At 35.3% G+C, this 72,089-nt stretch overlaps 3 protein-coding genes across 8 annotated transcripts; 2 read left to right on the forward strand and 1 right to left on the reverse strand.

The window, feature by feature from the left end:
- Positions 1–10,177: 10,177 nt before the first annotated feature.
- Positions 10,178–15,232, forward strand: LOC140159410 (melatonin receptor type 1B-A-like). Its single transcript, XM_072182874.1, has 2 exons — positions 10,178–11,431; positions 12,918–15,232. Exon 2 carries the CDS (start codon positions 12,941–12,943, stop codon positions 13,970–13,972), a length of 1,032 nt encoding a protein of 343 aa, XP_072038975.1. The 5' UTR covers positions 10,178–11,431; positions 12,918–12,940; the 3' UTR covers positions 13,973–15,232.
- A 13,909-nt stretch (positions 15,233–29,141) lies between these two features.
- Positions 29,142–35,178, reverse strand: LOC140159709 (uncharacterized). Its single transcript, XM_072183203.1, has 2 exons — positions 34,593–35,178; positions 29,142–34,094 (listed from the first exon to the last, which is right to left on the reverse strand). The coding sequence occupies exons 1-2, from the start codon at positions 35,176–35,178 to the stop codon at positions 29,470–29,472; spliced, it is 5,211 nt and encodes a 1,736-aa protein (XP_072039304.1). The 3' UTR covers positions 29,142–29,469.
- Positions 35,179–40,086: 4,908 nt separating this feature from the next.
- On the forward strand, positions 40,087–58,945 carry LOC140159411 (uncharacterized). 6 transcript variants are annotated; one of them, XM_072182876.1, is made up of 13 exons: positions 40,087–40,257; positions 41,631–41,887; positions 43,480–43,581; positions 44,583–44,898; positions 47,531–47,669; positions 49,807–49,911; positions 50,504–50,818; positions 51,276–51,404; positions 52,217–52,525; positions 53,642–53,764; positions 55,118–55,231; positions 56,620–56,801; positions 57,641–58,944. In XM_072182876.1, exons 2-13 carry the CDS (start codon positions 41,647–41,649, stop codon positions 57,705–57,707), a joined length of 2,142 nt encoding a protein of 713 aa, XP_072038977.1. In that variant the 5' UTR covers positions 40,087–40,257; positions 41,631–41,646; the 3' UTR covers positions 57,708–58,944. The 6 variants fall into 6 exon arrangements, with proteins under 6 accessions (XP_072038977.1, XP_072038979.1, XP_072038978.1 ...); XM_072182878.1 differs by lacking the exon at positions 40,087–40,257 and having other exon boundaries at positions 41,527–41,887; positions 47,531–47,660; positions 57,641–58,945; XM_072182877.1 differs by lacking the exon at positions 40,087–40,257 and having other exon boundaries at positions 41,529–41,887; positions 44,586–44,898.
- Positions 58,946–72,089: the final 13,144 nt, after the last annotated feature.

Genomic DNA, 72,089 nt, shown 5'->3' on the forward strand with positions numbered 1-72,089 from the left:
TTCAGATTTTGACATATACGATGTCAAATTGTGCGTCTTGACAAAAGAATCAAGAAATGGTACAAATCTCAGTATTGTCAGTTAAATAAGTAAAACATGAATAATTGAATTAATTAATAAAATAATTAATGTCATCCGAGGTCAAATGTTATCAGGCACAGGTCAACCGAGGTCAAAGGTCATATGAGGCCAACGGGATAGGCTTAACTCGATCCACCAGTTTGCGGTGCAATAACCGCTCTCTTGTTTTATCAAATTTTATTAATTGTGAAAACAAGACAAATTTCAACTTTATGCTAGATATTGACATTTTGGTATAGCATAATATCAAAAATAATATTTGGAATGAATATTATTTTTTTACACTAATGAGGAAATGAACTACAGATGGAGAATACTTTCGATCCAAAAAAAAAGCTGAATATTCTGGTACAAAGTACTTGCTCTATAAAAATGTCAACCAATTGTGTATGAGATTCTTCCACTTTTTAATCATGCCAATTTCCTCAATTCTGGCCGTGCCCTTTGTTTGATTCTGCATCAGAATTTGTTGAAAAGAAAGGTTCGGCTTTTGTGATTGAGGTTGCGTGTCAATCTAAAACATTTTCATATTATTTCTTTTTCTTATATTTTCCTCTTTATCGGTTAAAATTTGCCATGACAACGTGTAGACCATAACGTTGAGGTATAGGTCTAATTGATAGATTGAAAATAAGAATACAAACGTAGTCACAGAATGTATATCTTACATCTGACATTTAAACCCGGGGGATATAAAACAGATTGAACGATATGTTGATGTTCAACGATGTTTTATATGTGATGTCAATAAAACATCGTTGAAAATCTCCATGTCGTCCCATCTACTTTATATTTTTTTAAATTTTATTTACTTTTATGTAAATCAGGGGAAGTTTTTGATTTTGGACTGGGCTGTGATTTCCGACTCCAAAATCGTACCCCAACTATATAGCAATTTGATCGAAAAAGACACTCAAATAATATAAATTGTCTGGACATTAATAAAATGTTTACCAACGTTGGGAACATTTTGCTCTGATTTTCCCAGAAATTTGCTGTCAAATTCAGGAAATTGATCGCAAAATTGGCTAAACAGTGAACAATTAGCACCTTTTCGATATTTTTATTGAGAAAAACTTAAACTTAACCACCCCTTCTCTAAACATTCTTTAAAAAAATTATACCCCGTATTTAAACCTAAGATCTTGAAAATACACCCGAAGCTGACGCACATCTCCATACCCGCCTTTCCACTAAGAAACACCCACCGGGCACCCAATTACTATAACCAGAGCCACTCACGTTATACATGTAATAATATAAATCACAGCATATAATAGATAAAGACATAGTTCGCGCACTTCGTATAACCGTAAGCATCAAATTTTTGCAAGAAATCCATTGACAAGATGGGGAATATCAATGTTAGAGGTGAGTAAGATATAATCTGTTTCCAAAAACGGGTGATTTTTTTATGTGCAACTAACCAATGATGATTTAATTTAATTGTAACCAGGTTCAAAACTACATAAAAGTACAATGCAATGAGGTATGTCGGTTTTCCTATATCCTGACTTGAAAGTAAATTATTAAAGCAAACTTCTGACGGAATATTCTAAAAGATTTTCAGAATTTTAGTGTTTGGAAAAGTTTAAAGCCCCACAAAATGAGAAATTCATTTATTCATGTAGCTGCATGTAAATAACAATAAAATAATTATGAAATTATGAAATTGACTTTTTAGCATTCCATTTAGAACACATTTATCATATATGAATATCCACTCGTACATTTATCATTGTTTGCAGACGAAAATTGACGAAATTGGAGAAAAGTTTGAAATAAAATTAAAGACTTTTTGTATTTATGGGTAATTACCAAGGACATGGAAAACAAGATCAACGCATTTGCAACATCTTGCTACAGAGTCATGCTAAACATCAAGCGTGTGGATCGGATTCCAAATGAAACCATCTACAACCTGACCAACACCACTCCAAATTTCTCGGCCATATACTGCGTTTTGAAGATGGCGAGCCCGTGAAAGAATATGCGCTTTATATTCCACCACATGGGAAGAGGAAACCGGGACGGCCACGCACACTGTACTTTCAGTATGTCCAGCACCTCCTGGGAGATACTGAAGTGATCAAACGCCAGTAGAAATAATGTAAAACGCTGAAGTTTGTTCGGCTTATGCGAAAATTATTCGGTTTTTGTTACTGCGCGCGTCACGTCAATAAAGTCTCCCAAGTCAAGCTCGCGTAAATTCACATAAGCTTGAGCATCAGCGGTAACTTCACCCTGATGTGGCAGAGACGTCAACGCATCTATGCGGCGTCTTTAAGCGGGTGTGCGTGTACACCAGCGCTGTTAGCGAGCGCTGTTAGCGAGCGCTAGCGATTTAAGGCTGCGCCAATGCGCACTGGCGTCACTGCCACATCAGAGGAAACACGGTATAAATAGAAGTTGCCATGAAATCAACTGGTTGTGATTTGCCGCTACGGCATGCTAGCGACTTGTGATCGATAATCGGCAATCGCTTCGTTGTTCAATATGATTATACAGACTTGACGTTTAGTATGGAATCTGCATAAACCGCACGGGCTAAATATTAATTCGGGGTGTGTCGGGAGATGGTGTTAAATAATTGTTTGATAGAATGTGCTTTCCATAAGTTTATATATGTTGCTGATAATGTAGCAAATTTGCCTAAAATGACGGATTTAGGAAGGCTGAATTTGTGCTTTGTGGGGGACACAATTTCGGACTTTATGCATCATTGTTGTTTTGTTATTATCAAATTTATTGGGGTTTTTGAGGTGATATTTATAAACTACATCAACGATTAGCATTCACCACAGCTGAGATACACTTGCAATGTACCAATTTTTTAAACATGGGAGGAGCCTAAAATATGGCTCTTAAAAGTAGTATGTACGCAGAAAGTTTGAATGGCCCCATGGGGTCAAATGTTATAAACTTACGGCATAAAAAACAACTGCGCGGATTCCTGGTTGTCCAATGAAGTCACGCTGCTTCTTTGGATTTGGATTTCTCTTTAATTTTTTAAAATAAACTGGCCTCAAAAAGAAACTTACAATTTTTCACAAGGTCATATCTTAAAATTCTGTCTATAAAAATGAGGGTTTTAAGATATGACCTTGTGAAAAATTATAAGTTTCTTTTTGAGGCCAGTTTACTTTTATTTTTTATCTTTATAATTATTTCAGCTTTCGGTTTGTGCGGAGAAAGGAAATCACCATGGTTGAATACCTCTACCAATGTGGATATTGCCACTGACACACCGGTGTCGTTAATGACAACTATTGCTATCATAATGTCTTTTCTGGCCTTGATTGGAACTTTTGGAAATATCCTGGTCATCAGTGCTGTTGTTGTATATCATAAACTACGCAGCGTTCACAATGTTTTAATTATAAACTTAGCTGTCGCAGATTTGATCGTCACGACAATGATAATCGTTGCTTCACTAACTGTCATCAGCTGCATTACGTCAATATACTCCATCACCAATATAGCTGTAGAACGATATATTTACATGTGTCACAATACTCTTTATAACAAATTGTATACCACAATTACTATTCCCTTAATGGTTTTCTGTTCATCGGTTGGGGAAAGCATGGGTTTACACCAGAGACGCAATCCTGTACTTTTCACATTGAGAAAGCAGTAAATTCTGGATACATCTGGTTTCTCATCGGTTGTGGCTGGGTCATCTCTTTTGCTACCATTTGTTTTTGCTACACACGGCTTTACATGTTTGTGCGTCAAGGGGCTATTGCCCAAAAAACCGTTAAGGTATCGTGTGTAAGTCTACCAGCACCACGAATCAAGGCAGCTGATAGAGAACTGGTAAAAATCCTGGCTTTCATCGTGGTGTTTTTTCTCTTGATGTGGACGCCGTTTTCGTTCTTCAGTATTTTGAAAGCATGTATTGATGTACCACATTGGGTACTCTTTGTCACTGGGCATTTGTGTCTTGCTAATAGCTCCATCAATTTTATGATCTATGCGTTTAGTAAAGATTTCCGAGATGGGTATCAGCTCGTGTTCAAGATGTTAAGAGGACACCGTGGAAGAGACTTGCAAGTTTAGAAAAGATTTCCGAGATGGGTATCAGTTCGTGTTCAAGATGTTGAGAGGACACCGTGGAAGAGACTTGCACGTTTAGTAAAGATTTCCAAGATGGGTATCAGTTCGTGTTCAAGATGTTGAGAAGACACCGTGGAAGAGACTTGCACGTTTAGTAAAGATATCCGAGATGGGTATCAGTTCGTGCTCAAGATGTTGAGAGGACACCGTTGAAGAGACTTGTAAAAATGCGTTTACATTACTAATGTTCTGCGTGCCGGCAATACAGGTTTCACAATACAAATTCCGCGTATGAGACTTTCACCTCAAAATATCAGGAGCGATCTCAAGAACCACTGACCGAATACTAGGCTTGTTTGTACTCAATTTAATGCATTTTTCATGCTTATTCCAAATATGGTCTGTGTCATGCAGTGAGTGATATGTCGTATTACTGAATTCTAACACGATTAGCCATTTATAGTAGAAATCCCGTAATAACTATTGACCAATCAGCGCGGTGCATCTCTTTGGAATGCGATTCATATTAGAATATTTGGCAAATTCCTTCACGGTTCAAGACCTTTTGATATAGTGACAAGCTCGGCAGAATCTCGGAAGCAGCGATCTGACTTGGAAAGAGGGGCCATGAATATCTTCGATACGACGTGAATTTGTTTATTGACCTCATCTCCATTTTCTCCTTTTGTTTCTTTCTTCCATACAATTTAGTCCCGTCGTTTCTTTACTCAACTTAACTATATGCATATCCCAGCAAACACACAATGTTTTACAGAAAATGTCGGGTTATATAAAAGGTATTAAAACGTTTTGATAACATTCCATAAAAACATTTTTGAAAACTTCATACAAAACATTCTAAACAGAAATATTTTGGGGTTGAAAAAATATTTTGCGAAAAATGTTTTCCCAAAATATTTGCAATATATAACCTTTATATAACCCGACATTTGAATGTTATTAAAACATTTTGAAAAAAAAAAAAAATTAAGAACATTTCTGTGTTTGCTGGCTGTAAATATTTTAACATAATGTTATTTAAGTGTTGATAAAATATTTGGCAAAAAATGTTTGCAAAAATAGTTTACAATAACATTTTGAAAACATTTAAAAATATTGTTGTAGTGTGTTTTCATACAAAACGTTTTAAAACGTTTTCATGACGCATAACCCGACATTTTAATGCTATTAAAACGTTTTTACCTGAACCAAAAGCCAAAATATAACTTATTTAAAACGTGTTTAAAACGTTTTTGTGTTTGCTGGGTAGCGCACATATTTACCAATGTTGCCATCGCTTGCATCGCTTATCGCATACCCGCACAAACCAGTGCGTCCACAGCCGTTTTACCACAGCACTCACAAAACACACGCAATGTTTAACGTTTTCAGAGTCTGTCCGTTTGTATTCAATCCATATGCTTACGCCGCTCAGCGGCAAGTCGCATGATTGTATGAACCAACTTTTGTTATGAACGAACTGAAGGACAGATCTATTGCATGAACTGGCTTCGCCGCTAAAATATTTTCAACTTGCATATCATTTCAAGCTAGTGTGATTAGTCATGCATAGAGTAGTTGAACTATTCATTAATTGTGTACCTTTCTATATTGTGAATGTTGAAATAAACACAATTTACTGGCATTCAATGATATGTTAATAATATGTTTACACTCCGTATACAGTGTCATCGTTTTATGTAAGTAGATTATGTTATATATTTAAATATTTGATTATTGTATTAAAATAATAAGATTGTAAGCTTTTTGACTTGCTTAATTTTATAGTTCGGAGAATAACCCATTTTCTAAAGCTGTTTTTGCCCATTGTGGGCTCAATAAATGCAACACTCTGTAAATTTAGTCACCTTGTGTTGTATAAACTTGCAGACTTGTAGTGGAAAGTGCCTGTGTGATATAAAGGGGCCCTTTCTTGAACTACAAACAACCTGTTGACTTCCCTGCAGTAATCAAATTGTTCAAATCATCACAATATTATTTTAGTGACATAACAATATAATACTTCACACCCATATTTGGGTGGGTGGGTGGGACAAAAAACTTCCTTCTGGTGTGACAGCCAAAAACCATATGATACCAAATACTAAACAAAGAAGAGCACAGCCAATGTTAAAGCTAGAAAGCTGTCAAAATCTAGGCAACCAGAAATAAATGTTGTCAAAACACAATCCCCAAGGGCACCGCACTGAAGCCCAAGGAGCATTATGAATGACCTGGAACTTCGCAACTTTGCATATAAAGCTGGCTGCTCTTAAGGACCCTTGACCTGCATGCATGGCTAGCCAAAGACCAATGGCTTAACAAAACCCTTAAACCTTAAAAGTATCGGGCGAATGTAAAAAAAGCCATATGCCACTCTTAAAACATGATAAAAATGTACATTTTTTTTATCAATGAAACAATGGAGCTAAGTTGCTTGGTATCAGAGACTCAGCTATCAATTATATATATTCTCGTAACCTGATTGATATTAAATATGGCGACTAAAATGGACGCCAATATACTGCGCGCTGGTACTTACATGTATATTAACTTAGTAAACATAGTAAAATATATGATACAATTAAAGTACATAAATTATGAGTAACTTTTGTGTATATGGTCAATATCTCAAGTGCCATACATGTACGTCTTTGGTCCTAAAGGACAATGTTTTATACACATTTACCATCCCAGTTGTTAAATTCAAGATGGTCGGCATCAGATATTAGTACTAAGCAGCTGTGGAGCATGGTGCTCTCAAATTATAAATACGCATAATTTATCATTGATTAAACTTAATTGTCATTTATTTCTTATGCAAATTGTGTGAAATTGTTGCACCCATACTGTAGGCAATCACATAATTGTATGTAACCTATTGAAACTATAATTCCCAGTGCGTTGTATAATATCGCCCTAATCATGCTAATATAGAGCTAATTTCATTAAAAAAAATAATATTATTTCACTATTTTATGGGCTATCTTCGTTGGTAATAAGATACCCTGTACCGCTGCATTGTTTCCGGTAGATATTAAAATTTAAATTATTAACAAGCTGATATATTTGTACTCCAAAAAGCAATATGGCATTTACTCTAACAAAATACGACAGCATGTATGGTTACCCACATGTAAGTATTTTATGATTATTCATGAGAATTTCCGCTTTCTTTCGACAGGTAAATTTGACCAAAATAGTAATTAAAAAAGTGCTTATGCAAATCTAACGTTTTATGTTTTTCACACACGTAGGGACTATTTGTATTTCTTTTGAAAAATCGGTCAAAATGGACTCATTGAACTAGACAATTCTTGACAATCTTGAAAATGACCTTGAACTTATGTTGAAATACTATGCCTTACTATCTATGGGTATACTATGCAGTAATATACAAATATAACAGGTTTTGAGGGAAGTAGTCAAAACTACTTGTCCCGAGGACAAAAAAAACATAAACAAACGTAAAAACACACCGGTACCGGTCAGCGTGCCGGCCGGTATGGAAAAGTGTGCTGAGGCTTGCGGATCAACGTCTGGGCGTTGTGCCTGTGCGCTTTTTTTTTTAATAAGCTTAATATTTTGCTTACCGGATTCTATAGGAAGATTTATGTTCAATCAATTTAGATTTATATTATTCTAATTTTCTTTTTAACACTCCATACAAAATATTTTGTTTCTTAGAACGTCAAATTCGCGTGTTAATATTATCCATCGGTACTCTCGGCAAAATAACTGCAGCAGACGCCATTTCCATGTGTGTACATGTTTGTTTGTTTGTTTCACGAAGCTTAGCTCCAGTGATAACTGCGCGCAGGTGCTTCATGCTCATCATTGATTAAACTTAATTGCGGTTAAATTGCCATCTATTTCGCAAATTGTGTAAAGCAACCACATAAATTATAAACATCTCAAAAAAAAGTAACTAACCCCCCTTAAATAATTACCATTATTCAAAAACAGATGATAGAGGTTATCCACATTACTCATGTGTGACTTCTAACAAAAGGCGCTGGTTCCCGTAGTATTCCTCATTCAAACCAATTCAATGCACGACCTCGGAGTTACTTGCATGACTTTGGCGATCTATTTTGAAACAGTCATGGTTGCACATGCAGGTACTTCTTTTGAAAATTTTAATTATGGTATAGCAGTCGCTGATAGGATATGCAGCTTATAGAACACGGATAACCTCTATTAATTGTATTACAAATCTGTAAAATGCGTTGGAAGCACATTTTGACACCTCATTTGCAGCAATTGACAAAATATTGACGTCACAGCGTACATTTAAATCAATGTAACCCAATATTTGAAAGTTGCAATAAATTGTATTGATTTTGTATTCAGTGTAATGGAAGGAAATCTGTTTAATGATATCTGAGTGTTTTTCTATTGTAAAAATTTGTATGTAAGTGCAACTTTCAAATCTGGACCTCACTATGTTCAATTGACCGGTGTTTTATTGTTTTCTGGGCTATCGTATCAAATGAGGTGTCAACATGCGCAGAAATAACTTCTGCTTTCAACGCATTTTACAGATTTGTAATACAATAACCCCTTTTTGAATAATTAGGGGTTCATTCATATATTTTCATGACTAAACGGTTGTCATGGAGCAATCGGAAGACTTCCATTTTGTTGACATAGAAGGTTTCAAGCAAGAAAAACTGCGATAGGTGCATTAAGGTATGCATTGACCATGTTCATGAGTGAGATAGAAAGAATTTGGCTAGTACTTCTGCAAGTATCTTGTTCTACGAATTTATTGACAGCCGCTCGTATCTCTAGGTTTCAAAGAGGACCAGTAAAGATCAATTGATGAATATCCATCTTAAGTAAAGTAAAAATAGTCATAATTACTACATAAAAGGTTTTCTAAATCAAAACTACGTGTATTTAGCTGTGCAAATTCTCTTGATATTGAAACTTGCTGTCATTATTTACTCTTTAATTTCTATTCAGGAAAACAGATCCACACGCACAGAATGGAATCTCTTGAACTACGGAATTGCTCGGAATCTGTACAAGCTTCAACCACTCCTGAATCATTAAGACTGGTTTTTGTTATCATCATGGCGTTCATGGCCATAGTTGGGACCTTGGGGAACACACTTATTATAGCTGCTGTGGCTGTGTACGATAAACTTAGGAGCGTCCACAACATCTTTATTGTAAACTTAGCTGTGGCTGATTTATGTGTCACTACACTTGTGATGCCCTTTGCTATTGTCGGAGCAATAGGAAAAGGGTCTTTCTTTTGTCAACATGATGCAATATGTCAAGTCATGGGACTATTGCTTATAGTAAGCTGTGGTACATCGGTATGGTCAATAGCTAGTATCGCTATCGAAAGATACGTATACATTTGCTATAACCATGTATATTTCAAAATTTATAATCGCGTCACATTCCCAATCATAATAGTGTGTATTTGGATATATGCTTTTCTCCTTGATTTGCCCAATTTCGTCGGATGGGGAGAACATCTTTTTTCAGCTGAATTACTTGCGTGTACTTTTCGACTAGTGCCTGGCTACATTTGGTTCATCAATGTGTTTGGAGGTGGCATTCCTTTTCTCATTCTAAGCTTCTGTTACACACAAATATATCTTTTCGTCCGTAGAGTTTCCTTCAAACAATTCATACTACGGAGAGCTTCATCGGACTCCACAAGCACAATTACCGGAATAAAATCCGCAGACAAACACCTGTTGAAGATTCTTGCAGTCATCATTTTATTTTTTACTTTAATGTGGACTCCTTTCATGTGGCTAATGATAGTTTATTCCTACACTCCCTTGCCACATTGGCTACTTTATATATGTGGTAATTTGTGCCTTGGTAACAGCGCCGTCAATTTTTGGATCTATGCATTTAACAAAGATTTCAGGGATGGCTATCTTCTTGTTGTTAAACGAATTAAACGACAAAAGAAAGACGAAGAAAAAATCGTGGTGGAATCCAAACAGAAGACAGACTTCGATAATGTCACGTATGATACTAAACTGTGACCATAACGCAAACTAGTCTTTTTAATTCGGTCTTCAATTATAGATGTATATTACATCCCTATACTATTTAATATTCGGGTTTGGAGAGTAACCTGTTGTTATATATTGAGGTGCTCATAATTATTTTCACATGCAATATAAAATGGTTCTATTCAGATTGAAGACATGACCTTAATCTTCCACACAGTGAGTGTGAATTTTAAACGTTATTACCTGAATGGATGACTCCATTTGAAATCTACACACCCTGTGTGGGAGATTAAGGTCATGTTTCCATGGTGGGGGGGGGTGGATTTTAACCAGAATTGCCCTTGCTCTATAACCCTAACGGGAACCATAGCTTTATTGCTATCGGAAGGGAAAGAAGAAGAGGAAGTCACTTGGTACCTCCGGGATAGCGTAGCTAGCTAGTGGTTTTAGCGCCCGGAGCCAAGGATACATAATGCCCCTTCTCCATTCTTGAAACAATTACGTGCTGAGCGTGCAAACATGTGCACAAATACCATAAAAGTAACTTTGGTTATAATGAAGTTCAGTGAATTTCGGTCTTAATTGATCAAATGAGTATTTGTGCTGAAATGCGCGCCAAGCTCGCTATCACAAAAATTTTGACGGCGCAGAATCCATGCTGAATTGGCCAATTCGGCGCCCCACTAAGGTGGCGCCCAGGGCATGGACCCCCTCTGACCCCCGGTTGCTACGCCACTGTAACAAACAAACACTGTTTTAAAGGTCATCTGCATATAGGAGCTCATAGTATTGCACAGGCCCGTGCTGGGATTCCCCAATATGTTAGTTTGAACTTTGTAGCTCTTTGTATATTAACCTTTTGAATGCAGGAGAGGCAGAAAGAGTAATTAAATCAATAATTACATACATACATAAAGAAGAATAAAAGAAACAATCACACATGCTACAACAGCTAAAGCATTAACACTGTTGTGGGTACTCTAGTAGATATTGTTTCAAGAGCAATTTTCTAATGATATATTCAAATCGCCTATTGTAGAGTATATTAAAATATTCAATATTAGATTATTCGGCAAATTCAGTCACGGTTCAAGAACTCTTGGTGTAGTAGAATTATTTTCAACTTGACATATTATACCAAGCTAGTGTGTTTAGTCATGCATTGATATTAAAGCAGTTGAACTGTATGTACCTCATATTGCGAACGTTGAAATACACACACAATTTGACTGGCATTCATTGTTTTATTATTATTATTATTAAAATAATAAGTTTTGCATTCCGTATACAGTTTCATCGGTTATGTAAGTAGATTATGTTATATTGAAACAAGTTAATGTTAAAACATTAAGATTGTAAGCTTAACTTGTTTAATTTTATAATTCGGAGCATAAACTATTTTGTAACTTGTGCATATGGGCCTCAATAAACGCCTGACTATCTGACTATGCAGATTTGTAGTGGAGTCATGATTTCTGACTCAATACAAAAACACAATGTGACTCGACTCGACTATTTCTCAATTGTACAGTGACTCAACTGACTCGATCAGAGTCAACCTGAAAATAGCTCTATAATGCCTCGACTCAATCTCACTTATCATGACCCAACTACAAATCTGGACGTTAAAAAGAGATTAACAATACCATTGTTCATTTTTCCATATTTGAGTCACTGGTTGTGGTCCAGTACCGGTTTACCTTTTCCCATTTTTTAAAGGCGGGCTAGGGGAGAATAACCTAGCGGTTTGCGCTCATTATTGAGACACATGAAGCTGACATACAAGAGGAATGGCACGGTTCCTATGAATTTCATGAAAAGTGTTGACACAAGGGATGCAATTGCCGCCACATGTGATGATATTTCTCGGGAATGGTAAAACGCCGAAAACTAGTCTAACTTGAACTTAGCTCAAATTATATGGAAATATAAATGCGATTAGTGACACCATTTAGCACTTGCTTATCAAATCAATGTATTAATACTAAGAAGTACACTGTAGTTTTTTCTCGTTTAATGGCAAAATTGAAAAATGTGGTTCTTGCTGTCCCACTCGTCTTTGTAGGGATCTACAGGCTGTTTTGTAAATGTAAATTCTCACGTTGTGAGTGTTTCGTGTTAGTTTCTGTTTATGTTTGGGTTCATTGAACATCTAAATACATGAACCAGGTCATACCAAATTCTAGGCAACGTACCATAAGAAACACAACAGCTTCAACAGGAGTATAATGTCTATGATAAATACTATAGTTCGTTTAATTTGCGCAGTTTGACAGGCTCATGTCATATCGGTAAACATGGCAAAAATTGTTATATTCATTTTTTATTCATCAAACATACATGATACAATATAATAATATTAATAATAATACTACTACTAATAACAAGAACAAGAACAAAAACAATAATAATAATAATAATAATAACAAGAACAACAACAAGAACAACAACAACAATAAAAAAAAAATTAAAAAAATAATAGATTACAGGCAGGTCCAATATTTGATCGTAGTTGTCTATCGGACGGTAGAGGATGGTGAAAAAAAATTCATATCGTTTATTGTCTAAGTACTGAATATTTTAACTCCATCATCTTATCTTTAGGTTTCAATGAAAATCAGTAAAGATCAATTGATGAATATCCTTATAAAGAATTTAAGGAAAGTTTAAATAATCATAGTTGCTACACAAAATGATTACTAAATCTAATCAAAATATACTTGTATTTAGCTTTGTACTTCAAAATAAATTCTCTCGTTATGGTCATTTTGCTCTTTACTTTCTATTCAGGAAAACAGGCGTACACACACAAAATGGAATCTCTTGAACTACGGAATTGTTCGGAATCTATACAAGCATCAACCACTCCTGAATCCTTAAAACTCGTTTTTGCTGTCATCATGGCGTTTATGGCCATAGCTGGGACCTTGGGGAACACACTTCTTATAGCTGCTGTGGCTGTGTACGATAAACTTAGAAGTGTCCACAACATCTTTATTGTAAACTTAGCTGTGGCCGATTTATTTGTCACTACACTTGTGATACCTTTTGCTATTGTCGGAGCAATAGGAAATGGCTCTTTCTTTTGTCAACATGATGCAATATGCCAAGTTATGGGACTATTGCTTGTAGTAAGCTGTGGTACATCGGTATGGTCAATAGCTAGTATCGCTATAGAAAGATACATATACATTTGCTATAACCATGTATATTTCAAAATTTATAATCGCGTCACATTCCCAATCATAATAGTGTGTATTTGGGTATATGCTTTTCTCCTTGATTTGCCCAATTTCGTCGGATGGGGAGAACATCTTTTTAAAGTTGAATTACTTGCGTGTACTTTTCGACCAGTGCGTGGCTACATTTGGTTCATCAATGTGTTTGGAGGTGGCATTCCTTTTCTCATTCTAAGCTTCTGTTACACACAAATATATCTTTTCGTCCGTAGAGTTTCCTTCAAACAATTCATACTACGGAGAGCTTCATCTGACTCCACTTCCACAATTACCGGAATAAAATCCGCAGACAAACACCTGTTGAAGATTCTTGCAGTCATCATTTTATTTTTTGTCTTAATGTGGACTCCTTTCATGTGGCTAATGCTAGTTAATTCATACACTCCCTTGCCACATTGGCTACTTTATATATGTGGTAATTTGTGCCTGGCTAACAGCGCCGTCAATTTTTGGATCTATGCATTTAACAAAGATTTCAGGGATGGCTATCTTTTCATTATTAAACGAATTAAACGACAAAAGAAAGGCGAAGAAAAAATCGTGGAGGAAACTAAAGACAAGAAAAGGGCAGTTTACGACAATGTCGTGGATGATACTAAACTATGATTAAAGGGTTTTACTAATATGTGCACACCCCCTGTAGATGAGTAACTTTTCAAAATAAAAGAAATGTGTCCAAGTTTGCTTTCTGGAAACAATTGGAATTCCAGTTGCCAATATTACTTGAAAAGGCTTGGAACTGAAATTAAATGAATGGAAAATCACAGAAATGTCCGAAATGAGCTCTCAAATTAAGGATTTCTAATTTAGAGCTATTTTTCTGCTGGATTTTTTTGCTTTTGGACAGTTTAGAAAGTATGGATTTCCAGTTTTAAAAAGACTGGACAAAACGTCCAGAAATCCGAACTCCTCTGTAGGGGGTGGGGCGCATCAATTTTCTGCAATAGCCCACTTTGACAATATTTTGATATGTGATATGACTACCTGGGTCAGGGAAGATATCTTACACTTCCCACAATGCATTTCAATTTACTGTAGACCATACTAATTTGCTATCTAGTGCAACCCGGGGGGGCACTCGAATATGAAAGTGAGGTACCTGTGTCAACCAGCGTACGAATCTAGGGGTCTGTCGGTGTAGAAATTTTCAGAAAAAGGGGGGTCATTCGGTGTTTGCAATGTCAAAAATAGGTGATTTTGTATGGGAGCGCCCAAAATTTCATATCATTGACAGTCAAAAATAGCTTTTTGCCCAATTTTACAGTACATAATAGACAAAACTAATTTATCTTTGCTCAAAATGCGCGCGAAATTTCAATTTTGAGGACTAATTGTTCAAGAAAGGGGATAATTCTGTGTAGGCTACTGAAAAAACGGGGTCATTATGTGTAGGATTTGCCCAAAATAACGGGGTCTTTTCATGCATGGGCACATGATGTCAATTATATGGGAGTGGTGCATCATGGATCGATAGTGACAAAGAGTACCTGAATGAACAAAGTACATTTTGATTTTGCACAATATGTTAATTTCTTGACAATCAACCCATGTTGCAGTCTATTCCCAACCGGAAAACAAAGGGCGCCTGTACAAAATAATAGGAGTGTCATTTGATGTAATGATTGTAAAGGATTCTGGGAAGGGTAAGATATCTTCTTTGTACCAGGGTATTGTTATTTCACCAGCCCATATGTATTATATTACATTGAACGAATACATTTTTTTCTCTTCAATGACATAAATAATTCTTTTAGTCTAATTGTCTGGTATTTGTCATATTTGTGGTATTTCAAATTACGCGATTCTGTGATATTCACATTGATTGTAATTACAATGTTGACACCTTGTATGAACTATATTGATTAAAAAATAATTTTTTGTTATTAAATCTATAAATAATTCATCTTTTATTTAATAAGGCTTTAAAAATAGCTGACCTTTTCAGTTATGGATTATGTTAGTGACGATTTGAATTGATTAAATCAATGAATCACATTATCGGATATTGATAAAACGCTGTGTAATGTTTACTGAAAGTTTGGGCAACTAAACACAGCCAAATTAAAAAGTCTCCACTAGTTCCATCCCCATTTAATCAGAGTCTGATGAGCTTATGGCAAAATAATTTACAAATTTTCTATACACTTTCCTTCGAAGGTTGATACCAAATTTGATATCAAACGTTTAATCATCGTGAGCATAGGAACCGTTATTTGGAAATTCGTGCAATTTTAAAAATGGCATAGGGAGTATTATATTATCACGCAGCGGAGCTAGCGTGAGTGGCAAGAATTTCGTCGCCTGAATAGGCCGGCAGGTTAATCGATTATAAACCACCTCTTCCCAACATGACCACATCTACACGCATCTGAGAGGTCTAATTTCATTGTCATTAAAGGTTTACCCATGCACGTCAAAACGCTCTTTTAATTGTGCGCAGACAAGTGTACAGTGATTCCTGTACGGGTTGCTTCAGGCCACATAATATGCTGATACCATGCATTTTCTTTTGCGTGGTCAATTCGTAATTTGTCATTTTTAAAATTGCACGAATTTCCAAACAACGATTCCTATGCTCACGATGATTAAACTTTTGATATCAAATTTGGTATCAACATTCGAAGGAAAGTGTATGGAAAATTATTATATCAATTATTTTATCAGACACTGATGAAATGGGAATGGAACTAGTGGAGACTTTTTAATTTGGCTGTGTTTATATATGAAGTGTTACTTAAAACAGTTGAACTGTCCAGGTACAATATTGTCTGTTATTTTTAGAGCGTTTCAGCTGAGTTAATAATAGAGGATCCAACGTTTAGTATCTTTTAATAAGCACTATATCGTCACCCTACGATAATTGCCCAAGTCATTTTTTGTAATTTTGAGAACAAAGTACAAATTACAAAATATGGTTCAAGCATGCATTTAAACATATTTATTCACCAATCTTTGCACAAGAACAAATGATAATGAGACTAATGAAGGGAATAATCAGAAATAATTAGGGTGATTACGTGACTTCACGTATGCATGCTTGAACCGTATTTTGTACTTTGTTCTCGAAATTACAAAAATTGACTTAAAGCAATTATCGTAGTAGGGTGACGATATATGATTTCGAATTTGCTTGTGAAAAAAACCCTAAAAATTGGTACTGATGCTTATAACCATAGAACTACGAAGGGGGGGGTTGTACCACCCTCCTAAAAATGTATCCGTCATAAAAAAACCGCACGCATTTACGCCCAAACGACCTAAGCTAATCGTAGATCCATCCTTTGCGCTCACTTTAGTGATAACATTTTTTACCTCAGCAGTCAGCACCTTACCCGGAGGTAGGACTGGCCATCAAAGATGACCAAAGAGGGGGCTGGTGAGGCCCCAATGATTGTCATTTAGCTACTGACCTTTTACTCATAGTTAGATGAAAATAGTCATTTCCTTTTTATATTTAGGAGAAAATTCGGTGAAAATCACATTTTTGTAGTGTTTAGCTAAAAGTCAACTTAGCTTTTTGTAGCCAGAATTTCTCAAATTTGCAGGAGCGCCCTCACATTATGACGTCACATTATGACGACATTATGTGTGGACTGTCTGTACTTATTTTGGTATCACTAGATAAGGACCCATAGCTATACATTAGTACCAAATATAACGGTATTATGACGTTTATAATTGGCAATTAGGGTGTGGGGGTTACAACAACACCCCCCCTTCGTACACTCTAAGAAATAAAGGTTCTAAATAGAACCTTTTTTGTCCTCTCAGGAGAACCTTCCCTCTTGAACCTCTCAAAAAGGTTCTTTAATTTTGGAGAACCCTTAAAGGTTCTTTAAAAAACCGAAAGGGGTTCGGTATCACACTTTTGGGGCAAATTTCAGCGGTTTTGGAACCATTTTTGGATCTTTAGAGAACCTCTAAGGGTTCTGCTGAGAGGACAACTTTAGAACCTTTTTAGAACCTTTATTTCTTAGAGTGTAGTCTGTGTTACAAAATATGGCTCAGTAGTTCTAGGGTTTTGTTTAACACCATACTTTTTTCATCCTGCGTCTTCCAAAACAACAACTAGTAAAAGTGAATTGTCAGTGATTCAAAATGTTCAACCTTTATTCAACATTGAATACAAAATTAGCCATCGTTTCACTTTAAATACATATTTAATTATGCTTAATATTGTACTTTGATCAGGTGTACATCCACTTTAGTGTTTGTTTTGGGCTGCCATTGAATCATTCAGTTACTAGAAACCGAATGAGGCGGATGTTGGCAAACGTGAATAAACCGCCCATTTAATCATAGACTATCGTTGACATTATCTTTTAATATCTTTTGGGCCATATTACTTCAATTTTTACACCAAATCTGCATCTTTTAAACCTTTTCTTTAAGACGCAGAATATTTCAAAATAATGTGAATTTTATACCCTCGTTTCTCTTTTAAGTTTAGAATAGCCTATACATATAGGTTTAACAAGAAAAACTCAACCTTGGCATTTTTTTCTCAGTAATGCTGTTTAATTGCCAATCATTTACAAAATATATTGGGAAAAACTAATTAAGTCACCTGATCACACGTAAACAAGCAAGGTAACACGAGATTATTCCACATTTACATTTACTCTTATTCATGCCGAATAACATTTGATACCAGAATCTTCCCGCAAGGCATAAGTCGCCATTTTGTTTTAGTCTGCTTGAGTAAATAGATGCAATATCCATGCTAACACGAAAGCGTTGCTATGGTAACGGTTTCCCTCACTTTTTTTCAAAAGCTTTTTTTGAGTAGACATCATAAAGCACGCACGACTATCGTATGCATTAAATTACATATCCTGGTAACAGTGATTGGGGAAAAACATGACACTAGGATCTGAAATATGCTCATATATCACGACCCAGTTCGTTCAATCTTAATGTTTATATGTACATAGAATGACCTTTGAAGGTATTGGGTACAAAACATCATACCCCGCAATTTGATGTCATATTTGGAGCTATGGAGTGGATGTTATGAACTGTGGCGTGACATATGAAACAATTTGGGTCATATAGTGTGATTATTCAAAATGAGATATCTTTTTGGGTGTGTAGTAACTTTGTAACCATGACTGTGCTTTACAAATAATTTGCTAATTTTATATCATGATTGATATAATTTTATAGACAAATAAAATGTGTCATTTATATCAGGAACGCCGTGTTTTATCCCCGGTTTTATCATCGAAAATTGCAACTGATTTTTACTATTGGATAAGAAATCATACAGGTTTGTATACGTGCTTTACATTTCGTAAGTGAATTTTGAGTAAGTTGAGTAAATGAAATAATGAGATAATAGTCATTTACAATTTGACCGCACTTATTCATTAAGGCTCGATCTCATTTTGCAATGAATTTATCATGGTAATAAACGTCAAAAGATCACCGTGCACTACATTTATTCGGTTTATATAGTCAAAAGCCACGGACCATATCCGGCAGGTATTTGAAAACAATGTTTAATATCTTGCTGCATATCTTTTACAATAATAAAATTAATAATGTGCCTACCTGTATGATTAATTAATTTGGTAAAGACCATCCTTTCCTAAATTAAATATTTCAATGAAAAAAATAAAGTGCTAACGCATAAAACACAACCAAATTATTTCAAAATGATTGTAATTTTCAGAGACTGTATAAGTTTGCATGATTATCATAATATTCCTGTAGCCTTCGTTAATTTGGGGAAATAAAGCTTCGTGTGGAATGAGGTTTCAAGATAGAAAATACGTAGACAAAATCTTCATCTCTCAACTATTTTATTTTGGAATATAGTTTTATTGTCTTTAAAAATCGCCCTTTTTGAAGAAGTATAGGTGTAAAGATAATTTTTGTATCAAATTAAATAAATAAATAAATAAATAAATAAATAAATAAATAAATAAATAAATAAATAAATAAATAAATAAATATATAAATAAATAAGTAAATAAATAAATAAATAAATATTATAAATAAATAAATAAACAACAAACAAACAAAATGAAAGTGATGATTCATCATTGAACATAATCTTCTTTCAGACGATTATTTTGCAGAAATAATGACCTCTTCTTACACAGAGCGTCTTATTATTGTTGTGCCATCTGATTAATTCCCGAGGCGGCTTTATTTAGACAATTATCTTGGATGACTATATCACCGTGCATACTTTGACATTCAGATAATGCATTTTATCCATGTATCCTTTTTGGACATTTTACTATTTTGGGTCTTTAATACAGACTTGACATTTAGTATGGAATATTTCTTCACAAAGATTAAGACTAATCTGGAAATGGTCTGCATAAACCGCACGGGCTAAAAATTAATTGGGGGTGTGTCGGGAGATGGTGTAAAATAATTGTTTGATAGAAAATGTGCTTTCCATGAGTTTACATTATGGTGCTCATAATGTAGTGTATTAGCCTAAAATGGCGGATTTAAGGAGACTGAATTTGGTTTTGTGGGGGGGAGGTAAATTTTCTGACTTTCTGAACATTATTCTGATATTATCAAATTTATTGAAGTTTGAGGTGATATGTACTGAACTTTTGGTATTTAAAAATACCAATAAATGTTGATCAGAACTGAAATGCCCTTGTAATGTATCAGTTTTGAATGTGGGAGATTATGAAAAAATGGTACGTACTAAGAAAGTTTGAATATATCTTACCCAAATCGTGGCGAAGAAAATGAGGATTTTTCTAGTCATAATATTTATTGTAATCCCTACCCAGTGCATTTTCATCTTCACCTTTTAAATCGTAATATTTTATCTCTACTGCTTATACGGTGTTTTATACATTGAGGTGAATTAATACAGATATTTTGGTGCCATGTGTGAGATGTTGGATTTGCTATTGTAATTATTTATCAAATTAATAACAAATTCAATTATAGACACTCGAATAAGGTGTATTCTGCAATATTTTACATAGAAATAAAAATATTCGAACATCATTAAAAAAACCCATTACACTTCCATAAGAACCGGCAATTCCTTGAGCGCTTCGCTGCCGACAAATAAACAAAATCATGAAAGACCTTTTAAAATAAGAAAATATTTTTAACGCATATTCTCATCGTCTATCTCCCTTTTTATCATGTTTATCATATCTATGGTCAAATCTCTTATCCAGTTACCATGGTTACAATTAAAATATTTCACATGTTTACAAAGCTTTGACTTAAAATACCTTTATAGATGAGCCATATGAACAATTGATGTAATGGTCTGCCTTTAAGGAGTATCGGAGGGGAGCATGACGACCTAGCGGTGTTTGCATTCAAATATTGAGACAAATACGCTAATGCTGACACACAAGAGGAATGGTATGGTTCTATAAAGGAGATCACAGGGCTTAATATATGGGGTGTCATTTCCTCCCCATGTGCATAATGATTCTTGGGAGTGGAAAACGCCCAGTATCTTATAGATATATAAATTCCCTATAAGATCAATGTATTAAAGAGGTATCCCTGCCAGAGCAGTACTTCTAAGGTGAACCAAACCTGCCTGGTTATCAAATTAATCAGTGACAAGGTTATCTCTGAATTTGACAGTGCTAATTGATGTTTTAATGTTATTACATCAATTAGCACTGTCAAATTCAGAGATAACCTTGTCACTGATTAATTTGATAACTAGGCAGGTTTGGTTCACCACAGAAGAACTACTCTGTCATCCCTCTCGCCTTAACATGTGTAATATATTGCTTGCTGCAGCTCAATATGTGCATAATGATACAATCACGTGATCGTGCCTTAGCCCACCAATCGATAATTGGTATAATTGGTAAACATGTGTCAAAAGGCCATATGTTCTCTATTTAAATAGTGTACTTTCTGTAAAAGTACATAATATAGTGACAATCATAGATGGCAAATAATATAATTAGACAAAAATGCATTCAATTCAAAATCATTTTGGTGCGATGCCTCGTGGTTTATGGCAATTTTTTTTTTTTTGATCTGAAAAATCTAAGTGCGCGAACTAACACCCTTGATGATGTCATAGGACCACATCTGGTGGTGTTAATATTGAACGAGTTTTGTGTTATTTTTCATTCTTAGTGTAATTTTAACAATTTATGGTGTAAAAATAACATTTAAAGATAACACCACTTGGTATATGATATGGTTCTCTGGTAACACTAAATGTGTTATGTTAATACCCGCATTTTAGCAGGACGTACATATAACTTGCGTTCATATTTTGCAAATATCTGTCATCTAATTGCTGCCTTAAATTGGAACTGGCTGTGTACTTGCAATTGGGTGAAATAGTAATTTCATTATCAATTTGCAATTCAATCATCATGAACATTATCCATTAGAGAATAGCACTTTTAAAACGTGTATCGTACATTTTTGTGCGCAAAATATATAAATCAACATGTTTGATTATTACAAAGTAAATGCATTGCATGATATCATTGCTATTATTACAAAGTAAATGCATTGCATGATATCATTGCTATTTTCAAAAAGTACCCAGATTCTTATTTAATTTAAATTAAATAAATTGTAAGACGTTCAAGGCAGCAATTTGCTGGGCGGCTTTATTTAGACAATTATCTTGGATGACTACATCACCGTGCATACTTTGACATTCAGATAATGCATTTTATCCATGTATCCTTTTTGGACATTTTACTATTTTGGGTCTTTAATACAGACTTGACATTTAGTATGGAATATTTCTTCACAAAGATTAAGACTAATCTGGAAATGGTCTGCATAAACCGCACGGGCTAAAAATTAATTGGGGGTGTGTCGGGAGATGGTGTAAAATAATTGTTTGATAGAAAATGTGCTTTCCATGAGTTTACATTATGGTGCTCATAATGTAGTGTATTAGCTTAAAATGGCGGATTTAAGGAGACTGAATTTGGTTTTGTGGGGGGGGGGGGGTAAATTTTCTGACTTTCTGAACATTATTCTGATATTATCAAATTTATTGAAGTTTGAGGTGATATGTACTGAACTTTTGGTAGATACCAATAAATGTTGATCAGAACTGAAATGCCCTTGTAATGTATCAGTTTTGAATGTGGGAGATTATGAAAAAATGGTACGTACTAAGAAAGTTTGAATATATCTTACCCAAATCGTGGCGAAGAAAATGAGGATTTTTCTAGTCATAATATTTATTGTAATCCCTACCCAGTGCATTTTCATCTTCACCTTTTTAAATCGTAATATTTTATCTCTACTGCTTATACGGTGTTTTATACATTGAGGTGAATTAATACAGATATTTTGGTGCCATGTGTGAGATGTTGGATTTGCTATTGTAATTATTTATCAAATTAATAACAAATTCAATTATAGACACTCGAATAAGGTGTATTCTGCAATATTTTACATAGAAATAAAAATATTCGAACATCATTAAAAAAATCCATTACACTTCCATAAGAACCGGCAATTCCTTGAGCGCTTCGCTGCCGACAAATAAACAAAATCATGAAAGACCTTTTAAAATAAGAAAATATTTTTAACGCATATTCTCATCGTCTATCTCCCTTTTTATCATGTTTATCATATCTATGGTCAAATCTCTTATCGAGTTACCATGGTTACAATTAAAATATTTCACATGTTTACAAAGCTTTGACTTAAAATGCCTTTATAGATGAGCCATATGAACAATTGATATTTTTGATGTAATGGTCTGCCTTTAAGGAGTATCGGAGGGGAGCATGACGACCTAGCGGTGTTTGCATTCAAATATTGAGACAAATACGCTAATGCTGACACACAAGAGGAATGGTATGGTTCTATAAAGGAGATCACAGGGCTTAATATATGGGGTGTCATTTCCTCCCCATGTGCATAATGATTCTTGGGAGTGGAAAACGCCCAGTATCTTATAGATATATAAATTCCCTATAAGATCAATGTATTAAAGAGAGTATCCCTGCCAGAGCAGTACTTTAAGGTGAACCAAACCTGCCTGGTTATCAAATTAATCAGTGACAAGGTTATCTCTGAATTTGACAGTGCTAATTGATGTTTTAATGTTATTACATCAATTAGCACTGTCAAATTCAGAGATAACCTTGTCACTGATTAATTTGATAACTAGGCAGGTTTGGTTCACCCCAGAAGAACTACTCTGTCATCCCTCTCGCCTTAACATGTGTAATATATTGCTTGCTGCAGCTCAATATGTGCATAATGATACAATCACGTGATCGTGCCTTAGCCCCCCAATCGATAATTGGTATAATTGGTAAACATGTGTCAAAAGGCCATATGTTCTCTATTCAAATAGTGTACTTTCTGTAAAAGTACATAATATAGTGACAATCATAGATGGCAAATAATATAATTAGACAAAAATGCATTCAATTCAAAATCATTTTGGTGCGATGCCTCGTGGTTTATGGCAATTTTTGTTTTGATGATCTGAAAAATCTAAGTGCGCGAACTAACACCCTTGATGATGTCATAGGACCACATCTGGTGGTGTTAATATTGAACGAGTTTTGTGTTATTTTTCATTCTTAGTGTAATTTTTAACAATTTATGGTGTAAAAATAACATTTAAAGATAACACCACTTGGTATATGATATGGTTCTCTGGTAACACTAAATGTGTTATGTTAATACCCGCATTTTAGCAGGACGTACATATAACTTGCGTTCATATTTTGCAAATATCTGTCATCTAATTGCTGCCTTAAATTGGAACTGGCTGTGTACTTGCAATTGGGTGAAATAGTAATTTCATTATCAATTTGCAATTCAATCATCATGAACATTATCCATTAGAGAATAGCACTTTTAAAACGTGTATCGTACATTTTTGTGCGCAAAATATATAAATCAACATGTTTGATTATTACAAAGTAAATGCATTGCATGATATCATTGCTATTATTACAAAGTAAATGCATTGCATGATATCATTGCTATTTTCAAAAAGTACCCAGATTCTTATTTAATTTAAATTAAATAAATTGTAAGACGTTCAAGGCAGCAATTTGATGTTAGATATAAGCATGTAATAATAGATGGCTTAGCATTAGAAAGACATATATCAATAGCTGCTGTATGCCATGGTGATATAGTTTGCATGAATTAATTCTCCAATGCAAAGTAGAATGAGCTCATGCACATCACAGGGCCATCATACACATAGCAGCTATAGTTGGAGATACGTTTTTCTGCCACCAAGCCATCGAATAATCAAGTCCTTCTTAGATAACAACACCATAATTAAGTAATATCTCCTTTTCTCCATAACATATCCATTGCGTGAAGTGTTTTTGTGTTCATCATGCTGTCCTTGTCTCGTACTTCAGGTATCCTTCATTCGATCGCTAATACATGATATGGAGTGCTTGTGTCTGAAAATAGAAAGCAGAATAAAGGAGTATGTTAAATTATACGAAAGAAGCAGCAGTTATGATGCATTTATGCAACTCGACAACCTCGACAACCACAGATCCCTGGGCACGAATCAGCTCATAAATGAATACTGAAGTAAATACATGACTTGCAGGACTTTTGTAGAAAAGTAAGTATATTCAAATAGTGTATTTTACCGTTGTGAGAAATCTATGATTTATATCAACAATCATATCACATGGTTGCTACCAAATACAAATACAGGGTGTCCCTGAAAGAACTGTATCGTCGGAAACTTTAATTTTTGTGTATTTTAGTGCCCAAACCAACCAGAACTAAATAGTCGATATGGTCAAGGAATAAATTAGCTATCACATACTTTTTGAATTTCGACAAATGATAGATTCGTTTATAAAATTCTTATAAAATTAGAATTTTACCTAATCTCATTTTCAATCTGTAACACGAAGTCAAATATTAACCAATGACATTGATTGATACTTGAATCCGTGGAAAGGTTTGAAAATGAGAGAATTTCGTACAATTCTTAGGCATATATTTAAAGAACGGCCTGGTCAATAACAAAATTTAAAAGTATGTGATAGCCGATTTATTCCCTACCCATATCAGTTATTTAGGTATGCTTGGTTTGGGTATTAAAATACCCAAAAAAAAAAAAAGGTTTCCGACGATACAGTTCTTTCCGGGACACCCTGTACAACCCAGAACCCAGGGTAAACCTAACATAATCGATACCCTTGCAAGCCATGTGTTGATATTAATTACGCATCAGCCTGTTTAAATACATTAGCATTTTCACATCATATATAATTACACAATAAAAAACATTTCCATTTGTTTCATAAATCTTATTATTAAATATTAGTTTTACTGCTACTGCTGTACTATATTTTTTGAAATATTTCTGCTGCTGAAAAGGTCGTAAGAAAAACGGCAAACAGTGGAGCTGCCTGCGTGCAACAGTATGCACTTAGCATTATTTGATTAAAACGTGTATAAAACACGGGTTTTTTTTCATGACCTGTTACTGCCCATCTCATCCATTTAACCCAGACTTCGGTGTTATGTCCATTTCACAAAGATGTTCATTTTAGTTGTATATTAACACAAACTGTTTAAATATTAAACATGCTGTTCGAGGGATAAAGACGAAAATATCCCATCTGCAATAGCTCCTATAAAGTGAACTATTTTACATGTAGATGTGTACAATAGGGGGGGGGGGTCTCAACTTTGGTTTGGGTTGGGATGTGCGGCTAGGACTCCGAAAAACTACCCGACTTTAAACCAAATTTGATGGAAAACAGACCCGAAATTATACCGAATTTTGGAAAATTGATACTTTTTCACGAGAAAAAGTGTGAAAAACCCCTTTCTTAAACCAAATTTTCATGTAATTGATGGTCATCAATAAACCAAAATGACTGAAAATGCACCCCGAGTCAAAACTATTAAAATGGCTCAAAATTCACTCTACCGCTCATCTCCGTGCTCCTCATATCCACTATAAAGAACAATATAGAATGCAGATCATAAAAGGGAGCTATTGGGTGTTGTATATTTTGCGCTACCCTTGCAATTTTCCCCACTTTACAATAGCTTCGCAGTATATTTTGCTGCGCAATGTACACATATCAATGGATTTTGTAATAAATACTGCGCACAAAATTTGCTATGATATTACAAATTGACACAGGACAAAAGGTATTATATACGTATACTTATTTTTATCTACATGATGCTTTATTAGAAAGAGAGAAAGAGTGTCGCTAAATCATCGTCATTTAAAAAAACCCATGTTTTTCCCCTGCAAAATGACGATTAAATGAAGATGAAATCAAGATATATTGTGTGTTAAGCACGCCATAACGACATTCTTGATCTTTCCAATGCATGCTGTAGTAATTGCAATAAATTAATTTTAAGATCGATAACTATGTAATTGCAAATATGGAACTGCTAGAAGCTCGTACGTGTTTTATAATTATTATTTTACTTAAAAATTACTGTAATACCTTTTTCCACTCAACCATCGAAATTACGCTCCTCAACACAATCAAAAAACAGTAAAATGATTTCTATTATAAATTTATGCTGATATTATTTTGCTAATCAATAAAACATGCCATCCATCTGTCAACGTAATTTACAATATAATTATCCTTAATGTGTATTATGTCTCGACAAGCGTAATCATTTAGCAACGTGGTGTATTATTTTGATGAAGATCTGATTAACTAACCTTTTCTGTTTTTACCTTAGTTTTGAATATTTTAGGGACAGTTTAAAAAAGTGAAGGACAATAAGACCATAAACGTCTCATGTATAAATGAATGACAGTGAAGGAAGAAAGCAAAAATGTGAAGCCCCATCCAATCATTGGGCTATTCCAGTTAAAATCCACACTACCCCTGTGGAAGATTTTGGAAATAGCTTCCACAGGGGGAGTATATTTTTTCAAATGTAATTGGTCAGGTTTAATCACTTTGAAACTCATACCTCCCCTGTATTATGGCTCCTATACCGTATATCTTCCACAACTGAAGTGAGTATTTCAAATGGAAGGTACCCAATTGTCTATTGTATTTAAAACTCATACTCCCTCTGTGGAAGCTTTAGCTAAATCTTCCACAGGGGGATTTTAAATGGAATAACCCATAATTTATGCGAGCGGTCAGACTCCTCCAACATTGACTAAAACGTCAAATTTTGCCCTCCAGGTCCCCTTTTGGTCTAATCACTTGCAGATTATGTTACCACACCTATAATCTTTACAAACAAGTCTGATTTTTGATGAAGGTTTGCATTAGGAAATGAATTTGGAGAAAACATTCTGTTAATAAAATATTATACTGAGCCACCAGCCTGGATGGCTCACGCTCCAGTAATTTCAGATGATTGAGCTCAGTAATACATCAAAGAATGTCTTCCAATTCATGAAAACAAATAGATAATCAGCTTATCGGATTAAAAGCTTAGAGGGAAGGTCTTGCTGCTCAGCGAGTGTTTGTAATTATCAGAAGGTTTTCTCCAAATTCATTCTCTAATGTGGTTATTAGTTATTATTTTTGGCAATAAATTGATTATGCAATATGTCTGACTTCAGAGCAGTATTGATAGAATCAATATGAACCTAACTTCAATATGTGATTTATTTAATGCGTGATGGAAGAAAATCAATAACGGGTCAAGGCGATATCATTCAATCTTACTGTGTGGTTATTTTTAATCATTATAAATTTATCATTTTCCCTATATAGATAAGATAAAATTATATGCCTACATTTTTTCTGTATTGTTTTTTAATTATTTAGTTTGTTTGTTTTAAATGAAAATTATTAATATAATTTAACATCAGAAATATAACAACAACAAATGTGATTTAATTTGGTAGATTTGCTGATTTCACTCACTGTGGAATTTTAAGATATTACCAGCATATTTCGCTTAATTTATTAGTGTTAGTACACGCTGAATGGATTTTTATTCAAACACATTATGCATTACAGATGTAACATTTAATGTAAGTTATGAGTTTTCAAACATCACATCAAAAATATCAACGGCCATGTATGTAATTTAGGGCTAATTCAGTTAAAATACATATACTCTCTATGGAAGACATAACCTTAATCTTCCATTCAGGGAGTGCGAATTTCAAATGGGGTTACCTGAATGGGTAACTCCACTATAGACAGAAGAGTTTAAAGGTCATATTTTCCATAAGGTGTATGTATTTCAACTGGAATAGCCCAAAGGAATAGAAATAACTTACCACGAAAAGCACAGAATCCAGCATTCATAAAAGATTTTTGAGCTGAGAAGTAGTTGCAATTTCTGTGTCCAAGTCAATTCAGCAGAAAACCTCCAATATAATAGGGTTGATTATTCCAAGCAGTTTGGCAATCAAGAAAAGAAGGCTAATGTCATGACGTCATCGTTTCGGAGAAAACGTTTCAACACACATAATTCATTTGACATTATTGTCATACACAATATATTCTTCTCCAAGTACACTTGTTTTTAGAATCTCATGTGCTTATATACACACAGTATAAGTATTCACATCCAGGCACACTATTTGATACGTAGGCATTATCCATACAAAGGTAAAAACACGATTCCACAAATTTGCATGTATTATAAAAAACGCTTTGGCTTTAAGTGAGTTCACATTCAATTAAGTAGCAACATATTGTTTGTGCATCGCATTGTTTCATTGTGACGTCTAATGATTTATAAGTCAGGATGATGTGAAAAGCAGTGTAATATCACAATGTTCATAACTAAAAAATATACACACAGTACTCCAATACGTGATAACTGCTATAAAAAAAATATCTGTATCTTCGTAGCCACAGGTCCATATTATAACAGATTTCATAGTTGCAGTTTGAAAGACAGCGGAGAGAAATAACAGGCAAGCGTAGCTTTAAAGGTGATTGAGACGTATTTAAGGCATATTAAGTGGCTGGTACAACTATCGAATAATTCAAAGTAAGAGTGCTCTGCACGATCGATCTCAGACCTGCTGTGACATTTACATCAATGTAAAACAATTGTGATTTATCGGTGATTGGAAATATATATATAATTGTTCATCTTCTTCATTCTAAAGTTAGAGTCATCCAAATTGATCAGTTTATAACAAAAAAAAACAATTGTAGGAATTCTGAGATACCAACAGATGGCAATTTTCAAAGTTTCGTTGCAGTTGCGCTACTAACTACATCTTCAAGCTTATCAAGTTCGGCATCTAAATCGATGGAATCCAACAATTGAGGATTATCTATCCAACCAAAATCATTTGGATCCGAATCTGGCATTAAGACGCACATGAACCGGGGACCTGTGCCTCCTTCTCGGGGGTAAATTGTCACGGGTGTAAAATGGTCGTGGTACTCTACCCAACGACATAACTGGTCGTAGACGTCCGAGTGCTGATGTCGAAGGCTGACACCTCTCTGTCGTAGCTGACGTTGGATGTGAATAAAGCATATCTGTCTGCTCTTCTTGTCTAGCAGCCCTTCAGAAGACACGCCAGATGGCGCAGTCAATATGAGAGTTTCTCTGTCTTTACTTGGTAATTGACGCGCCTGCGTATGCATCATGCTTAACCGAACCTTCGCGCACTTCTTGATGCTTTGTGCTTGTTTTCTCGGACGAGTTTTAGATGACGATTCACCAGATGCCATGATAGCTACGTTTAACACAAATTTAACATCTGGATCATAAGTCCTGCACATCTGGATCAAGAAATTTAAATGATCTCCAAAGAGACCAGAATTCTCCAGGTCTCGTATTGTTGAATATGTTGGCGGGAATGGCAATCCTTCCATGCCGAACGTCATATAACTCTCTGCTGAATCTACATCGGGAAAGATAAACAAGATGGCGCCGCGACCACGTGACAAGTAACCAGTACGTGCTATCCTACTAAGATCATTCTGCAAATCTTCGTTATATCGACTGTTGTAGATAACATGCTTAGCAGCACTGTTAATTCGACTGTATACACATTTCTTTTTATGTTTCTCCCAGTGAGCTAGACGACATTCTCTTGAACAATAGTAAGTGTAACAGTTATGACAAGTTTTGTAAGACTTCCGAGCTTCTTCGAGTTCCTTTACTTTTTCACACTTCCTATAGCTACATTTAACCATGACAAGTTCATTTCCAATAATGTCACGGGGTAAACGAGGTGTTGACTCTTTACTTGATCCACTTAATTCCTCTTCTTCTTCGTCATTTCTGATAATAATTGAATTGAGTGGACTCAAACCCTCGTCGCTGAAAAGACTGTCAAGACTCGAGCTTTTATTCATGGCGCTGCTTAATTGTTGTTGGTCGGAGAGAGAAGACCAGTTTATCTCTGGAACTGATCCTTGTCGTGCTGTCTTTGCATAACTATCTGCATCTTGAAGCTCGTTTCTGCTAGGAGATCGACTGGTGGATGAGAGACCTAATAAACTATCAACAATCTCTTCCATGCTAACTTCTGGAGGAGGTTTAATGTTATTGCCGTGTTTTCCGAGAGTGTTCTTTGGCTTACTAGAGGTCACTACTGACAGGACGGCGGCAAAGTTTGATTCCCTGAATTCATCAAAATCTATCGGGGATTTGGGTCTTGGGATTGGATCATGAGGAGTATCATTTGGGGTGTTTGCTGATAAGATCGGAATAGGTTCTTCGTCAAGGGATGTATCTGTTATGGTAATCTGAACGTTACATTTCTGACGTCGGGATGGAGAACCAGCTGGACTCGAGGACACTACTTCATTCTTGGATGGTGTCACCATTGGAAAAGGAGTCACTTTTTCATTTCTACTCCCATCTGGTTTATAACGAGGATCTGGTCGAATTGTTGGCGCAATTTGTGTACTCTCTGATTTTCGTGGTGTTGAAGTCTCCTCTTGTTTCGGTGTTTGGTGCGATAAATTACTTTGAAAAGTCTGTGTAACTTCATCTTGTGCTAGAGTAATTGGTACAAATTGGTAGCTTTTTGGCTCGCTAGATGGCCCTATTCCCTTGCTCTGAATGTGATTTTCATTGGAAACGTTTACCTTTTCAGATTCCGAAATTCTCGGAGGCTTGGACGGTGGTGACTTGTAACTGTTTTTCACACCTTGACGTGCATCGCCTACGGGTGACTCTTTTGTAGTTTGTAAGTCCGTTGGTCTGATATAAGCTTCTTTTATTTCATACCTTGTTTCCCTGGGAGGCTCATAACTATCGTTGAATCCAGAATCGTCACCGGGACTTACAAGTTCAGGAGCTGATTTACCATCTACCTTTCCTGTTATATAGAAAACAGCATCATTTGTCTCACGCTCAAGTCGTCGTATAGAAAGTGCACTTAAATTACAGTCTTTAGGAGTCTTTTTGTACGAGTCTCCCATGGATCGACTTCTATTGCGACCTGGAGACAAATTCGGAGTACTTGTATGATGCGGAGATGACTGAAGCACGGAACTTGATTTTTTGTCTATAAGAGGTTCATCATCAACACTTAGCAAAGCATCACTACTGTGGTATTTCTCACCGGCTTCTGCTTGGATTTCACATCGTGGATCTTTTGCATCATAAGGATAAGGGTACGTCCCACGTGGTAGTTCAGCGCATGAGAAAGCTGTTCGAATTGGTCTATCTGCTGATGAAAAACTTTTATAATATCGATCGTAATTGTGATAAGCTCGTCGATATCTTGCTTCCGATATAAAGGAGAGTTTTGTCACACTCGAACCTGTCCCCGTTGAATCCATACTCCAATCACTACCACCAGCAGTTGGTGAACAACTCATAATCCTGGGTTCAGAAGCATAGTCAGGATAATCCACATTTAGCTCATCATTCAGGACTTTCCGGTGATACTTAGATCGTTTATACCAATCCGGCAGATTAAGCTTACTCAAAGATTCACGGACTCTTGCTCGTTGTTCTGTTATGACCAGACTAGCCCTCTCACTTGCGTCACTGTGTATAGAACTCTTGTCAAAGGTCTCACTGTCTGGTGTTCGTACATGTGGTATTTCATTAGTATCGGGTTGTTTGGTAGCGACAATAGGATCCAATTTTGCTACAGTGATTACTCTCGCGGATAATTGACTTGGTTTTTCTTCCTCATGTTTAGTAATTGAAACCTCATCTTGTTTATCGTCTACGTCTTGCCTTACGTCCTGTTTAAATTCAGTTAATAGTTCTTTTATTCGATCTGGTCGTTCCTGTTTCGTGTCGGATAGAATTTCCAGACTATCACTGCCAAGTTCTATTTCTCCTCCGTATTTAGTTGATCTCGGGTTTTGTGTTGCACCGGCTGGTTCATTCTCGTCTTCCACTTGTTTAGTATTAAAGGCACTTTGTTTTTGAGCTAGCAACGGTGTGTGGTTATAAATAGAACTTTGTGGTGGTATAACGGTCTTCTTATCAAGATTTGAATGTATTTGCTTGTGCTCAGTACACATATCATTAGAATGAGTAGCTTGATTTGGCTTTGAATGTATTTGCTGAGTTACGTCATCGCCAACTATTACATTCCCTGGCGTCCCTATCAGATAAAACGCATGCGTAGTTTCTTCTGCATATCCCTTTGGTTTGATTATGTTCCCATTTTCAATGAGTGAACCATTAAAACTTAATTCATCATCATCAAATCCATCATCTTCTGAAGATGCAATAGGGATCTTGAATTGTATTTCATCTTTCGTTGAAGAAATCGGGGATTCTTCAAGAAATTCATAGGAACTAGGGCGAATAGAGTAATAAGCTTTAGGATTGTCACTCGTTGCTATAGAGTCTATGACAACAGAGTTTGTTTGATCTTCGACATTGTCATTAAAGTTCAGTTGACCTGGTTGCAATTCAATGCCATTTATAAACTCAGGGCCTGATATATGACCATCGTCCTCAGATGAATTCCCGATAAGCTCTGTGATTTCAGTAACGTTAGATTGGCGTTTACTTGTTTGTTCGACTGATGCTAAGTAAGGACCACTTTTCACGCTATCTGCGCTACTTGGTCTCATTCGAGGCGCTTGACAACATAACAATCGGACGCTTGAGCGCTCTGGGCGCTTTGATCCATGACTTGGGCTAGTAGATAGTGGCGTCTGATGTTCTGGCTCCGCGGTGTGCGATGGTTGATTTTCAGTGCCCTCAATGTTTGATGGATGTATTTCAGGTTCATCTTCGGCATTTGTCGTGACCTCTACAACAAATGCGTTCTCCGTTGTGTTCTCGCAATTTCCTCCTTCTTCCGCTTCCTCTTCATCTTCTTCATCAGAGTCATGTAATGTTGTAAAATCTTCATCATCATCAATATCAAAAGGATCTCTTTCATCCTTTTTACCTTTACGGCGTTTTGATTTCTTCCCTTTCTTCTTTTTAGTTTTATCTTTTGTTTCTGAGCTGTCTGATCTTCTAAATTTGTCCATAAACTTTTTACCTTTTTGACTTTTGGTTTTATCACCATCTTTGCGTTCGCTTAAAACACCATTTACATGTTTCTCTGTATTCTCGACATGAGTATCTATTTCTTGTGGTGTTTCTATTTTATCTTCTATTTCCTCATCAACTTGTTTAGTTCCTTCCTCTTGTTTGATTGGCATGACAACATTGTCGATATCCGTTTCTAAAAACCCTTCATTACAGAGAGTTACTTCCTGGTTTTCGGCGAAAGTTGCTGTATTTTCTGTTTCACAAATTTCACTTTCTATAGGAAATTTTTCGAGGTGGATCGTTGGTGAAATATCGGGTGGTTGGATGATGATGGTTGAACTAAAAGTTTCTACCCAACCATTTGATGAACCAAGTTCATGTTTGCTTACTGTAATATCATGATCATCATCATCATCATCATCATCATCATCAGCAGCAGCAGCAGCAGCAGCATCATCCACATCATCATCATCTTGTGTATCATCATATTTGGGCGTCTCCTCTACATCATCTGATAGATCCTGAATATGTATCAAAGGTGGGCTAATCAAATCATTTCTCTCTTTGATCGATGGTTGGGCATCTTCTTTAGCAGAGGTTACTTCTGGTGACTTGAGACTTGAAATTGCATTGACATTCGAGTAGGTCACTGTACTTTTGGATGGTTTCACTTGTTGGTCTAAAGCAGCGGCAAATGCGTCAGTAGCAATAGGGAAGCTGTAAGTCCATTCTGCCTGGCCACTTTCTGTTGTGATGAAATTAGGTCTATCTATATTACCATTAACAACATCATCATCATCACCATCTTCTTCATCTTCATCATCATCATCGCCATCCTTGGTTAAATATTGACTATGCCCTGGATAAGCCGCAGGTATCGCTGTACCTTGAAGTAGATACGAAGGAGTAGGCATAACGGCTAATACAGGATTCTGAGCTTCCATTTCTCTATCTACCATCAAAACAGCATCATCAAATTTATATCTATGAAAAGTTTGATCATGCACAAGCTGATGTTCATTAACATCATCAATATTTGTTTCCAGATAACCTGCATGTTGTTGTACCGGTGGCTCAATATGTCGTGATTTTGTAATACACCATACTCTACCCGCATGGTATATCTTTGGGGATTCATTGACATCGTTTATGTAGGTTGCATACGTTGATTCAGAGCTTGAGTCTTCCTCCTGGCGCCTCCTGTCTCCAGAGGCATCCTCTTCTTCTTCCGTAATACTCTCTAAAGATACACTCCATGGAGTCGTGGTAGTAGTGTACCTAACTTTAGGTGGTTTTGTATAATGTGGCATCACTTCTGTTACAGTGTGTACCTCATTATTGTTGTTATTTGTACACAAATCTTGATAGTCATCATGATCTACGATGGATCTGTATTCACTACGTGCGCGTATAGTAGGTACGGGTGACTTACTCTCGTCTACCGTAGATAGCACGTTACTCGGCATAGGCATGTTGTGAATATCTTCTTCGTTCAATTCAGTGTCGTGTTGATTCTTCTCCGCTTATTTGATAACGAAGAAAGTAGTAAATAGTAGTAGCAACTACGGTGATAACAGCAAGATAAATCAATTGTTCCATTCAATACTCCTACAGCATGAGCACTTCCATGAAAATCCATAACATGAGCTCCGTGTACGATATAGAACAGTCAATCTCATGTTTAATGAAAGTCTACTGTCCACATGGTGAATATCGTATATACGTACGTGTCAAAGATGAACGAGAAAAACAGAACTGAGCGACATCAGTCTATTTTGTACAGTGAATAATTTTATCCAGACCTGCTGTTTATCACAGGTGCTCCATATATAGATAAATGATTATACTCGTTGAAATTCCACAAAATTTAACAGATGTTGTATATTCACATTGCAATAACAGTATATCCGTGAATGCGATCCTATGATAGTATCAGTTATCAATATGCACAGTATATGAGAAGGTAAAAATAGCAACTCAATTCACTGCAGGCTCATGGGTTTATCACTCTCTCTGTATCGTATAAGCTTCTTAATTCCTCTCCTTTTCTTGTGGGAAACAAAAATACACATATTGCATCTCGCATGTACATCAGACAACCAATAATGAGCAACCACCTAACCGCGTGTAGCAACGTCGTGTTGTATGGCTTTTAAAATCCATCAATTTCAATTTTATCCGCATCAAACGCCATTCCTATTATTCATTATTGAGGTGATTTTTTTTTTGTTCGACGAGCAGTAGATAATAATAATTAACCTTGTGCTTAATCAAGAAGCATTTTCTTCACAATTTGAGCAAGAAAGCAAATAAAAGCAAGTGGCTTTGTTGTGAGTGGTGATATTGAAAAATTACGGGTCGTAAAAAATAAAAATGTCGTTATTTATAGATCATATTTGTATCAATGCATATAGTATTGAATTATGATCTACGCTGATATAGAGCACGATGAAACACAACATAAAAATGACAGAAAAACTATTTTGACAAAACGCCTATTTTTGTACCAGCTTCAGGAATGTATAATGTAATAACTGAAAAATGTCTACGTTATCCAATATTCCACACCCATGTGCCAGAAAGCGTAAGATGTAGTCATCTTTTAGGTTAATAATTATTATCAATAAATAATTCATTTGTATTTCGAACAGAGCGCTTTTAAGTGACATTAGAAAATTTTAAGAGTATTCTTGTTTAACTCTATCCAGCATCACTGTATGGTAAATGAAATGAAAGTAAGGATATCGCCCGGGGACATCGATCTAGCAGAAAACATTGGCATAAAAATGTACTGGTATGTTTATACTAGGAATTTGATAGTAAAATATTTTACCCACGTGACCATGGTGACCACTCTCAAACCAATTAGAAAGCGTAAGTAGCGTAGAGGTTAATTAATATAATTGATAAAAGTACGTTTTTCCATGATCTTTTATCAGTATTATTATTTGTATTATTTTCTTTTTTATAGAAAGAAAAAAATTAATGGAAGAATTAAATAAATAAGTAAATAAATAAATAAATAAATAAATAAATAAATAAATAAATAAATAAATAAATAAATAAATAAATAAATAAATAAATAAAATTAAAGAACTACGGTATATAATTATTGTAAAGCGTAAGTTGTGTAGCTTTAATATAAAGGTTTATAATTATATACTGCGCCAAAAAAGTATCCTTACACTCGGAAAAATAATTATAAGTTTAAAACTGAACCATATTTGGGTAAATTTGTTGTTTTAATAGATGCACTCTCTATAATCCTGCACATTTTGACACCCCATTGAATCCAATGTGACCCCAAGAAGTAAAATTACAAGCAATTGAATAGACTAACTGGCCTATACATGGCGCAAAAAGATTCCAACAATTAAGCGCAACAAAGACAAAGAGACAACACAGTTTCTTCAATGAAGCTTTATTAAAGCAGTTTTTATTTCAGTTTTTACTTCTCTGTACTTTTCATAACTTTTATTTAATTTGTCAGTTCTTTTGTTTCAGATTTTCTTTGGTTCCTTTTGTTATAAATTAAAGGCACGCATAGATTAGCCATTCAGCACTCTCAAACCAGATGTCTAGTCCGTGGAGTTTTGAATAGGCCAGTTTGTCACTTTTAAAACTGGACCTTCGTCTAATCAAATGCTTGTAACTTTTTTTCTTGAAGTCACATTGGATTCAATTGGGTGTCATAATGTGCCGGATTAGATAGACAAATAAATTTACCCAAATATGGTTTAGTTTTAAAATTAGGATTTTTCTTCCAAGTGTAAGGATACTTTTTTGGCGCAGTATATTTGATTAAAGTACGTTTTTAATTTTCATAGAAAGGAAAAATAATGGAAGAATTAAATAAAGAAAGAAATAAAAGAAAGAAAGAAAGAAAGAAAGAAAGAAAGAAAGAAAGAAAGAAAAAAGGAAAAAAATAAAAAATAAAAAATAAAGAACCACGGTATATAAATATTATAAAACGTAAGTTGAGTAGCTTTAATAGAGGTTTATAATTTTATTTTTGTTATTATTTTTCTTTTTCATTAAAGGCGAAGTTTAAATTGCTTTTTGAAAATGTCAAATTATAAAGTATCCTCGTTTATTAAGATTATTTCCACTCATGAAGGTCAAGTTTTCAAAATGCTTAAATTGAGTTGAAATTTAAATGCAATGATCCTTATGACATATTTTAAAATTCATTTAATGTCATTAAGGGGGTCATACAAGGTCAAAAGTCAAGTTTTCAAAATGCCAGCTTCCCACGATCAAGGTATATATAAGACGGCAATTAATGAAACAGTCTTATTATACTATCCAGCACAGTATTGCTGCTTGTCACAGTCATCCGCCTAACTTACCTCGTGCATACCTTCGTAGCATTTGGAGATTATGTCCATTACAGACTCCGGGTGATAGTGGTATACCACAATAGGCCTACCACAATATACTGCCGAAGCCACATGGTTCAGCTATGGTGCGGTTATCGCTCTAGCTCAGTTAAAGTGAAGTTATTAATGGTATTCTCTTTAAAGTGCTTTCTATTCGACCAGACAAGTATAGAACAGACATGGTTTGATTTTAGATGTGAAATACATTACGGTAATAATAAAAGAAATAAACAATAATTTGACCTAATTTGGAAACTCAACAGTGTTCAGTGGGGTTCAGTTCATATTTACTTTCATTTAATTTAGCAGACGTAGCTTTTATACAATGATGTTACAATGGATAGAGGTAAATATGAATTCTTCTTTCTTCAATGGATAGGGGCTATCATTGTATCAGTACGGACCCCGTGGGTGATGTAGTTCTTGAGCTAGAGGAGGGCAAAGACATGGTGAGAAGGAGACAGAGAAGACTAAACACAACAAATACATATATGCTCTGTTATGTTGCACGGGCAAAGATAATTGATAGATCAGTAGTTTAGACTGGAGGTGGATGTGGGATGAAGATTTGAATCCATAAAATTTGTAGCATATTTTACGTGCATGTATAAAATATTGATCATCATTAATCATCAAGGAAAACAATTCAGTTAAGTCAACAATAATATTATCAATGAATAACTAATCAAAGAAAAAATGTATTGCAATAATTATTCTGAAATAAATATATTGACTGCTACAGCACTACTCGGAGACACACATACTTTTACACATACCTTAACACATACTATCATTAACAAAACTCACACTACCACAGCAACCACACCTTCCTCCGGCTTCGCGCCACGCCCTTATGAGTGCAACAAACCAGGGATCACATCTATATTATAGGCAATTAGAAATGCGAAACAAACATTGGATTCAATTGGGATATAACAGCATTAATCACCTAAACACTTATTCTTTTTACTGGGAGAATAAAATAAATAATCAAATAAATATAAATAAATAGATAGATAAATAAATAAATAAATAAATAAATAAATAAATAAATAAATAAATAAATAAATAAATAAATAAATAAATAAATAAATAAATAAATAAATAATAAATATTAATAACTAACTAACTAACTAACTAACTAACTAACTAACTAACTAACTAACTAACTAACTAACTAACTAACTAACTAACTAACTAAATAAATAAATAAATAAATAAATAAATAAATAAACAAATAAATAAATAATAAATATTAATAAGTAAATAAATAAATAAGAAAATAACTATGGTATATAAATATTAATTATTACAAAGCGTATTATTATAGAGGTTAATTATTATATTTGATTAAAGTACGATTTTAATAATTATCTTTTTACTTTTATTCTTTTTAATTAAAGGAGGATTTCGTGATCCTAGCATCCTCTTTTTATGACATTTTCAGTAGATATCCACGAAAAAAGCTTATTCCCAAAATTTGAGTTGATTCCAATTTTGCGTTTGCACCCGGACCCACAGTCCTCGAAATGGGATTGTGTCATCATTATTCGAACAACCGTGCAGCCTAGCCACTCCACGTTGCAACATATATTATTCATTCTACATTCTATGGGTCAATGGTTGCACAAATATCCACTGAAAATGCTAACTTGAAACATGAAAATAGTAAAAATATACGTACGTCACATCATTATATAAAAGAAACCAGTGATCTGTACCGTACGTAGCCGTGTCAATTCAGTGAATTCACTGCAGCTGTGTGCGACCCGGTCTGCAGTTTTAACTGATTTAAAAATTTTAACTCATTTAAGAACGCGGGCGCTACTCTGGGCTATAGTCTCCTTCGCAGCCAGAAGCTTCCACACATGTTTGTGTGGAGGGAGTGGACTATTAAACTGGCTGCTTTGGAGACTACAAATACACAAGCGCAAGAGAGTTAAATTTAGATTGGGATTTCCCCAAAAGGTTTTTCCCAGAATCTATTTTGCACTACATTAATTTATTATCCACTTAAACAATATATTCATATTGAATTTAGATTACACAACATGGTATTTCCCAATGCTATAAAATACCTACATTGCTATCAGTTGAGAAATTTAGTTTCTAGAAGAACTTGGAATTGCGAGGAATATTGAATTTGTCGGTATATACTACAGTAGTATATAGGTGAGTAAATGAATTGGGATTTTATTACGGAATCCAGTGAGTCGAAATGCGGAAGTAGACTACATGTAGGCCTAGTACGTCATGGCAGTCATACACGTATTAACTGTAAATTTTATTGTTCGTTTGTGATTTATACCATAATCATTTCATTTTGAAATATTTTGTATATCATTACTAGGCCTAATTGACTTCATGTGTTGGTTAAATTATTAAAAAATGACACATATGACATGTTTCCAAGAACAAAATAAAATCACATTTAAAGCACAACATACTGAGTTCAGGTTAGATCAGTGTTAGATTAAAGCCAATTGTGCACATTTGCATTTTTATTTATTTACTTCCCAGCAAACACAAAAACGTTTTAAAAACGTTTTAAATAAGTTATATTTTGGCTTTTGGTTTAGGTAAAAACGTTTTAATAACATTAAAATGTCGGGTTATATAAAGGTCATGATAACGTTTTAAAACGTTTTTGTATGAAAAAACACACTACAACAATATTTTTAAATGTTTTCAAAAATGTTATTATAAACTATTTTTACAAACATTTTTGCCAAATATTGTGTCAATACTTAAATAACATTATGTTAAAATGTTTGAACCCAGCAAACACAGAAATGTTCTTAAAATGTTTTTTCAAACCTTTTAATAACATTTAAATGTCGGGTTATACAAAGGTCATGAAAACGTTTTTAAAACGTTATTGAAAATATTTTGGGCAAACATTTTTCGCAAAATATTTTTTCAACCCAAAATAACATTCTGTTTAGAATGTTTTGTATCAAGTTTTCAAGAATGTTTTTGGAATGTTATTAAAACGTTTTTATACCCTTTATATAACCCGACATTCAAACGTTTTCTGTAAAACATTTTTGTTTGCTGAGCAGTAGATTATCAAAAAATGCTTTTTAAGGTTATGAAAACGTTTTATACTCTTAATATACCCTTTATATAACCCGACATTTAAACGTTTTCTGACAACCTTTTATAACCTTTTGCGAATGATGTCGAAAACGTTTTGTGTTTGCTGGGTTATTTATTTTTGTGAATCAGCAAATTTGAAATCAATCATGTGATGATTAGTGAACTGTTGGGGGACAAATATTGCTCTTTTGATGCAATCCACATGATCCATGCCGTAACTAGTATTTTTGGAACGGCTTAGGATATTATTTGTTGTTGTTCGTGTTGTAATCATTTACCACAAGTTGGTACAGGACTATGGCTAGTCATAGTTCAGTTTTCCAAAATTATATGCCTGTATGACACAGCATGGGTTTTTTATTGGTACTAAAATTCGCATTGAAGTCAGATATAACATGTAGGATATAGCTTAAAACGTCCATTCCATATTTTTCCATTACCTACAGTTACAGGTATTAAGATATGGACGTTGAATCAAGAAAAATCGTTCGACCGCCACAGTTTGAGCTTTCGCCATCTGTATCCTCATCTTCATCCCCGGTGCCTTCTCCTCCTTTGAGTCCGTCTGAGCCTGATGACCATCTCAATGAGGAAGGTGAGGAATTTATGAAACACAGATTATTGGAACAACAAGAAGAAATTAAAGGATTAAAAACCGAAGTAAAGAACTTAAGACGCTGTATACAAGGAGTTCATATCATTGGTATGTAAATCGTATAATACTTTTCTTAGAAATACTTTGTTATTGAGATGGTTTCATTTTGGTTTTTATTTGTTTGTTTATATGTTTTTGTTCAATGTTCACAGTGACGTTTTGTATTTATACGGCTAACATGTATTGGTGTTCATTGAAGGAGTTTATATATGATAGCCCCCCCCCCCCACACACACAAATGTGAATGACTTTGGATTTTAAAACAATAGTGTCCCTGTCAGAAAACACTAAATTATTTCGTTCGAAACCAATGTTATGTCATTTCATATATCTAAGTTTCATTCAAATACAAACAACAATAAAATACACAATTTGAATGTGGATGATGATTAAGTATAAGATAACATTTATGACATACGCCTAAAGTGACCCAGATAAGTATATATACTTGTAAGCTATAAGCTGACATTATATTAAAATTACTTTTAAACACTTTGAACATGATAAAATTAGTTGAAATGTCAGGTGATCTAGTCTTGTCTTTAACCCTAGAACTACGAAGGGGGTGTACCAATCCCCCCAACTTGTCCCAAGATTTTTTACCCGTCATAAAAAACGCGCGTGTTTCACCCATATGACCTAAGCTAATCGTAGATCAATCCTTTCCGCTTAATTTAGTGATAAAATTATTACACCAGCACCCAAATTACCCGGACCATATAGAGAAGGGGGGGGGGGAGGGCACTTGGTTTCTATGATTTTCATTTCGTTCTTGTCAAATTATTCCAAGAGCTACTGACTTTTTACTTGCTAGTTAGGTTGAATTGGTCATTTCCTCAATTCGGTGAAAATCGCATGTTCGTGGAATTTTTAGCTGAAAATCAATTTTGCCTATACTTTTGCAGAACCAGAATTTCCCAAATTTGCATGGGCGCGCTCATAAGACATATTTATGATGTCATTAAAATGTCACACATGAATGATAATATTGGGCCCGTGATAGAACCTTGGGGTACTCCACATATCTATATACATATACTGATATTAAAAAATATAACAACTATACATAATACTGTTTTCTGTTATGGAAGTTATTTTTAATTCTTTTAAAAGTTTTCCTCAAAATCCATAATGTTCCGATTACTTTATGTAAAATTTGAATAAAAATGATGTGATCAATAGTGTCAAAGGCTTTTGACAAGTTGAGGAAAATCCGAACAGGGGTTAGTAAGTTAGTAAGTTAATAATACACATATGACTTAAAACACAAACTCAAATTAGATGATGTGAACATAAGATTTTCTATATTTCTATACCTCTTGCAAATGTTTTTAAAACATTCCTTGTACCTCAAAACATATATTTAGATGCTTTGTTTGTGATTTTAACATGTCTGGGGGCAAAGTTATGATAAAAACTGAAAATGGCGGCCATTTTGGACGCCATCTTAGATTTTGAAGGAAGCACAAGGGGGATTTTCGGGAACTTTTGGAATTTGATTCTACACATATTCCTGGACCTATCCTGAAAAAATCAGCTTGTTATGAGAAATTTTAGGGTTATAGCTAATACTATTGGCCTAAAGTCACAGCATGTTAAATAATATTTAAATAATATAAATCTTTGATTACTTTATTTAGGTCGTAAACTCGAGAAATCCCAGGAAGAACTCAAGCGTCTGAAGAAGACTCCATTGGATGATACCATTGGACAGGATGAGAAAACAGGTTGTTCAGATGATGGTATGTTGAAATATCGGGAACCCTGAGACTCTTTGTACTTGAATATGTCCATGCATGCACAAAACTAAAAACAATTAAACAAATCATTAATCCTTTATGTCTGAACAACGAAGCATTGGTATTAAGGTTTTAGGATAGGGACATGGATAGGGATTACGGTTAATGTTATGGTGGCGAACATTATTGTAAGTTGTTCCATTTATATTTTATTTATTTATTTATTTATTTATTTATTTATTTATTTATTTATTTATTTATTTATTTATTTATTTATTTATTTTTATACATTTAGTACTATTTAATATATTTTATTGATCTGCTTATGTTTTTAATATTTTAATTAATTAATTATTAATTTAACAGTATTATTTTTAGGTAGACTAACTTTGCAAATAAGAGTGCTCAATCCCATTTCAGGAGACCGTAAAAACAAATTTTAAAGTATAGACCTCTGGCTCTGGAAAGGCAACCGTTACTCTGAGTTTCACGGCATACCCTCACTTTCGATCATTGGGTACCCGATCATCAGACGGATGATCGGGTATTACCATCAGACGGATCATCTGTATGATCGGGTACCCAATGATCGAAAGTGAGGGTATGCCGTGAAACTCAGAGTAACGGTTGCCTTTTCAGAGGTCTATACTTTGAAATTTGTAATTATTTATTTATTTATTTATTTATTTATTTATTTATTTATTTATTATTTATTTATTTATTTATTTATTTATTTATTTATTTATTTATTTATTTATTGATTGATTGATTGATTGATTGATTGATTGATTGATTGATTGATTGATTGATTGATTGATTTGTATATTTATTATTTGTAATTATTCATGTATCATTTTACCTTTCTATTAACTTATCAATATTCATTCACTTATTTTTTTTTACGTAGGCCTAATATGCTTATGCCAAGGATGTTAGGTATCATTATGGCGTTGTTTGAAGAGAATGTTAATTTATAAGTAACACTTTATGACATTGTTATTTAGCAGATAATGACAAAACAAGAGTCACCGAAGAAATAGCAAAAGAATCTGATGATAAGAACAACGTTTTAAGTAGCAGTGAAGATAGCTCAGATGAGGAGGAGGAGGATGTGAGCGAAGAGGAGGAGGAAGAAGATAGCGCGGAGGAGGATTCCAATACGGATGAAGATGCAAATGAATTTGATGGACTGGAAGACAATGTTGAATCGGACGAAGAGGAAGAAGAGAAATCCACTACTCGTGTTACTAAGAGGAAGAGCAAATCAAGAAGTAAAGTAAAACCTGTGACCAAAACGTCCACGAAGATTCAACAACTGATGTAAGTTCAGAACTGTATATTTTCATGACCATATTTGGAATCAGCATGAAAAATGTGTTAAAATGAGTACAAACAAGCCCAGGATTGGTTCAGTGGTTCTTGAGATAATTCTTGATATTTTAATAAATATCTCAAACTTTCGGGCTTTTTATGTTGAAGCATATGGCTAGCACGCAGAATAAGTGGCCTTCCATTTGAAATCCATGCACCCCCTATATGGAAGATGCGACCTTATATCTTTCACATAGACTTCAAATAGAGTCACCCATTCAGGTAACTCAATTTGAAGAACATACTCCCTGTGTGAAAGATTAACTCAATTCTTCCATAGGGAGGGTGGATTGCAAATAGAATTACACATTTAGTACACACATAAACAAAATTATAGGATCATACTATGTCCTGGGCGCGGGATTTAAAATAATCCCTACACACTGTAATTATAGTGATTGATCTGATTTTGGATTTAAATTTGAATCTCAATTAGGTGATTAAAGTCTCACTCACATATAATTAGTATTTCAAATTTTAGATTGGAAGCAAATTATGTATATGGCCATGCCAATAAATCAACCTCGATACTGTATCATCGACTGTATAATCATTAGTCAGAAAGGATGCGGTATTGTTATTTTATCTTCTGAGTTGAAATTTATGGTTTACCCATTATCATCGGAATATGTTTCTTTACACAACCGGCCGGATTTATGTAACCACGACGATGGGCAATTGAGCTTTCTCAAGATTTATCTCAATTCGTTATCAGCACGTGTTTTTGACTTGGCTTTCACGTGCATGTGATAATTTCACCAACGCAATGACGAACGTGATCTTATAGGAAATACGAGAGTTTATAGGAAATTACAGCACATTCAGGGACATAACAATTACGTGGACAATGCCTTAAAAACCGAAGTAGAAAGACCTGTAAAAAAAACCAAAATCACTGGTCATATATATCGTCATCCTATTCTGTCACCTGTGTTAACCAGTCAATTACACAATAGCCTAGACTATGCCATAGTTGATTTTTGATAATAAATTTATGTTATTAATCATGATGAACCCGGGTGATGAACGCATTCAGTCGAACTCGAAATTATAGTGTTTATTCATCAAAATACTAGTAAAATGGTTATAAAGAAGTGTATATAATTAGTGACAGTAAAAGTAAACTATACGTAGGCTTATATTATTGAATGCAACATATCTTAATGGTATAATTACAATGGCTCACTTTGCTGAACAATTCTGATTTTAGAATCTACCAATATTGATCGCAAAAAGCCAATTGGGAATGAAAAATCCAATTGGGAAGCTAACAAACAGAGGGAGTACGTTGACTGAAAAGATCAGATGTGAAAATCTATTGCGCACAAATTAATACAAATCAGAGTTTTATGCGAAATGGAATAGCCAGAATACACAATGCCCAGATAGCAACACTACGTTGGCCCAACGTTGCTCCAACGTGAGCGAACTGACCTTACTAAGTTGGGCCAACGTTGATTTGGCCGGGCAGCCAACCCCGCCAACTTTGATCTTTGATGTTGGGCCAACGTTATTTGACCAACGTTGATCCAACCATTAGCCAACGTTGAGCCAACCATTGGCAAACAAGCCCAATGAGAAAAAATAAACGAAAAAAATTAGTTACTTGTGTATACTGCGCTTACTTTAAATTACCTGGCTCTCTATTTTACAACGGCACAACAAGGTTGGCACAACAACGTTGGTCCAACGTTGGCATGCTTACCGTCATTTTAAGGTTGGCTGGCTACGTTGGCTTGACGTTGGCATACCGACCATAATATAAGGTTGGCATGGTCCAACGTTGGCTTAGCGTCGGCTTACCGACCGCGACCATGCCGACCATTGCCAACGTTGGGGCAACGTTTTCTTGCTATCTGGGTGGGCAAGTAGACTACGGAGAAGTCTAACAATAGCACAAAGCCGTATTGTACTATTGACTGTCAGTTGAAAGATTGGGATGATGACCTGAAATATCAGCGTGTCACCAACATCAATATACTGTTATCATGTTTATATTTAGTCAAGGCCTCTGAGTTAATCGATTCCGAATAGCAATAAATGGTATACATATGACTCCAAATATTTGTTATTCAATCTATTAAAATAGTATTTTTGTGGGAGCTGAGAGTACACCAGACCTATCGAATTGCATTCTGAATATGAGGAATGTCCTTCTGATATCAAATAATTTTGATTTTTTTTTAAATACGCGATATAATACAAATTTTATGACAAATTATCAAAATTTGATATTTTTAAAATTTTTGATATTTAACAGTCCTTGAAGTTGAAGTAAACTTTATAAATCTCATAATATGTACTTAAAGTGTATGTAGCTGGGATGAAATGCCGACGGCAATTGAAAATTTTGACCTTTCATATTGAAGATATACGTATCAATTTTTAATAATTTGCCATGTGTATTATATCGCGAATTTCAAAAAATCTAAATTATTTGATATCAGAAGGACATTCTTCGTATTCAGAATGCATTCGATATGCATGATGTGCTCTCATGTCTCACAAAAATACTGTCCAAACGTTGCTACCAGAGCCATTAAATGAATTTAAGATTATTTTTGAACAACTTATTATACAGGTCTGAGAATTCCCAGCTTCGCGCAGAAAACAGCGAGCTACAAGCGGCAAGAGAAGCCGAGAGTGCCAACGCCTTTCATTACGTAACTTCTACCGAAGCTAACCAACTTCAAGCTAAAGCCGATTCCAATGTAAATGAGGTAATATATCCATAACAATTAATAAATCTCGTAAATACGCAAAACATGTATTTAAAAAAAAAGAAAACTACACTCTAAATTTTGCAACGGTTAATGAAGTTGTGAACAAATGGCTGAACTGTTTGTTGCACTGTCTTGATGCTACGTACTTTTAATAAACCTGTGTATATACAGTGCTTAAGTTATATGATATAACTACCATTAAATGGCCACATGTGTCAAAAATTGTTTTTGGTAAAGGGCTCGTAATTGTTAGAAGACAATTTTTTTGCTCTTTATGCAAATTACACCATGTATTTTTGGGACAACTATGTGTTAGTGCACTAGCACATAGTTGTCTTGAAAGTATGCGTTTGTATTTTCGGGACAATTATGTGTTAGTTAGAGAATAAAGGTATTGTTTTTAGCCTCTGGAGTGCATCTATCGTCTCATATAACACGGGCGACATCATTATTTTAAGTAAAACAACGAGGCGAAGCCGAGTTGTTTTACGCCAAAAATAATGTGTCGCCTGTGTTATATGAGACGATAGATGCACGACAGCGGCTAAAACAAATACCTTTATTCTCATTCTTAAACACTTCAATTCAAATAAAAATATCTTAAGTATTACAAATTTTAATCAAAGTAAATCCTACATTTTGCAAGGAATTACCCAATAAATTACTTTAACCAATTACGAGCCCTTTTCCAAAAGACAATTGACACCTATGGCTGTTTTATTGGATTTATATTGTCATATAGGCACTCTATGTACACAGGTTTATTCACGTAGTACCAAGACAATGCAACAAACGGTTCAACCATTTGTTCAGAACTATATTCTCCGTTGCAAAATTTAGAGTGTAGTGAAATATATTTTGCAAGGTAAAACATTGAGCTTAGAACCAATACTCGTTTCTGAGACTATTTCCAACATTTTTTTTTTATCTTAGAGTGCAAACATCGTATCCATTAATGTTGCTTTTAATTTCTTTTAATGCATTTAATACTAACCATTCTTAGCTTCATGTAGATGTATGTACAAAGGTTTCGTGAACCAGGAAATAAGTTAATCGACAATCTTAGTTTGGAATGTAAACAGTAATTAACGTACCCAGAAGTAGGGCAAACTACAGGGGAATATCAAAAAAATTAAGAAAACAATGCACACATGTATGCATACGTACAAATGTACCAGGAAGTAAATGCATGTATTTCAGCAATTTGAAAAAAACGTTCAACAATTAATGGTGTGAAATCAAGCATATTAAAATGGTAGCATGGCCATTGAAATGAAATATATACGTGAACATGGTGAAAGTATTATCCAAAACATCAAAGTATAGATTCTGATAAGGCATATTATTCAATTTCAAAATAAAAACAACAGATTAGTATTACTTGTTACAGATTGTATTGAATTGTCATTTTTTATGTTTCTTTACTTCTTAGTTCGGAGCTCATAATTAACACATGCAGTAATTCATTAGAGAGACTGAAATTTCTGCTGCAATTCGAGTATAAAGTGTTGTCTATGAAATAAAATGTGTATGTGAAGAATTCTTAGGGAGTGTTCACTCCGAACATTTAGTCAATCTCTGTGTGAACGCAACCTTATATAAAACGTAATCACAAAGTCGTCTGAATATAGATTGTTGGAGTGATGCGAAACTCGGTGGATGTGATTTCCATTGATCCCTTTGTACAAGTATAAATTAAGTAAATGTAGACCTATTTAACACACATTTTCAAATTTAGCTTATAGTATGTCATTGGTGGTATTCGTGGTAACAACATTTCCAACCCGGTTAGTTGTGCATGTGCTACACACAAAATTACCAGCATTCCAAGTACTTGTCAATGTAAAATTATGAAACATGAATTTCATCCATGGTGTTGTCTTTTTAAAGACATTTCTTGTTAATTAACCAGTTGAAATGCTGTACAATGTACCGTCTTTATGAACATGAGACGTTAGGGGGCAACTTCCAAAAATAAGCATCCGACCCCCTCAAATAAAGCTCCATAACCCTACAAGAAAATTTTATATTTATTTATTTGTCTATTTTTTAATTGACCCCACATGATATAAATTGTAGAAAAGGCGAATAGCGTGCATCAATGTTTTCTTTGTAATCATTGTCATGAATACAGAAAGAAGAATCCAGTGTTGGCATGGGCACTGAGGTATTGGAACGGGAAAAGCGCTGTAAAGACTTGGAAATTGAGAATAATGAGCTCAAAGCCACGGTGAAAGAGGTGAGTACAAACTGGTAAAAATAAAACCGATCGAAATCAAGAGTATTATCCATTTGTTTTGATATTGAGGTAAAAAATGCATTATCCTACATAATAAAATGCAAAAAAAAAAAAACCCAAGAAAAACAAACAAACAAACAAATCACCGGACTGAAATCTGGAACCAAAATTGACGGAAATTTCGACACAGGGACACAAAAGTTACAGAGTACCGTATACAACGATGTTTGAGTGATTTATAAATCTTCATGATCTTAGTAAGATCATAAGTTTTTAGAGAATTTAGACATACGGTGAAAATCAGCGGTTAGGCTCTGGTTCTTTAAATTGCATTGTTACCACTGTCCAAAATGTCAGATTCTTTGCCAAAAAATAAGACCTATTATAACAGACTGATTTATATTTTTTACATGTAGATTCATGATAATCAATAATAAACATCTTTTTTTTTTTCTTTCTATAAGACAACATAAAGCAATATCAAAATCACTGGCCATTGTTCATTGAGATGTGTGATGAGAAACTTTAAGTTTTAAATTTAAAAGTACATTATAATGATGAAATATTCAAAACTTTATTTCTAAACACCCAGATCAAGAAAGTCAACCACAAGTGGGACCAGTTTTGGACCGACAAAAAAGGTGAATACGACGCTATAAAAGCTGAACTTACGACTAAGCTAAAAGAAGCAGGGGATGAGATGTCCATGTTGAAAGCAGTGATAGCGCAGAAAGACACCGAAATTGGGATTTTGAAGGAGCAGCACGAGAAAGAAAAGAAGGAACACAGTGTCGCCATTGGAAAGATGGAGCGTGTCTTGGAAGGAGAAGCTGACGAAAAGGAGAATATTGTGAAGGAAAAGGAGGACTTGTTGCTCACTGCGAAACAAAGGATTGATAATGCCGAGGTAAGCATGGTAAGGGGAAGTGAAATTGTATTATTTTAAAGTGACAAAAGGTAATAGAACCGTGACAATTTATAAACAATCACGCGGTGATGATGATCATAAAGAATAACTAAAGTTACTTCCTTTTTTCTCTCGAATTGGGTTGTCAGCTTTTGAAATCTCGTCAAAAACTTTTCGCACGTTTCAAAGTTGTAGGTTCGTTGTTTTCACAAAAGAAACGACCTATATCGTCTGAAGCTACATGGTGATGGCTCTTTTCACACCTCATTGTGTATTAAAACGATTTCTTACAAACAACATTTTCTGCGTTGACATGACATGACATGACATTACCCTTCCCTTTAAATTGCATAACAGATTCCTTTTGATAAAATATGACAAATATTAGTTTTTAAGGAATTTGTAACGTAACATTCATCTATTTTAATAGCATTTAATACTATGCAATTTGTTTTAGAGCGAGAACGAAGAGCTGCGACGTGAGATTTCCGAGAAGCAGGGGAAATATGAACAAGCGCAGAAGTTTGCTCGTAACTTGCTGAAGCAGAAACGGGAAATGGAAGCTGAGATTGAAAGACTCAATGGGGTAAGACAAATTGAAGCCATCGTAAATTCAGTCAAATTTGAGTCGATGTGTTGAAAATATTCTCTCATCTGCTCGTAATACTAATAGGCGGGACTCAAACATCGTTTATTGATCTGGAATGGCGTGCACACGTGAATTACGCTTTGCGTATTTGCGCTTTGCGTATTACATGACTGGTGACGTGCTCTTTTGTGAATTTTACGCGGGCTTAAGTTGGGACTAAATTGACTAGAAGAGTAACAAAAAGCCGAATAATTATCGTCTATTACGAGCTGATCATAGGACCCAGCCAGATGACTTCATGACGAATTCTGAAGTCCTCTGCGCTTTGAAAAACTACTGATATATTAATAATTCGGACTAGCTAATCAAATGCATGAAACTAGCCGCGTACATGAAAAGTGCAGAAATAAGACAACATTGCGCATTGCCCCCTTGTTTGAAATCTGCGGCACCCTCATCAATTTTCACCAACATGAATGGTAAAAGTTTATGACATTTTTGAGACTTCACACTCACAAATCAACAACAGGTAGGGGGGCTAATGCCATGGATTGATCAGTTGATATTCACGTGCCCCCAGGGTAAAGTATCGTCGGGCCAGCAGTGGTTTTCCCGGGCTTTTTGCCTGAGAGTCCATCTTATTTCGTGCACTGGAAATGGTATACTAAAAATAACGGCACATTTTAATAGCAACATTTGGTAATCTTTTTACACACTTCGAATTTGCCGCCGCGCTGTATTTTGACATGTCATCTTTTAGTGCAACTTTTTTGTTCTCAATAATAATACTTTTTCGTTACCACTTTCAGACATTGACAGAGAAAGTAGAAGAACAAAGCTTGTTGAAATCAATGGATCCTAAAATCATGACAACAACGACGGAAATACAACTATCAGTCACTGAAGTCAATCAGCAAAGATCGTCACCACCTCTATCGCCATCTTGTATGCTTGTGATGGAAGAGGAGCTTTTTGGAGAAGTTCCGGAGAAAAAGGTTCAAGTTAGACATCAGAGAAAACCAGTTGTTGACCAGCATCCGGCGCCGGAGCTATCTGAAGAGGAGAGAAGTTTAACGAAAGCTCAACTTAAAGAAAAAGTGGAACTGTTTAGAGAACAGGTGAATAGACATTATGTAACTTGTTCCCACGTAATGAGTGTTAAGTCGCAAGTTGATAGTTTCGAGACATCCTGGCTGACTGAGTTGATGTTTTTTTGTTTCCCGCGGCGCACCTGTACATGCCAGTAGTGTGTGCTGTGTGTCCTTTGTGAATGGCCCAATGCATTCACAAAAGACATACTACTAGCTTGAACAGGTGCTTGTGAAACAAAGAACACCTACGCAGTAGCCAGGGGGTCTCGAAACTATCAACTTACGACATTACGCTCATTTCGTGGTAGTTGTGGTAGTATAGGCCATATTTCGTTAATTCTACTACGCAATTCAACCTGTGCCTTCCCAGCAAACACAAAACGTTTTCGACATCATTCGCAAAAGGTTATAAAAGGTTGTCAGAAAACGTTTAAATGTCGGGTTATATAAAGGGTATATTAAGAGTATAAAACGTTTTCATAACCTTAAAACACATTTTTGATAATCTACTGCTCAGCAAACAAAAATGTTTTACAGAAAACGTTTAAATGTCGGGTTATATAAAGGGTATAAAAACGTTTTAAAACGTTATCATGACCTTCATATAACCCGACATTTTAATGTTATTAAAACGTTTTTACCTAAACCAAAAGCCAAAATATAACTTACTTAAAACGTTTTTAAAATGTTTTTGTGTTTACTGGGTTACTGCCTTTCGATTCGGGACGAAAATTAATCAGATTTAAATTCGCAATGTCTTTTAGGAATTTCAGAAATGGTCTATTTGTTTATAGGCAGTTGTGTTTGGATATTAGATAATGAAAACCTTGCTATTTAAAACGTTTTGATAAAAAGAATTATTCATTTAGAAGGGATAAGCGTTTGTGTCTCCGTTTCTTTCGTACACATGCAAAAAAAAAAAAGATGTTAAAATGATATTTGAACGTTTCATTCTGTGCACTGAAATCTACATGATTTATATGTATCTCTTGTATGGTTTTGTAAATGATTTACATAATCAGAATAATGCAAAGATAGTATTTTTCCAAATACTATGTCAACTTTATCATTTAAGATACGATTCCATTCAAACTTAATAGAAATGAAAACATTTAAAAAATGTTTTGCTTTTTACATCTGTAGACTGAAGCCTATGAAAGTGACTTCCGTCGTGAAAGACGTGATCGGGAAGCAGTGGTTGGCAAATTAGACTCCGTAAAGAAGGAACTGAGAGAAACTAAGGCAATGCTGCATACTGGCCATAAAGTAAGTCATACCATGAATCTAATACCCAGTGGCATAATTCAGTGCCATCTATTCCTCAATCAGAGCTAAAAATTTGACCTCAACTTGTAGAGTATGAGTTTTTGTACCCAACACATTAAGAGGTCATGTGATGAATGTACAAACATATTGAGGTTAAAGAACTGTGTCCCGACACATTGGAATATTACAGATCTTTAACTATGAGCCAAAATAGTCTAATTCCCAACTGCATAGTTCAGTGACCGCAATTCAACAATCATAGCTACAAATTGACCTCAAGTTGTTGGGTATGAGTTTTAAACTCAATATAATTCAAAGGTTATATTCTTTGATGAAGAAGCATATTGGGGTTAAGGAACTGTGTCCTAGAGATTGTAATGGTTGAGATCATAGTGTCAGGAATAAATAAAAAGCGTCTCAATCACATGTTATACTTTCCATTGGTTTCGGAGTAGAATACACACAAAACAAAATACAAAGGTTTCTATTTTGTAATTGCACGTTGTTTCGCTCTTGCGAAGTAATATCGAAAGCAAGCTAATTAATATAAACTGGCCTCAAAAAGAAACTTATCATTTTTCACAAGGTCATATCTTAAAATCCTCTCCATAAAAATGAACAAAAATTGCACACAGGATTACTTCAATACTCTACTCTAAACACATGTCAGTAACCAAGCAGTTGTCCAACTGGCACAACAGCAAAATGCACTGACATGGAACACCTTCCGGGACCACATTCACATGCGGACCAAAATTCACATCCCACCAGATTTCTTTTGTTGTGTTCCAATTATTCGCCTGTACATGAACAAAAATTACACACAGGATAACTTCAATACTCTACTCTAAACACATGTCAGTAACCAAGCAGTTGTCCAACTGACACAACAGTAAAATTAACTGACACGGAACAGCTTCCGGGACCACATTCACATGCGAATAATTGGAACCCAACAGTTTCTTTTTGAGGCCTGTTTACTTCAAAATGTGTATATTAGTACTCGTTATTTCTTAAGCTTTAATAATTGAGTTTAAGCTTAATAATGCTCTTTCCAATTTAATGTTGACGGTGCTTGTATCGTAGTCAATTATGTTTCCGCTTTAAATAGTAGTAAACATTCTAAGACCTGTATTGTACCCTCCTACTAACACACAACGTCATATCGCTGTCACAACGTCGTCAGTTGTAGCAACGTTGCCACAACGTTTAAAAACGTTATGGTGTTACCAGAGTATATGCATTTTGAATATCCAAGAATAAAGTGCAGAATTAAAGTGCAGAATTAAGTTTTAGTAATTAAACGTTAACTAATCCTGAAATATCTAATAAAAACTCGTCATTTTCCAATAGGTGTACGTTCATCGTGTCAAAGACAGGCCACTTCATAAGGATCCTCTGATTCATGAACTCCCTGGGTATCAAAGGCAAGCTACTGCAGCTCAAAGATACATCTATCCAAATAAGGTAATAATACTCACGTAATGTACCCAAATAAGGTAATATACTCAAGTTATCTATTCAAATATAGTAGTATACCGTACTCACATATTTTTATCCAAAGAAGTTAATCTATCAAAAAAAGGTAATCTTGCTATTAAATCATTAAATCTTCCTTTGCGATTATTATCATGTAACTAAAATCAGTATCTGTGATATAATGAACTAATTCAGAATTATTTTGGACCAAGAATGATGTCTTCGTGCACACTATATTATTTTTTATATCTGCCAATGTTGTTTGCGACTCAAGACGCTAAAGACAAAGACATCACGGTCAGTTCCAACTAGAAAAGCGACTTTGTTGGACAGAAATATCAGATTCTATAGCTGACTTTCTCGTCCGTTGCTAAGTTTGTCTAGCATGTCCTCATGGTTTGTTTGAAATTGTTGAACACTAGATATATTATTCATACTGTATAGCATATCCAATTTGATAATATTATTTCAATAGTTTTAATATGTCATGATGCAGTCATGTCTACAGTAGAATTCATCTCGACCTTTGCAGGACTTAAACCCCATTAAAAGCTATTAAACCAAGATAACACTCATTGAAACAGCTCAACTGATTAAATCGGATCTTCTCTGGTTGTGCACATATGTCTGTTTTATATGTGCGATATCGCTATGAAGTGCTATAATACAGCTTTAGTTGGGTAACTGATTATAAAGGAAACGCAAGGAAACAATGGTATGTGGACCTTTGTTCACGAAATGAGACAATGGCCTGCTTTTTGTTAACCAGCATTCTTGAAAATGAGCAACATAATGATTGTTGACTTAACATGCGGTTTAGAAATAATTTCTTCATATTTTTGGTGTTATCTGTCGTTTACATATCCTTCCTAAAACACAAAAGTGCGACTATTTCCAAACACCTAAATTAGCTAAAAATTTAGGACATATTACAAAACTATATTTTCTAGAATTTCATAGAATAGTTTAAATGTAGCTTGTACCGTTTTTGTGGCATCCTTCAGAACGGAGCGGTCCGTTACCAATATAGCTCAATATTTTCGGTCAAATCTCCATTCAATTAACACGGGGAGTTGGCTAGCTATGAGCTAGCTATGCTTTGCCCTCACTCATATTCTACGAAAGTGCGACTATTTCTGAACATCTAACCTAGCTGTAATTTTAGGTCATGTTAGAGAAATATATTTGCTAGAAGTTTGGAGAATAGTTTAAATATTGGCCGGTTATTTTTCACACAGTGATGTTAACTAGGCAAATGCAATATACTTCTAACATACACTATTTGTAGAGGTCACGCGTCAATGGTGAGAGCACTGTGTATTGTGTATAGGAAAACGGACAGTAACTGCAGTATGTTCCCTTATCTTATTTTACAGCGAGACAAATTGATTGCTCACGGTCATCACGCTACCAGCAAATCCAAGGAAAAGGAACGTAGTCAGCCTAAACGTCATCAGCGTGAACAGCGGTATCACCAACACCGATATTTTGAGGAATATCCTGAATATGACCCGGAAGTGTTTGGAGATGAAGATGTGCAGATTTGCAGATGTCCAAAGTAAGATTGTTAAATAAAGCTGTCCAGCCAATGTAAAACGTAATATCCTAAATACATACACCACATACGGAATATGTAACCTGAATCTCCCACACAGGGGGTGTAGAATTCAAACTTGGCCACCAATTCAGTTAACCCCACTTGAAATTCACACTCCCGGTATGGAAGATTATAAAGGTCATGTCTTCCTTTGCATAGGTGTGTATGGATTTCAATTGGAATAGCCCTTTTTGTGAATTGCAAGCAGATAGTACATCTTCAGGAACAGACTTATTCAAAATATTGATAACACAAAACAAATGTTTTTAAAACGTTTTGTTTTCATTTTGGTCGACCAGTTAAATGTATAGAGGTCATGGAAACGTTTATAAACATTTTGAAATAAAATACACTTCAAAAATGTTTTTGAAATACTGTCAAAGTGTTAATGAATTTTTTCTTTTGCAAAATATTTTTTTTTTTCCAAAATAATATTTTGTCAACACTTAATAAATAAGTGTTTACAGCACATTAAAAAAATTATATAATGTTGATACTATTTTTAGGGCATGTATTTATGACCCAATATTTAAACGTGTTCGGGCTACCCTTTTCTAATCTTTTACAAAAACGTTCCGTGTTTGCAGGATGATATTTACTTTCCGAAGTACATGTCTTCCGAGTAGAAAAACCAGTACCGATATCTGCCAAAAAAAAAAAAAACCGGTTTAAACTGGTACAAGAAATAGCAACAATTTGTCATTGTCTACTGTATGATCAAAAGGTCATGCCATTGTTTAAACTTTTAAATGAAATCTGTGAAATAACAATTAATATGTTTCCCACGATTTTGTTTTCAGACATGATTGTTACGTTCCAGTGATTCAACCGGTGAACAATCTTTCCAAACCAAACGGAACCTGTTAAGAGACCGCTGGGTAGGGGATGATATTGGAGCTATGATGTGACTGATGTGGATCTGTATGATCTAGATCACTTGTATCTGGATTTGGATGATTCCGTCAAGAGAGATCCATCTAGATGGCTCCAATATAATGAGGAAGACAACGACAACCAGCCAGTATCACGTGATGCAGATCAGTTCGATGTCTACCATTGTCAGTATGCTAAATTGAGAATAGTAGAAGATATCTCGTGATCTGTTCCTGATGTTAACTCTCTTCACGCGGGTGTCGACTGCAGACGACATGTTTCAAAAAATTTTCAAAAATTCAAAAATTTCAGAAATATAAATTTTCATGACCATATTTGGAATCAGCATGAAAAATGCATTAAAATGAGTACAAACAAGCCTAGTATTGGTTCAGTAGCTTTTAAGATAGCTCTTGATATTTTGAGAAAATATTTCAAAACTTGAACTTTTTCCATTGAAGCGCATGGCTAGCATTACACCGGAACGAATAACCACGAGGAAGAGAGCAGCAAATGTACTCTGCATTATGTTAAAAGACCATTTCCAAAATGTTACGATCCACGATTGATTTTGATTGAACGATTGTGTCAGCTTATTTATGGAGTTATTATTAACAAAAATCCACACGCAAATTCACATTGTTTTGGAATGGTCTTTTTTAAGGGTCTTTATTTTACAACTTTGTCCTAAACATCAAAAAACTTAAAAGTAAAAGTTAGAACTCTTTCTTATCCCCTACGTTGGCAATTCTTATTAATATTTAGAAGGCGTTATAACATAAAGTTAACATTTTTAGTATTAAGAAAGTAGAAAAAAGCACAAAAAATTAGTACTATACATTAATTCTTAATATTTAGTGATATCAACTTTAAAATACTTTTAAGGTTTTATTTTTAAAAATAAATTTCTGTTTCTGTATAAACCTTAAAACATTTTAGCGCCATGCATCTAAAAGTATAAATCATCATGAATATTTTGCGGACACCCCTGCACATTATATAACAGTATTTACAACTATAGGAGTAAGGACCCCAGGTGGTTGTCACCCCTACCTAAAGCGGTTATCAGAACACCCTACGTACATGATAATGAGTGACGTGGGAATATCAGTATCGAAAAGTGATATAATCGTATAAACACCTCGCTGCTGTCGGTTCCGAACTAATCACACGTCTGCTCAGTTACGTATACTTTATTTAGGCCTTAGCGTTTATAACCATATAGCGGTGAATGGGTGATATAAAACAAGAGCACCAATGGCGCTGTGGCTCTACGCTTTTTTGTGGGAAAGCAATTGTTCTTGGAGTCGAATGCGCAACAGGTTGGTAGTTTTATGGAAAGGTTGGGTAGGTCGGTCAATTTTTAAACCTTCAGTTTGAAAAAATTCCCCACAAATATTCAATACGGTCCTTGAAACTCGATGCGGGGTCAATCTTCCTCCGCCGCATTATTATTTTTGCCGCATTAGAGTTGCAAAATCTGAAAAATTTCATTATTGTGGAAATTACTACTGAACCAGCAAGAATAATTTGTTCTGCAAAATTTTAAAATCCCTTTTTTTAGTGTTTGAAGCTTTCAACAACTATAGGAAGCCTTGACAACTATTAGAATTCATCTAAATTGACCTCAGACGACCCTGAAATGACCTCCCAAAAATTTGGCTCTAAATGGTGATCTCAGATGACCCCGAAATGACCTTCCAAAAATTTGGCTTCAAATGTTGACTGTACCAAACAAGTTTCAGGCACATACGACAGCTTTTAGTAACTTGACCTCAAATGACCCATGAGTGACATTGGATGACCCCAAAATGACCTACCGAAAATTTGGCTCCAAATGTTGACTGTACCCACCAAGTTTCATGCCGATACGGCAGTTTGAATTTGACCTCAGATGACCCCCTGGGTGACCCTGGATAACTCCAGAATGCCTTTCCAACAAAAATTTGGCTCCAAATGTTGACTGTTCCGACCTTGTTTCATGCCCATACAACAGTTTGAATTTATTTGACCTCAGATGACCCGTGGGTGACCCCGTGAGCCCAAAATGCCTTTCCAAAAATTTGGCTCCAAATGTTGACTGTACCCACCAAGTTTCATGCACATATGAGTTTTTAGTAATTTGACCTCAGATGACCCCTGGATGACCCCAAAATGACCTTCCAAAAATTTGGTTCTAAATGTTGACTGTACCCACCAAGTTTCATGCCCATACAACAGTTTTTGCTAATTTGACTTCAGATGACCCCTGGATGACCTCTGGTGACCGTAACCCACTAACCAATACAAACTTGTTCTGTGCGACCCCACAAAATTAGGCTCCAAATGTTGGCCGTACCCACCAATGCCCATACAACATTTTTAGCAATTTTACCTCAGATGACCCCTGGGTGACACCGGTTGACCCTGATACTACATTCAATAAGTTTGACTCCAGATGTTGACTGTACCCACCAAGTTTCATGCCCATATGACAGTTTTTGCTAATTTGACCTCAGATGACCCTGGATGACCTCAGGTGACCTTGGCCCACTAACCAATACAAACTTGGTCTCCCGGGGGTCAAGATGCACCCACCAAGTTCAAGGAACATGTGACCCCACAAAATTTGGCTCCAAATGTTGACTGTACCCAGTTTCATGTCCATACAACAGTTTTTTAGTAATCTGACCTCAGATGACCCCTGGGTGACCCCAAAATGACCGTCCCAAAATTTGATTCCAAATGTTGACTGTACCCACCAAGTTTCATGTCCATACAACAGTTTTAAGTAATTTGACCTCAGATGACCCCTGATGACCCCAAAATGACCTTCCCAAAATTTTTACTCCAAATGTTGACTGTACCCACCAAGTTTCATGCCCATACGACAGTTTTAGTAATTTGACCTCAGACGACCTCTAGGTGACCCCGGATGACCTCAAAATGACCTTCCCAAAATTTGACTCCAAATGTTGACTGTACCCACCAAGTTTCATGCCCATACAACAGTTTTAGTAATTTGACCTCAGATGACCTCTAGGTGACCCCGGATGACCTCAAATGACCTTCCCAAAATTTGACTTCAAAGGTTGACTGTACCCACCAAGTTTCATGCCCATACGACAATTTTTAGTACCTTCCCAAAATTTGACTTTAAATGTTGACTGTACCCACCAAGTTTCATGCTCATACGAGTTTTTAGTAATTTGACCTCAGATGACCCCTGGGTGACCCTGGATGACCTTCCTAAAATTTAACTCCAAATGTTGACTTTATACCCACCAAGTTTCATGCCCCTACAACAGTTTTTGCAAATTTGACCTCAGATGACCCCTGGATGACCTCAGGTGACCTTGACCCACTAACCAATACAAACTTATGCTGGGGTCAAGATGCACCTAGTACAGGGATTTTGGGTGGATCACCGCATCAGTAGGCATTTTACACATAAAATACACGTAACCCACACACAATGCAACTGAATAACAGGCCGGTACTGCACAGTGCCGCTGGTTACCAGTTGTTCTCATTTATGTAATCAGCAATTGGAGCCTACAAAATGTGGTGCATTTATAGTGTACGGTACTAATATGTGATATCGGGAATTGACACAAATTTTACGGTAACAAAATCAGTCATACCCAGAAAGGATAAAATTCGAATTGAGAAAATAATGTATGTGTGACTTGTACTAAAAATGCATCCACCCACCAAGTTTGAGGAACATGCTTCCCCTACTATGCTAGTCAGTGGTGCTCTGACGATATTAACACTCCGATCGCCATGCAATCTACGTTTAGTAGGCCAGTGGGACAACAGAATCACTACTTGAACGAGCTACTACTACACTAGTCTTTGAGAAAAGAGGCAGACACAGACAAACATATTCTAGTGAATAAAATAGTATGATGATCAGTTGTAGCAACTACAAATTTCGAACGTTTGTCAGGGGGTCAAACCCCCACCATTTATATTTCCCCACCCCACACTTTTTAGACAGACACCCTTTTGATCAAAAATTGAACCCCCACACTTATGCAGTGTTTGTGACCAAAGCTTTATACAGCATTACTTTATCAAATTCGGAAGACTGAACATCGGCGCGACCGCCGTTTCATACAGTCACTTCCGGGTCCATTTTATCCACTATCTGCGCCATCAATCCATTTCAGAATCCGAATTGATGCAGAATTTATCCTCATCTATCAAACACTCATGATTTTCTTATTCATCTGAAACATTTGCGACATAATATTGGCAAAACTGCATCACTGCAATCATCTTTCGAAAAGATACGACTTTAGATTGTATATAGCATTACTTTATCAAATTCGGAAGACTGAACATCGGCGCTACCACCGTTTCATACAGTCACTTCCGGGTCCATTTTATCATTATCTGCGCCATCAATCCATTTCAGAATCCGAATTGATGCAGAATTTATCCTCATCTATCAAACACTCATGATTTTCGTATTCATCTGAAACATTTGCGACATAATATTGGCAAAACTGCATCACTGCAACTGCAATTATCTTTCGAAAAGATCCGACTTTAGATTGTTTATCATAAACACATGGGCATTTGGCAAAGGGCTGAGATCCTGATCTCTACTCTCTACACAGCCGCTGTGGTTCAGATCGCTCCACTTCTAGTGTGAGCGAGCGGGCCAAAGCGGCTGGTGTAGAGACTGAAAATTATATTCATTCATAAAACTCACGGCGCGTCGATTCTACTACGGGTGACGTCGTACGAATTGAAAACATCAGCAAATTAATTTTTGACATTTTCTTTCCAGATTTATAAAGAAAATATGAATGTTTTTCAACAGATCATCAAATTACTTTATTATATTTTTTTCAATTACACACACGCTTTATATATTGCTCCCACGCTTTGTAGAAACCCACCCTTTATTCCGCAAAATTTATTTCCCACCTTTTTACAGATTTTCAGAATTCCCAACCCACACTGTAGAAAGCGTGCCAGACAAACAATGATAATGAATAGCCATGTGACCTTCGCTGTCGAGACGTTGTTTTCAGGGTTGTCAAACCCGCGATTTGGTAACCCAATTAGGCGACTTTTGAAGATTTTCGCCGGGACAATTTCCTGCCCCATAGAATACAAAGGGTAAAGAAAAAAATTGGGCGACTTTTCGATTATTTGACCTGCGATTCGGGCTGAATTTTTTTGGCAACCCTGGTTATTTAGCGTTAATTTAACTAAATTACTACGCCGCTGGTCTCTAAATATTTGAAGTGTTGTCCCATGGTAACAAAACTCCCGAGAACTCAATAAACAATCTGGACAAAGGAATCATCCAATCACGTTTCTATCCATGTGAGATCACCGCAAAAATTCATGATAAAAGGTCACTTTCCCAAAGAAAAATAGTGCAATCCGTCAATTCCCGCCATGATCTCACAACATAAATTACTCAGACCAAAATAATCTCTAGCGCATACAGGGAACCAAGCAAAACGATAGAAATGACTTGTTTCTCAAGACGACTTTTGACATTTCTCACTTCAAAATAGTACTTTCCCCACCCCAAATTCACTTCTAAAGGAGTGCAATCGATTGCTAAATAACTAAGCAAACCTTGGAACGTAAATTCAAAGCCAAATATCATAAACAAAAGAAACCTTAGCATAAAAAGCAAGAACACAAGTGGCCAAAATATGTAGCAAAAATTTAGTCCTCACTGAGTGCAATGAGTAAGGCTCACCTAGCTACGCTAAGAGCCAAAAATTGCAATTGAGACTAATATTCTAAAGATATCTGTTGTAGATATATAAATAATCATTTATTTGTGCATTATACTGACTTTTTTTAAAATACATTTATTTGAAATTATTTTGATATTAGCATTGGGACCAGGTTAAGTATAAATTACAGAATATATAAATGTTGTATATTTACCAACTAATTTTAATTTATTTGAATATGTAATAGGCCTATATCTAAAGTTACGCAGAACAGGGCACTGCAGTACCAAAATGTATCAGCCATTAAGATTTATAAATTTTTACTTTTTGCATAAAGCACACATTTGGTTGATACAGACGCCAGCTTAAAATACAAATATTTCGACGTTTAAAAAAAGTCTTTTTCAGTTGGTGGGATATTTCCGTGTACGTTACCTTTTGAGGAACCATATTTATACTCTATTCTGTTCTTGTCATCTTTTAACGACATGAAATTCTAACAAACAAACAAAAAAAAACAAAAAAAACATGCGTTATTGTTATATTCTTATAAATATAATTTTTAACTTCACGTTTTTTCATGTTATAATCCAAGATTGGAATGTTTGATTATTTATTATCAATATTTTGATAAACCTAGTAAATATCACGAGTGTATACCGAATGTGTACAATACAGACTAGAAAACTGTATAAACACACGATTAGGATGTGGGCAGTCAATTGTGAGTTTCCCGTCACATTTTCTAGAAACAAGTGAGGCAGCATTTTCATTATTCACTAGATTAGGTCTAAGCTTTAATTTGTTTTGACAAAATGTAAGCGCTATACTGTCTCAACTAACAAATATTGGTGTGACAAATGATGGTTTGGTTAAAGTTTTAATTTTACATGCATTGAAGATCAATGAGATTTGAACTGTTTGTTACTGTATGTAAAAGCAATATTATGTATTATGACAAAGTAAATTACGCGAGGGCGGGTGACGGGAAACTCAAAATCGACTTTCATCAGCTTTAAACAGAGAACTGTTAAGAAGTAAAATGTAAAATTAGTATTTTGATTCGTAAGCACATTATGAAAAGTCCATTATAACATGAACATCGTTTATTTTTGAAATGTTTTCGGAATAAGTTTTTCGAACTGTAAAAAGTGATATTTGATATATTGGAAAGGTAGTTATTTCTTCATACAAATGTTATTAATTTTGTTGAAAAAATGTGTACAAAACTAAGAAGAGACATCGAGGGCGAATCCGTGAAGGGTTCTCTTAATTGAGCCCAACATCTTGAATAATTTAATAATTTGTAAAACCTATTCGATTATTAAAGTCATCACCGAATGACACATTTTGGGTTTTTCTTATAGATCTCTTTAAATTTGCAGAATACCAGGTAAAATATAGAATTTTAAAATCACTTTAAAGCTCATTATTATTATTTTACATCCAAATATTTTAAAAAGCTACATTTTTTCGTGTTCTTTGTTTTGACATTTGACGAATGCGCAATTTGCACTTTGACGTAATTTTTGAGACCTTCGTGAATTCTGGCCCTGATGTATTTAGTAGATTTTTAAATCGTAATTAATGTTGATCTGTTTAAAGATCTATACAGGGTGTATCACAGAAAATAAAACATTAAAAATAGCAGGAACCAGTTCTTGTATATCGTCAGAAAACGTGATTGTTTTAATGCTTCTTATACCCATCTTACATGCAATAATGTAATACCGTAAAAACTCGATAGTTAGCATATGTGCATGCTTATTATCGAGCGCTTTTGAAAACATGAAATTGTACCAAAGTCCGGCGCTTTACCAACTGGGCTAATGGGGTTGAGACACGCATTCGCAGGTTTACTTGTTCGTATATAACTATGTGTATCGATAATTTGCTCACTTACACTTTTGTGGATGGGGCTCTTCATGTTTACATGTTTTAAAAGCGTTCGATAGTAAGCACATATGCTAACTATCGAGTTTTTACGGTATAATTTTATGCATACATCAAAATTAGTTCGCGATACACCCTGTATGTTCATAGTGTCCATACAATTTCAAAATTTATTTGCTTTGTATGTATATTTTGTAAAAAATATTTACGATTGTACTCGGAAAAGTCTGAAAAAGGGAAACCGAAAAATTAAGGTTAATACTTGTATCTGTACATTAATGACTATACATCTGTTTTTGCATTTTTGTAAAAGAGAATAAACTATTACAAGAATCGTTGTATCCTTACTGTTTACTTTATAATTATGTTGTGACGATAATTCAGTCAATAATTGATTATTGATCATAGGGCAGAAAGCCATGAATAACCATTCATCAAGTGAACGTTTTTATATCCGATTCCGTGCATCAATTGCACTGAGTGAACCAATGATTTGTTTCTCCGTTAATAAATTCGTCACTCCTTGCTAGCCTTGCGACTGATGCACATCTACTCAACTTTGGTTCACGATGAATAGTTAGACTGGTAACATGATGACGATTCTAATGTCATCATGTCCTGCACGTGATTCATATTAAATTATACTACTTATGTGATGTAACTCTGGTAAGGTTTTATATTAATTCATACACTTTGTATTTTGATCAGTTTAACGTAAATTCATAATAAATTCTATGATACGTAATTTCTGTTTCACCTTGTTCATTTAGAGATTGTCATTCCCGTTTCCGTTCATTCCCTCATCCCTTGGGACTCCAAATCTGGTACCTCGCTCTTCCTTCCCATGACTAATTCCCCAATTTAAATTCATAATAATTCTGTTATAATCGTAGACTGGATCTTCTTACTTCCTCATGATGTTTTATTTTTATCATTTACTTTTATTTTATTTATTGAGTGTATTTCTAAAAAGAACAATGCGCTACAGAATAAAAATACATACAAACTACAAATGGCATATTAATTACACAGCAAAAAATTAATGTGATTTTCAAACACAAACCCCACCCCACGCACCCCCTCACATATTCACCCCCACACGTGTAATCGCGTCCAAACGTGGACGCTGTTAAGGACCATGCAAACGTGGTCGTCTGAATCCGTACTCAATCGACATACCGAGGACTTTTTCCGCCATTTTGTTTGTGTATTTTTGTGTGTATGGAATTTAACCTAGCAATTTCGGACGTTATTTCTTATATACCGATAGAGGTTGTATTTCGCAAATACATTATACATGCATTTGTGGTCGTTTGCAGGCCTCCAGAAACCGAGGACGGTCCCCCATTGCAAGGTGGTCCGCGGGTTGAATGTGAAGTGCGAGTGTGTGTCCTCGTTTGCTTGCAAAAACAAACTCACCCCAACATATCCACATCCCCATATCCACACCACACCGTACATACACACCCCAAATGAGCCCATTTCCCCACATATCCCACTATATACCTACTCGTATTCACCATTAAACGACAAACGAGGACTTGTTTTTTGAACCTACAACCATAGAGTTCTATATTTTAATGACTTGAGTTGTCTTTCCTCACATAGCAATTCATTCGAGTTGCCATTGGAGTAGAATTAAAGGGAAAGGGAAACGGGTTTTATTTAGCTCCATCTGAAACTTGATTTGCCGCATCACAAAACAGCAACCATACAACACGAGAACATCTATCCATGCTAACCAGGGTCGGATCCAGGAATTTTTGATAGAGGGGGCGCCTTTTGGTCGACGACGAAAAAATGGTGTTAAGGGGGTTACCCCCTCGAAAACTCAACGGTTTTGGCCCATTGTTTGCTGTTCATGGCCGAATTTGTTCATTTTTTTTTTAAAATTTCTTTCATTTTTGTATTTTAAGTTAGGCCGGCGCCCGTTGCTAGTCAAAAAATAGAGGGGGCGCGCGCCGGCTGCGCCCCCCCCTAAATCCGCCCCTGCTAACGAAATGGGTGACACCCTAGACTTCTCCGTAGTCCACTCTTGCTATTACCATTCCCAGCAAACACTTATATTTTCGACATCATTCGCAAAAGGTTAGAAAAGGTTGCCAGAAAACGTTTAAATGTCGGGTTATATAAAGGGTATATAAAGGTATAAAACGTTTTCATTCAAAAACGTTTTTTGATAACTTACTGCAAACATTCTAACATATCGTCGTTATTTAAAGCCTTAATGTACGATGTTTTAACAGAATGTACCTTTATTTTTTTCAAAACCGATTTTTTTGGCATATTTGTAATACTTTCACATGTTCCAACTTACATCTATGAGCAAACTGTCAAATTCGCCCTATTTGTAGCAAAACGGGATGATTTTCTGTTGGTCCGACATATTATCATAATTTTTCAGATTATGATAATATGTAGGAACGATCACAAATCTTAATCTCCTACGAAGCCAGTTTGGTTACCATGGTTACGCTCTCTCCACACATGTGGAGGGAGCATAACCAAATTGGCTGCGTAGAAGACCAACTCTGAGGCCGCACTCCCCGTTTTAATCCAAAAAGTGCGCGATATTTCGAGTGATAGAGGTGAAGTTTATGATGTTGTTTCTTTGCAAATTTCCAATGTTTTTCGCGTCCAAATGTATTGAGAACTTTCATATTGATTACATATTATCATTTTTGGAAGAAAAAAGAAAAATCTAAAAATTTAAAAAGATCGTACATTAAGGCTTTAAGTGACAAAATATTTGCCAATTTGTGTCCGTTACAATAGCTCATAATTTATTCGCCATCGCCAAAGTGGTTAAATCTTCCCCTATATATAATTCAAACTTTTTAGTTTGACAAATCCATTAAATGAGTACGCACGACTTTAGCTTTCGCCATCATGGCTGATGGCTTGATCACAAGTGAATAGGTCCACTGCTTTTCCCGCGAAACGGCTTGTTGACATTTCCCGGAAGTGAAGATGTTTTTGTTTTGAGCAGTGGATCGTACACGTGATCGAGAGATACGAGACCTTCGTCGCGGTTGATTGCTTTGGGCCCCTTTTTGCGAATGTAGATTGCTTCCCTAATTTTCCTGCTGAAGGCATTTGAGTCCTTGTCGAGTATAGACACCCCCTCCCATTCTATGATATGATTTTCTTGTGCTATGTGGTCTGTAATGGCTGATTTGTGCTGTTCTGTGGTGGATTCTTTTCTGTTTGCTCTCGTGAACTTTCTTTCTGCAATAGTTTCAGAGTCCTTTTTATGTTCTTTTAACCTTGTACCAAATTGTCGCCCAGTCTCCCCTACATAAGACTTGTCTCACCCTTTGCACGGAATGTTGTATACCACATCACTAGTCTGCTCAATGTCCTTTTTGTCCTTTGGGTGGACCAGCAGACTTTTCAGAGTGTTGGTGGGTCTCATGGCTGTGGAAATATTATGTTTCCTGAAGATTCTTTCTCCTCCTCTTTCTTATCTTCTTCCTCTGAAACTATGTTCTCCATTCTATCCATCAATGTTCGGATGACCCCAAGTTTTTGATGCAAGGGGTGCTGTGACTGAAAATTCAAATACTGGTCCGTGTGTGTGTTTTTTGCGGTATACCAGCAGTTTTACGGAGCCATCTTCTTTGCGCACGATTAGCGTGTCCAGGAACGGGATCTTGCCCTGATCTTCTTCCTCAAAGGTAAATTTGATGTTTCCAGTCGTGTCAACTGAATTCAAGTGGTCTGTGAGTTTTTGAGTGCTGTCTCTCTGTATTATCTCTAGAACATCATCGACGTATCTTCTCCACATCTTCGGTTTGCAATCAAGGGGTGCTGTAGCTACCGCTTCCTTCTCTAACCCCTCCATAAATAAATTAGCGACGATCGCACTGACTGGGCTGCCCATTGCATCCCCAAAAATCTGCCTGTAGATCTGTCCCCTAAAACTGAAGTATGTCGTGGTGAGGACAAACCGAAGAAGCTGGATGATGTCGTCAGCGCCCTATATATATTATCATCTTTGATGAAAGTTCATGGAACCACCTCATATCATGATTTTGATAATATCATGATTACATGAGCAGCAGTATTCAAATATTGCGTGAGCATGAGCCGCGATATTTTACAGTTATCGCTGCCTATATATCAGCCATACTGCAGTTACTGTCCGTTTTCTTATATACACAATACACAGTGCTCTTACCATTGACGCGTGACCTCTACAAATAGCGTACGTTAGAAGTATGGAGATTTGCCTAGTTAATGTCGCTGTGTGAAAAATAACCGGCCAATATTAAAAGTACTCTTCTAAAGTTCTAGAAAATATAGTTTTGTAACATGTCCTAAATTTTTAGCTAATTTAGATGTTTGGAAATATTCGTACTTTGGTGTTTTAGTGTATGTTATAGGTAATAGTACATTGCCTAGTTAACGTCGCTGTGTGAAAAATAACCGGCCAATATTAAAAGTACTCTTGACTTCTAAAATTCTAGAAAATATAGTTTTGTAACATGTCCTAAATTTTTAGCTAATTTAGATGTTTGGAAATATGCGTACTTTGGTGATCTAGGAAGGATATGTAAACGACAGATAACACCAAAAACTATGAAGAAATTATTTCCAAACCGTGTTAAGTCTGCAAACCACCATGCTTCTCATTTTCAAGAACGCTGGTTAACAATAAGCACGTATTGTCTCATATCGTAAACAAAAGCCCACACAGAATTGTTCTCTAGCGCTCGCTTTATAATCGTTCACCCAACTGAAACTATAATCCCAGCTCATTGCTCCATTGTACGTGTAAAGCAGAAACATATGTTGTGTTATTTAACCAGAGAAGATATGATTTAATCAGTTGAGCTGTTTTCAATGAGTGTTATCTTGGTTTAATAGCTTTTAATACCTTTGCAGGACTTAAAAGTCCTGCAAAGGTCGTGGTGAATTCTACTGTAGACATGACTGCATCATGCATCATGCACCTCTCCGCCCATACTGCAGTTACTGTCCGTTTTCCTATACACAATACACAGTGCTCTCACCATTGACGCGCGACCTTTACAAATAGTGTATGTTAGAAGTATATTGCATTTGCCTAGTTAACATCACTGTGTGAAAAATAACCGGCCAATATTTAAAGTATTCTCCAAACTTCTAGCAAATATATTTCTCTAACATGACCTAAAATTACAGCTAGGTTAGATGTTCAGAAATAGTAGAATATGAGTGAGGGCAAGGCATAGCTAGCTCATAGCTAGCCAACTCCCCGTGTTAATTGAATGGAGATTTGACCGAAAATATTGAGCTATATTGGTAACGGTCCGATCCGTTCTGAAGGATGCCACAAAAAAGCGGTACAAGCTACATTTAAAGTATTCTATGAAATTCTAGAAAATATAGTTTTGTAACATGTCCTAAATTTTTATCTAATAAATTATTTAGGTGTTTGGAAATAGTCGCACTTTTGTGTTTTAGGAAGGATATGTAAACGACAGATAACACCAAAAATATGAAGAAATTATTTCCAAACCGTGTTAAGTCAACAATCATTATGTTGCTCATTTTCAAGAATGCTGGTTAACAAAAAGCAGGCCATTGTCTCATTTCGTGAACAAAGGTCCACATACCATTGTTTCCTTGCGTTTCCTTTATAATCGGTTACCCAACTGAAGCTGTATTATAGCAGCTTATTGCGATACCGCACATATAAAACAGACACATGTGCACAGCCAGAGAAGATCCGATTTAATCACTTGAGCTGTTTCAATGAGTGTTATCTTGGTTTAATAGGTTTTAATGGGGTTTAAGTCCTGCAAAGGTCGAGGTGAATTCTACTGTAGACATGACTGCATCATGCCAAACAAAGTCCATTAAAATTTGCATCATTATTACATGAGCAGCCTGGGATTTTACGCTGATCTCTCACCAGTCTATAATCACATCGTCCATCTAGCGTGTCATGTAATAATTATTGGCGGCTATAAACGGTAATGTTTGGCAAGTCATTTATGATTTTAGCAGAACTGATTCCACGAAATAACGTAAGTATCGTTATCAAATATTTTTAACTATATTCTAGACCTACCAGTTCAAAATAGATCGAAAAAGCATATTTTAAACGTTATTCGTCATAATTTTCTAAAATGGCATGACTACCATTTACCTATCAACTTACCAGACCATCAACTTGAAAAGCCCGTGCTGGTGATATTCAAGTGACTGATCAAAAAACCTCAAATCGAAATTCAATTGGTAAAAATAGGCTGTTGATTTTACATTTATCACACATGCCATGACTACTGAAGTAGGGCCCCTAAGAAACAAAAACCCACGCGGTTCATATCAAGGATTGAGTGGGGCTGGTTAGCTTTGTTCACAGTTAGCAAAGAAAATTAACCCCATATTTGACTATATTTTCAGATTTAAAATTGCAATTTTTTTCGCGCTTCTCGCGAATTTGTTCCATTTTTCATCATATATTTTAGCCTTGAGCTGGTAGGTATTTTGGAGATGGATGTAGATATGTTTTTTTTCGTGAGAAAGCCTTACCCATTAGTCTATGTTTTGAAGAGAATAATCCTAAGACACTAAATATACAAGACACTAAAAACTCACCGTGTAAACTCATTTTAACCTAAAAAATAACGATGTTTTTCCGCGGCACGGTAAATTTATGTGCTACAGAACGTACAACATGTACAAATGGTAAAAATATGGACTTATATTAAACAAAATTCGTTTCTCAACTCTAAAAACAAATTGTTGAAAATATAGGAACTTTACGATTTAGAAAAAAATTGTCTCACCGAGGATTAAA

The sequence above is a fragment of the Amphiura filiformis genome, chromosome 8, assembly GCF_039555335.1.
Source record: "Amphiura filiformis chromosome 8, Afil_fr2py, whole genome shotgun sequence".
In the NCBI taxonomy this organism is placed as follows: domain Eukaryota; kingdom Metazoa; phylum Echinodermata; class Ophiuroidea; order Amphilepidida; family Amphiuridae; genus Amphiura; species Amphiura filiformis.

What these genes read in the sequence shown, in the direction of transcription:
- LOC140159411 (XM_072182876.1), top strand. Translation starts at nt 41,647, where the DNA reads ATGGACGTTGAATCAAGAAAAATCGTTCGACCGCCACAGTTTGAGCTT. An exon ending in AAAGGATTGATAATGCCGAG is followed by an intron (nt 50,819 to 51,275) that starts GTAAGCATGGTA and finishes AATTTGTTTTAG; the next exon opens with AGCGAGAACGAAGAGCTGCG. An exon ending in TGGAACTGTTTAGAGAACAG is followed by an intron (nt 52,526 to 53,641) that starts GTGAATAGACAT and finishes TTACATCTGTAG; the next exon opens with ACTGAAGCCTATGAAAGTGA.
- LOC140159709 (XM_072183203.1), bottom strand. Translation starts at nt 35,178, where the DNA reads ATGCCTATGCCGAGTAACGTGCTATCTACGGTAGACGAGAGTAAGTCA. An exon ending in TCCTTCGTATCTACTTCAAG is followed by an intron (nt 34,095 to 34,592) that starts GTACAGCGATAC and finishes ATGATATTACAG; the next exon opens with TAAGCAAACATGAACTTGGT.
- LOC140159410 (XM_072182874.1), top strand. Translation starts at nt 12,941, where the DNA reads ATGGAATCTCTTGAACTACGGAATTGTTCGGAATCTATACAAGCATCA.